The sequence below is a fragment of the Cetorhinus maximus genome, unplaced genomic scaffold, assembly GCF_964194155.1.
Source record: "Cetorhinus maximus unplaced genomic scaffold, sCetMax3.hap1.1 HAP1_SCAFFOLD_1452, whole genome shotgun sequence".
In the NCBI taxonomy this organism is placed as follows: domain Eukaryota; kingdom Metazoa; phylum Chordata; class Chondrichthyes; order Lamniformes; family Cetorhinidae; genus Cetorhinus; species Cetorhinus maximus.
In genome coordinates, this window is record NW_027597393.1 from 14,514 (window position 1) to 83,097 (window position 68,584).

General features: G+C 44.3%; 1 protein-coding gene across 1 annotated transcript; it reads right to left on the reverse strand.

Annotated features, from left to right (window-relative positions):
* Positions 1 to 9,956: 9,956 nt before the first annotated feature.
* On the reverse strand, positions 9,957 to 60,698 carry LOC144676250 (transmembrane protein 87B). Its single transcript, XM_078536724.1, has 19 exons — positions 60,670 to 60,698; positions 58,901 to 59,020; positions 55,591 to 55,641; positions 55,021 to 55,080; positions 54,410 to 54,478; positions 49,563 to 49,671; positions 48,695 to 48,756; positions 41,057 to 41,240; positions 40,471 to 40,570; positions 39,503 to 39,596; positions 34,558 to 34,631; positions 28,439 to 28,545; positions 25,267 to 25,325; positions 23,836 to 23,939; positions 21,987 to 22,060; positions 20,785 to 20,846; positions 13,976 to 14,028; positions 11,729 to 11,759; positions 9,957 to 10,508 (listed from the first exon to the last, which is right to left on the reverse strand). The coding sequence occupies exons 7-19, from the start codon at positions 48,743 to 48,745 to the stop codon at positions 10,467 to 10,469; spliced, it is 1,035 nt and encodes a 344-aa protein (XP_078392850.1). The 5' UTR covers positions 48,746 to 48,756; positions 49,563 to 49,671; positions 54,410 to 54,478; positions 55,021 to 55,080; positions 55,591 to 55,641; positions 58,901 to 59,020; positions 60,670 to 60,698; the 3' UTR covers positions 9,957 to 10,466.
* Positions 60,699 to 68,584: the final 7,886 nt, after the last annotated feature.

Here is a 68,584-nt window from a genome sequence, read left to right on the forward strand (position 1 = left end):
TGGGGAGTCAGGGCGTGAGCTACTCTACATAGAATTCCCAGCCTCTGGTCTCCTCTTGTAGACAGTGTCTTTATATGGCTAGTCCAGTTCAGTTTCTGGTCAATAGTAACCACCAGGATGTTGATAGTGGGGGATTCAGTGATGGTAATGCCATTGAATGTCAAGGAGAAATATTTGGATTCTCTCTTGTTGGAGATTGTCCTTGCCTGGCACTTGTGTGGCACCAATGTTACTTGCAACTTATCAATGTTAGGAAGTTGCAGATAAAGGCAGATCAAACCCACAAGGAAAACTTGATCGCGCTATCACAATGGTTTTGCAATTTGTATTTAATTTGAGATGCGTGCACTGAATTCAGGAGTAAGAAGCCCACCAAGACTTTTTAGAGATTTTAAAAAAATATTTATTAACAAAAACAATATTTCAAGCACATACATACAACTTACTTCTGTAATAACTTTGAAAATTCCTAATTAACCCGACTCCCAGTTACATCCCCCTTTAAGGCAACAGTCCAAAAATAAATTTTAGATTTTAAATAGATCCAGCAAATTAACACAATACCCTGGACAGTGGAATTCCAAATGAATTTTGATACAGCTCCAGTTTCTGTAGACAGCAGGCTTATGCACAAATACTGCAGGCTTCATTAAGGCTATTTCTCACACCTCTTGGATCTTACAGTGCCTTCTCCTGACACAGAGCCTCATTCTCCTTTATATATGTTTTTCTTTTAATATGTAAATTCTATTGTTTCATAAGTCTTTAAAACTTTGCCTTTCTCATAATATAAATCTTTTCATGTTGCCAATATTCTCATTAACCTCTTTGAAATTCACACCTCCCTTCAACTATCTAAAAATGCAAATTGTCTTCACACCTTACATGCTAAGACCCCAACCATGTTTACCTACTTAGCATTTTAAAGACAATTTTACACCTTACTCCTATTGATAACTCCAACTTAGTCTGCTTGGCTCCAAAATGTAATTAAATTACACAGACAGACCTAACTATTTACCCCCATAAACCTACTTCACAATAAACCAGAAAAATATGAAAACTATTATACCTCATGACATCAGCCCGAGCCTGAATATTATCTGAGGAGTTGTGAATAATGCTCAACATTGTGCAATCATCAGCGAACATCCCCACTTTTGACCTTATGATGGAAGGTCATAGATGAAGCAGCTGAAGGTGGTTGGGCCTAGGACGCTACCCTGAGGAACTCCTGCAGTGATGTCCTGGAACTGAGATGACTGACCTCCAACAACCACACCCATCATCCTTTGTGCTAGGTATGACTCCAACCAGCGGAGAGTTTTCTCCCTGATTACCATCGAGTCCAATTTTGCTAGGGCTCCTTGATGCCACACACAGTCAAATGCTGCCTTGATGTCAAGGGCAGTCACTCTCACCTCACCCCTTGAGTCCAGCTCTTTTGTTCATGTTTGGATCTAAGCTGTTGAGGTCAGAAGCTGAGTGACCCTGGCAGAAACCAAACTGGGCATCAGTGAGCAGGTTATTGTTGAGTAAGTGCCGCTTGGTAGCACTGTTGATGACCCCTTCCAATGCTTTGCTGATGTTCGAGAGTAGACTGATGGGGCAGTAATTGGCTAGGTTGGCTTTGTCCTGCCTTCTATGGATACAATTTTCCACATTGACATGTAGATGCCAGTGTTGTAGCTGTACTGGAACAGCTTGGCTAGAGGCGTGGCTAGTTCTGGAGCACAAGTCTTCAGTAATATTGCTGAAATGTTGTCAGGGCCCATAGCCTTTGCAGTGTACAGTGCCTTCAGCTATTTCTTGATCACATGGAGTGAATCAAATTGGTTGAAGACTGGCATCTGTGATACTGGGATCTCCAGAGGAGGCCGAGATGGATCACCCACTCGGCCCTTTTGGCCGAAGATGGTTGCAAATGATTTAGCCTTGTCATTTGCAGTATTGTGCTGGGCTCCCCCAACATTGTGGATGGGGATATTTGTATAGCCTTCTTCTCTAGTGAGTTGATTGTCCACCATCATTCACGATTGGGTGTGGCAGGACTGCAAGAGCTTAGATCTGATCCGTTGTTTGTGGGATTGCTTAGCTCTATTGCTTGCTGCTTCCACTCTTTGGCATGCAAGTAGTCTTGTGTTATAGCTTCACTAAGTTGACACCTCATTTTTAGGTATGCCCTCCTACACTCGTCATTGAACCAGGGTTGGTCCCCTGGTTTGATGGTAATGGTAGAGTGGGGGATATGCCAGGCCATGAGGTTACAGATTGTGTTTGAGTACAATTCTGCTGCTGCTGATGGCCCACAGCACCTCATCAAATCCCAGCTTTGAGGTGCTAGATCTGTGAAATCTATCCCATTTAGCACGGTAGTCATGCCACACAACACGATGGAGTGTAACCTCAATGTGAAGCCAGGACTTCGTCTCCACAATGACTGTATAGTTGTCACTCTTACCAATACTATCATGGACAGATGTAGCTGCATTGGTAAGGGCGAAGTTAAGTAGATTTTTCCCACTTGCTGGTTTTCTCACCATCTGCCGCAGACCCAGTCTAGCAGGTATGTCCTTTAGGTCTCGGCCACTCATGGTGCTGCTGAGCCACTCTGGTGATGGGTGTTTAAGTCCCCCACCCAGAATACATTCTGCACCCTTACCATCCTCAGTTGTGCTCAACACAGAGTACTAATTCATCAGCTTAGCTGTGGTGGGACAATAGGTGGTAATCAGCAGGAGGTTTCCTTGCCAATGTTTGACCTGATGTCATGAGAACTCAGAGGGTCCGGGGTTGATATTGAGGACTCCCAGGGCAACTCCCTCCTGACTGTATACCACTGTGTCGCCACCTCTGGTGGATCTGAGCTGCAATACCCCGAGGTGCAATGGCACGTTTGGGGTTCCGCGAGGTTAACTATGTCAGGCTGTTGCTTAACTAGTCCGTGATACATCTCTCCCAATTTTAGCACAAGTTCCCAAATGTTAGTGAAGACAACTTTGCAGGGTTAACAGGGCTGAGTTTGCCATTATCGTGTCTGGTGCCTAGGTCGATGCAGGGTGGTCTGTCCGGTTTCATTCCTTTTAGACTTTCTAGCGGTTTGATATAACTGAGTGGCTTACTAGGCCATTTCAGAGGGCGTTTAATAGTGAACTACATTGCTGTGTTCCTGGAGTCACACGTAGGTAAGGCCAGGTAAGGACAGTAGATTTCCTTCCCTAAAGAACATTAATGAACCAGATGGGTTTTTACAACAATGATTCTGTTGTCACATTACTGAGACTAGCTTTAATTCCAGATTTTATTAATTGAATTTAAATTCCATCATCTGCCAAGGTGGGATTTGACCCTCTGTCCCCAGAGCATTAAGCTGGGCTTCGGATTACTAGTCCATTGACATTACCAGTATGCCACCACCTCCCTAAGTGAGTGCTGCAATGGAAGCTGAGACTTTTGTCATCAATCTGATCCCCACTGTCTCAGTAGATTTAGTACAATAAAGCCTGTCCAAAATGCAAGCTGCAGTATTTTGAACAGTTTTATAGAACTTGGTGACTCAAGATTGAAGCAAATTGGCAGCACAAATAGATCAACACATTAATGTCTTCCTCCATGCTTGAAATTACACAATATCAAGTCTAATATAACCTGCTCTCTTTTGAATTATAGCACAGGAGGCGGCAACTTTGGCTATCTCCTAGTGACGTTGATATTGTGTAATGTGACAGGAGGCCTCAGGGTAAAGGCACCCCTAGGTAGCAGTGACCACAATATGATTGAATTTTAAATCCAATTGGAAAGGGGAAGAGTGGGTCTAAGACTAGTATTTTAAACTTAAATAAGGGCAACTATGTGGGCATGAAATCTGAGCTAGCTGAAGTGAACTGGGATACTAGGCTAGGGGGATAGATCAATATTGAAGCAGTGGCAGACATTTAAGGGGATATTTCAGAATAAGTACATCCCTACTATGAAGAAAAATTCTAAAGGAAGGACCCACCATCTGTGGTTAACTAAAGAAGATAGCATCAAACTTAAGGAAAAAGCATATAACTGCACAAAGATGAGTGGCAGGTCAGGTGATTGGTCAGAATATAAAGAATGGCAGCGAATGACTAAAAAGTTAAGCAGGGGTAAGAAATTGGAGTATGAGAGGAAGCTAACTAAAAATATAAAAACAGATGGCAGGAGTTTCTACAGGTATTTAAACAGGAAAAGGGTAAGTAAAGTGAGTGTTAGTCCTCTAGAGAGTGACAGTGGTGAGTTAATGGAAGATAATAAGGAAATGGCGGGTGAAATTAACAATATTTTGCTTCTGTCTTCACTATAATGAATACAAAAAAATTTCAGTAATAGCTGTAAATCATGTTGTGGAAGGGGGAGGGGAACTTGGTGAAATTACAATCACTAGGAAAGCAGTACTGAGCAAACTGATGGAGCTGTGGGCTGACAAGTCTCCGGTCCTGATGGACTTCATCCTCGGGTCTTAAAAGAGGTGGCTAATGAGGTAGGAGATGCGTTGGTGTTAATTTTCCAAAATTCCCTAGATTCTGGAAAGATTCCATCAGACTGGAAAGTGGCAAATATACCCCATCTATTCAAGAAGGGAGCGAGGCAGAAAACAGGAAACTATAGTCCAGTTAGCTTGACGTCTGTCATGGGGAAGGTGTTAGCGTTGATCATTGAGGAAGTTATAGCCGGGCACTTAGAAAAACTCAAAGTAATTGGGTACAGTCAGCATGGTTTTGTGAAAGAGAAATCATGTTTAACCAATTTATTGGAGTTCTTTGAAAGAGTAACATGCGCTGTGGATAAAGGGGAACCTGTAGATGTGCTGCACTTGGACATCCAGAAGACATTTGATAAGGTGCCACAACAAAGGTTATTATGGAAAATAAAAGCTCCTGGTGTCGGGGTAACTTATTAGCATGAGAGAAGATTGGCTGGCTGGCAGAAAACAGAGTAAGCATAAATGGGTCTTTTTCTGATTGGCAGGATGTGATGAGTGAGTCCCACAGGGGTATGTGCTGGGGCCTCAACTTTTTACAATTCATATCAATTACTTAGAGAGGAGTGAAAGCATGATAGCTAAATTTGCAGATGACACAAAGGTAGGTAGGAAAGTATGTTGTGAAGAAGACATAAGGAGGTTGCAGACGGGTATTGATAGGTTGAATGGGCAATATGGCAGATGGATCTAGTGCATGAAAAGTTAGTATACAGGTACAGCAAGTGATTAAGTCAGCTAATGGAATGCTATCCTTTAATGTGAGGGGAATTGAATATGAAAGTAAGGGTGTTATGCTCCAGTTATACCAGGCATTGTTGAGGCCACATCTCGAATATCGTATGCAGATTTGTCTCCTTATTTAAGGAAGAATGTAAATGCATTGGAGGCGGTTGAGAGGAGGTTTACTAAATTGATACCTGGAATGGGCGGATTGTCTTATGAGGAAAGGTTAGACAGACTGGGCTTGTTTCCACTGGAGTTTAGAAGAGTGAGGGGTGACTTGATTGAAGTATACAAGATCCTGAATGGACTTGACAAGGTGGACGTGGAAAGGATGTTTCCTCTTGTGGGTTCCTCCAAAACTAGGGGGCACTGTTTTAAAATTAGGGGCTGCCCTTTTAGGACAGAGATGAGGAGAATTTTTTTCTCTTGAGGGTTGAGAGATTTTGGAACTCTGCCTCAGAAGGCAGTGGAGGCAGGGTCATTGGATATTTTTAAGGCGGAGGGTAGATTGATTCCCTTGCCTGACAAGAATCTAAGGTTATCATCAGGGGTAGATGGAAATATGGAATTCGAATCAAACAGATCAGCCACAACCTTACTGAATTGCAGAGCAGGCTCAAGGGGCCAAATGGCCTACTCCTGCTCCTATTTCGTATGTTTGGAATTATTTGAGGGAGGGGCGGATGGTCAACAATGTCAGACTGATGCAGTAAAGATTGCTCTGTTGAGTTTTGGGCTGTTGCGGGTTGCTGCAACAGATTAGAGGGACCTGGTTATGATATACCCAATACTGGGTACCTGAACTGGGATGTTCCACTCTGTGTCAACAGCGCTAACCTTGTGCACAAACATTTTTCTTCAAATTTCACCCTCAAAATCCTGAAATAGCAAAAGAAAACTTAAAGAACCTACTCCAAGGATAAGTATTTACAGATTAACCCATCCAACAATAATTACGTACAATGCTACTCTGTCTCTGCTTAGCTAGTCCTCTATCTGCAGTTTGTTTTTCTTTTAATGCTGGAGGAAATAAAACATTTCTGTATTGCGAACATTATTTACAGGCGATTCAGGAGACTTCAGACTATGTGTGCCCCCTTATAAAGCAGGACGCTGTCAGGTTATGGTCAGCCGGTTTCCAAAAGCATTGGGAGCTGAAAGAATCTCCCCTCAGCACAGTAACGGGCTTTGTAGTTGAATAGAAAAATATATCCAAGTGCAGGGCAGACCCAGAGGTTTCCGGTTCCACAAACAGACAAACCAAGTTACCCCCTGCACCCGCTTCCCCGACCCTACTCCAAATACAAATAAAGTCTCCAATGTCAGAGACGCCTTTACTGTTGGTGCTTGTTTGTGTAAGTTTGGCCCCTTTCCCAGGAAAACTCCCACCAAATATTCCTGTCCCATAAATAGTACAGAAAATAAATAGTGCACACAAATCTCACGTTGATACAATTAAGGCCTGTTTGATTTTGGATCTGTTTCAAGAAGACATGCATCCTTGGGAATTGGATGAAAGAGTTACAATATCACTCATTCCCCAGGTTTCATTTCACAGCTCTCGCTATTCCACGTTGTCAGGGATACACTGCCTGGAAAAGAGGGGGTAAGAGAGCATGAAGGCCAAGGGGTGGGGGAGTGGGGAGGGCGAGAGAAAAAGACACGGTGAGAGAGAGGGAGGGAGGGGGGAAAGCGCGAGAGACAGGGGCACAAGAGGGGTACAAATGAAACAGAAGGACGAGAAAGACACACACAAACAGCGGAAGTGGTGGAAGGGAAGAGTGAGAAGGAAAAAAACTACATTGCATACAAGAACTATACTGTTCAATGGTATGACAAGAGCTAACCATGTGTTTTACCTTGTGATGGGACTCCGTTTGAAACGGTTTGAGCTGTTTAAGGGCCAACAAGGGTGTGCCACTCATACTTGTTAATGTTAATTGAAATATGGTAACCTGCATTGATCCGAATCAAAGTCATAGTTACTTGGATGAGTCAGGGACTGTATTTGACAACGTCAACATCCAGATCACCAGACCCACCATGGGTCTACCTTCCAAATTTGGCACCCTGCTATTCCCAATCCTCCTGATGTCACACAATGACAGTCTATCTAAATCATTCTGCTCTCTTGGCTAGATTGTTAGTCCCAGGATAGGTTACTCATAGGGTCTGAAAACACATTGTTCCAACATGCAACAGCAAGTGTGTATTACAATCCACACAGATAGCCCTTTATTCTTTCATGGATCCGGGCATCACTAGCTAGGCCAGCATTTGTTGCCCATCCCTAATTGCCCTTGAACTGAGTGGCTTTAAATTCTACCAGCTGCCATGGTAGGACTTGAACCTGTGTTCCCAGGACATTAGCCTGGGCCTCTGGGTTACTCATCCAGTTAAATTACCACCACATCACCATCTCCCCCCTATGTAAGCACTCGCTTTGGGATAGTGTGAAATGTGATCTCCGAGTATTCCAGACCCCTGCCCTGAACCAATGAAAACCTGATTGGAACAGCACCTTAAAAACTAATTGTTTTACAAAAGTGCAACTGCTAGTACAATAATATTGAATTACTTTTGCCCTGAACAGCAAAATTCTGCTATACACACAAGAAATCTTATGCATTTTAGTGACAGCTGCACAAAATAGGAACGTCTTAATTTGTTTCCAAAAGCAATACCAAATATAGCCACAACTGTCATTTCTTTAAACAAGACTTCATTTTACTAATAATGATTTGATTCTTCACAGAAACAGCACAAGTCGCCTTACAGTATATTTTCATTGTAGAATGCAGTGCTCGTCTGATGTGGAAACACTTAGTAAGCAGTTCACATGTACAAGTTTTTGACGCTAACTGAACTACTCTGCGTCCAATCAAGAACCAGTCCAGGTCCATATTGGACAATAGTGTTTGGAATTCACAGTTTTAAGTTGGGCAGAAGCTGTATTCAGATTGGGGAGGGACTGTACTGGTGATTTCTCTATTGCCAGTAAATGCATTATTGCTGCTAGCTTGGCAATAGGCATTAACCACTGGTCTTTGCACTTTTGATTAAGGATGAACTACAACTCAAACTAGGGTCGAATGAAACTGAGTGAAATTAAGTCAATGCAGGACAGGTCACTATAAGGGGCATAATTTAGAACTCAAGTTTCAAGAATGGTGGTGCACAGATTAGGCATCAGGAGCAAAAATCTACCCTCATCATGACTAGTGCTGGGCACACTGCAGCTTGTTTAAACTCATGAAATTTAAAAACTGATTTTACATAATTGAAGGCTGGTTTTAAAACATGCAATGAATAATAATGACCTTTCCATGACAAAGTTGTAGAATGAGGTTCTGTTTTCATTGAGATGTTTAATTAGCAAACCTCAATTTAAATGGATAATTAAAATGGAGTATTCGGAATATCCCTCTTGGAATATTTTAAAAAGTAAACTTAAAAGATTTTTGGTCTCGGCTGAGGTGTCCCACCTCAAAGTGTCTATCCTTCACGGATGAGCTTAGATTGTGTTGACTGGCTAATTTCACCAGGATGGGCATCATAGCCAAGGCCAGTGTGCACATCCGTACACTCAACAACAGATCACTGGCTAGTGATCTCCCATAGGAATTCTAGGCAAATGTCAAACCAAGAGTGATAAGACAAGAGCACTGGAGAGAGTTGTAAAAATAAATCAAAGCACGAATTGACCAGTTGCACTCAGGTTTCTAGGGACGGTTGGGAGAAAGTTCCTTACCTACTTACTGGGATTCTCCACAAAAGCCATGAGGGGGACTGGCTATAGGAATGGAAGGGGGGTGAGTGAAGAGAGCAGAATAAAAATGAGCTGTGATCTGCTCCTGTACCATTCACTTAAATCCCCTAAGAACTTGAAGTCAAACATCATTTGAAGCAACACTAAATTGTAACATGAAAGCAAAACACTGCGGATGCTGGAAATCTGAAATAGAAACAAAAAATATTGGAAACACTCAGGTCTGGCAGCATCTGCGGAGAAAGAAACAGAGTTAACGTTTTAAGTCTGTATGACTCTTCTTCAGAGCTCTGAAAAGTCAATGGACTCAAAACGTTTCTCTCGCTACAAATGCTGCCAGGCCTGCTGGGGTTCTCCAGCATTTTTTGCTTTTACTTGTACTAAATTGCAATATTTGTCTGCAAGAGTCACACAGTCAGTGCTGTCTACCATGAACCCCCAAGAGGAAGTTTTTAAAAAATGGAAAATACTCATTAATATATTGATTAATGCATAGCACATGTTACAGGCCCTCAACCTGTCCCGGGGAGGAGACCAAAATAAGCAAACCAGCATCCACCTTAAGAGTTTACAATGGCAGCTATCTCTGACATGTTATCCAGCGAACTACATACCAGTAAACCTAGGTCTCACCCAACACTGCTCAGATGATGGGCTATTTTAGAAGGACAGCAGGATGTTACAGCATACACACAATGCTGTTAAGGTGCAGAAGTCTTCTTTAAGGCCACAAAGTCTAACTGCTGTTAAGTAAACACCGGCTCGGGTCAGAGCTTAGCTGTTGCTTTGGGCAAAAACGCAGACTGCAAAGTGCTCGTGTATCAGGCCACAGGTCAGGAGCACCTAACAGCTAAGTGACGAACATTTCAAAACTGGATGCGTCGCTGCCAAGGTTAGAGGATACAGACATTCTGTACCGATTATTTTTGGTACATTGAATATTGCTGAAAATAATTGGCTTTCTTCCTTTTTACTATTTGCCTTAAATTATGACAAAAAGATGTTTGCATATATACAAGCACAGACGTACCATTATATTATATAAATATTCAGCCCAACAACCTTTACACGTGTGCCATATTTTAGTGCCCTGGTTTGGCTTAAGTGGCATCGCAACTACTTTGCTCAGCTCCATCTACAATCCTTGCACTCGCAACACAAAACACACCTCTTCTCCACTGGGCTCTGCTGATGGCTCTTCACAGGGTTCAAACACAATTTCACCATCTCAAGGGGAATGGTATAAAAAGGCAGCTTTAAAAAAGTTTCAATAAAGTGATCGGCTGAAAGGATCCAAAATGAAAAACAATGCTTTTATGCCATTTCAAAACGTCACACCACAAAGAACATTCCACATGTTCCTTCATTTTCTTTTAACTAAAAAGGGTCCAATGTTCAAACTCGCTGCAGTAGAGGATTTGGCTTTCAAAAGTAAAGTTTTGCCTGTAACATGCTTCCAAACAATTATTCCATTTTGGAGATTTCGAACTTGGTCGTCATTATTTCCTGTAACATGACAAAAAAAAATGGAGTGAAATATGAGAATGAACAAATTTCCCCTTGGTCATGCTTGTTTCTGTGACACAATTTATCTGAAATCGGTGTAGAGTTTCTGCATTTTTTTCACACTGCGGCCACACCCACAAAACTGACCACACCCAGGGATCAAATGAATCGCCCAGGAGTGATGGACTAATTGTAGCTGTTTACAGGCCTCTGAGTTGTCGCTATAGATTAAGCTCGTTCTTTTGAGAGCAACGATACTAATCGGAACACTTAAAAGCTTTTAAATGTAATTGTCTAATTTACTATGAATCTGATCACTGCTCTCCAACATAAATGGTTCTGCATATTTTAAAAAATAATTGTCAATCAATCATTTAAAATCACGTTATTTACAGGTACAGGACTGAGACTGGGATTTAATCTGATTATCGTTTGTGATAAACCCATTTTCAACTGTATTAATCAAACTGCACTGAGTTACCAACTCTTAAATATATCAAGGAATTATTTTTTTTAAATCCATATTTAACAAGAAATAATGTTTTCAAGTGCTACCCAATTGCACTGGTCGGTGGCAGCTTTTGCATTCGGCAACATGCAACCGAGTTTGAACAGAAGTTCAAAATCAAAAACCCTCTCAAAATGGTCGCAATTTGCATGCTGACTGCCAAAGCTTAAACTCTAGCTCCCTGTTGTTTCTACATATTAGAATGTTTCTTTCCTCCCACCACACCTAACCCCACCTAAAAGATTAACACACCCCTAGCCACACCTTGCTACTTAAAGTGAAAGACTAGGCCAGGATCGATGGGCTAATTGCCATGGAGAGCAACAGAGTCCAATTCTGCTCTCACTAGAGGGGCCCAAATGTTATACTTTCCTCCAGGAGATACAGTAATTCCTAGTAGCTATTCACTGTTAACCCACCCCAAATAGTCTGAATGCATCAACTTGGCTGAGGTGTGGAAATCTTGCAGTCAATAGGGCCCAGACACACATTGTCTTTCACAACTAGGACCCCCTCCTCCCCCCACTCTCCCACCCCCCACCCCCTCCCCACTCTCCTTCTTCCCCCCCCACCCCCTCCCCACTCTCCTTCTCCTTCCCCCGCCACTCCCCAACCCCGGGAGACTCTATCTAGCACCAAGGCATTGAGAGAAAGCTCTAAATGGAACAGTTAAAGGTCAAGCCGTCAAGTTACAAACTAAGTTATATTTTACCTCATCTGAATCCAGTAGGTTAGGCAATGCACTGAAAAATAATAAATAAATTAAAAGATGATGCAGGGTTAAGAAAAAAAATCAATAAGTCTTTACTTAATAATCATTAATAGTTGGTAGAGAAGGACAGAACCAGGTTGTAACCTAAATGTGTACCGAGGACAGGGTACAAATTTGAAAAAAAAAATTTGCATTAAAATAACGATTTTCACGAACATCGGATGACCAGCACACTCTAGATAGAGCCAATTAAATTTTTTTTTTTGAAGTATTATCATTGTTGTAATATAGGAAATGCAGCAGAAAACTCACGGACATAAGACTCCCACAAACAACAATGTGATAATGACCAGATGATAAACATCACAAAAAATGAGATTAAATAATAAATAATGGCCAAGACAGCAGGGATAATTCCTCCACTGCTTCCTGCCAACACAAAACAGCTGTGTGTACAGGCGCACTGGTCCATGCAGACGTCACTCTGCTGTACAGGCGCACTGGTCCGTGCAGACGTCACTCTGCTGTACAGGCGCACTGGTCCGTGCAGACGTCACTCTGCTGTACAGGCGCACTGGTCCGTGCAGACGTCACTCTGCTGTACAGGCGCACTGGTCCGTGCAGACGTCACTCTGCTGTACAGGCGCACTGGTCCGTGCAGACGTCACTCTGCTGTACAGGCGCACTGGTCCGTGCAGACGTCACTCTGCTGTACAGGCGCACTGGTCCGTGCAGACGTCACTCTGCTGTACAGGCGCACTGGTCCGTGCAGACGTCACTCTGCTGTACAGGCGCACTGGTCCGTGCAGACGTCACTCTGCTGCACCCAGCCTCCCAGGAAGCTTTTTTTAAAAATCGAAGACCAGGCTCAAAGTGAAAGCAGCAAAGGCAAAGAAAGCATCCTAAGAAGGGAAAGAAGTGAAATAGCCCGAGCAAACTGCAAACATCTGAACCCAAAGGGTCTTCTCAGAGCCACCCTTGCCCCAGGAGATAGCTGATCCCTGTCTTGGTGCGGGCAGGTTTCATGTAGAGTATATCTGAGATTCCCGATAAACAGATACTGCTTAGTTTCCTTACTCAAGCCATATCGCATACAAACTGGGTGCGTGTTAGATCATGAATTGAATGCAAATAAAATTGATAGAAGTAGGAATCCCATTCATTTTGTTAGAGGCCATTATCATGATAAATCATAAATATTCTACTTCAGCTGTCAGATAGTGATGACTAAAACTCAAGACACCAGAACAGTGTATAATTCCTCTGCTCCTCTTTAAGATAGTGTCATGGGATCTTTTAAATCCACCCAAGCAGGTAGATGGGTTTAATGTCTCATCCAAAAGATGGCACCTCCGACAGGGCAGTACTCCCTCAGTACTACACTGGAGCGTCGGCCTTGATTTTTGTGCTGAAGCCCTGGAGTGAGATTTGAACCCGGAACCTTGTGATTCAGATGCAAGAATGCTACCGACTGAACTACAGCTGGCACACATTTGATCAAATTCGGAATTACAAATTTTAATATCAATACATCCTGTTTAGAGAATAAGCAAAGTAAATGGACCTCTTGTTAAAGTGGAGAATGGTTTTATTCATCTACATGGAAATTTAGTACAAATGCAAAACATATAACCTAAGGGAGTTTTCACCACGAAAATCCAAGATTTCAGGTGATCTCAGAAAGGTATAGACACTATGGAGTGTCACTCCACAAGCACTAAATGGCCAGTCTAGGAGTGAGAGTTGCAGGCTTAGTGACTGTGTTCAGCATCACAGCTGAGCCCAATCCCATTCTCACATATGCATCTTCCAGCCAATCACCAGATAGCTATCCAGACCAGAAACTTTGGCTAATTTTTGCCCTCTGCTCCCAGGGACTTTAGTGTCCCAACTACTTTGCTGACCAATATCAGACAACCCTAAATAAATGGGCAACAAGGCCGAGGACCTTCTAGCCTGTATGGCTTAATGCTACAGTGGCTGGCACCAGTACCCACAGTGCCATGGCAGGCTCAGTCCAATCGGTAAGTTCATTTGAAAAATATTATGACATTGCTAGCAGACTTGAATCCATAACCTCCAGACTCAGGGCAGACTGATACACCGAGCTATAGCTGAAACTTGCATATAATCATTTCTCAATATTTAACAAGGTCGCTCAAAAACAAAACGACACAAGTAGGAAAATGGCCTGATTCCTAAAAGCAGTTCTATTGGGGAGAGGGGTTGGGGGACACAGTGACTTACACATCAGTTAGTGAAGATGGGATGTTCTCTTCAACCCACTTGAGGTCTTCATCCTGTATCAAAGAAACATTCACATTACAGCACACGCTTCGGTGATCTTTATTTCCCAGTGCTCAGCAGTTCAAGTAAAAGATTTAAGAGCAAACACTTAAAAACAATATAGATGTTGTGAATTTTAGCTAAAGTGAGGGTGTCAGTGCCGGAAATAATTGGAGCGCCCAGCACCAGCACCAAACACAAAAGGGGAGGGGTAGGGCACAGTTCGATGCAAATTAAATCTCCCTTAAATTTCTCAGGCCCCAAATAGGAGAAGAGCACCAATATAACAGTGAATTTCCCACACCAGTCACTCTGTGGGCTGAAGTTACGGTTTAATGTTCATTTCGGGTCAGTTTTGCACTGTGGATTCAGCACCATGGGGGCACCTACACCACCCAGACTGCAGTGGTTCCTGAAGGTGACTGGCTCGGCATCACTTTGAGGGCAATTATGGATGGGCAACAAGTAGAGGTTCAGCCTAGCCAGCGACATCTACATCCTGTGAAAGAATAAAAAGTGGTCAAAGATTGAATTTTAAACACCAGCATTGTCCGTTTCAAGGCCAATTCTTTACTGAACGCTCTCATGATGAGGGAGACAGGCCAGTTTAATTGAGAGATCCAAAAGTGTTCATCAGTAATAATTTATGTCTTAAGATGTATTTCATAGTCACAGCTCTGCACCCTCAGAGACATAGAACCATAGAAAATAGGAGGAGGTCATTCGGCCTTTGGAGCCTGCTCTGCTATTCAATATGATCATGGCTGATCCTATATCTCAACACCATACTCCCGCTCTCCCAAAATCCCTTGACACCTTTAGAGTCTAGAAATCTATTTCCTTCTTAAATATATTCAGTGACTTGGCCTACACAGCCCTGTAGTGGAGAATTCCACAGGTTTGCCACCATCTGAGTGAATAAATTTCTCTCAGATCAGTCCTAAAATGCCTACCCCATGTCATGAAGCTATGATATTTTGGAAAATATTTTTCTTTTAAAATAGAGGTTTAGTCTGTGGGTGTGAATGTGAGAGTTTTAATTGGATTAAAGCCAGCAAGTATGGGTGCTTTGATACGTACTAGTTTTGAGATGCAAACAGAGAGGTAGAGGGCATTTGCATTTTTTGAATAGAGCATTCAAGAAGTGGGGTGAAAACTGACACCCATCTAGCAACTACCAAGCAATCTGTTTATAGTTACTAATAAAATTGGTTCCATGACAGGGGCTTCATTGTTAAAAGGTGCAGTTCAAAGAGGCTGGTGAGACAATGAGAATTTGCATTCAGTGGCGGGAGGTGTAACTTTAGCAGTTTTGTGTGTGCAGGGCAGAGACAATGTGAGATCAAAAGGCAGCTGTAAGCCTCCCATTGGCTCCACAGGAACCAAAGTGAAAAGAACCTCATTTTGAACTCGTAAGGTGAAAATGCTTTGCCTGGTGTCTGGTTAAGTCTATGGGTTGCTGTAGCCTTAATGGAGATTAGTTTGGGAATTTGTTAAAAGTTATGATAGTAATAATTTGTAGCCATGTGTGTGTGTTTTAACCTGTATAAATTAATAAAATGTATCAATTAGTTTAATGCAAAACCTCGAGAACTGGTGGCCTGATTCCTGAATTAACAGTTGCATCTCAAACATAACACTTCAAACAGTTCATAACCTATAATTTTTAAGTTTCCCTCTGGGATTTTTAAATAATTCAGTTTGGCTAACTGCATCGGTCATAACACCTCATATCTTGAGATTGTGACTCCTTGTTCTAGACCCCCCCAGCCAGAGGAAACATTATCCCTGTGTCCAGTCTGTCCATCCTTGTCAGAATTTTATACGTTTCGGTGAGATCCCCTCTCATTCTTCTAAACTCCAGTGAATACAGGCCTAGCTGACCCAATCTCTCCTCGTATGACAATCCTGCCATCCCAGGTATCAGTCTGGTGAACCTTCACGGCACTCCCTCTATGGCAAGTATATCCTCTCTTAGGTGAGACGACCAAAACTGCACACAATACTCCAGGTGTGGTCTCACCAAGGCTCTGTACAGCTGCAGTAAGACATCCTTGCTCCTGTACTCAAATCCTCTTGCCTTCCTAACTGCTTGCTGGTCTTTAGCCCTGTGAAGTCTGAGACTTTAAGGTGAAATGTAGGAACATAGGAGTATGCCATTTGGCCCTTCGAGCCTGCTTTGTCAGTAGGTATGATCATGGCTGATCAGGTTGTGGTCTCAGCTCCACCTTTCTGTCTGCCCCTCATAAATGTTGACTCCCTGTCTACCAAAAATCTATCTAACTCAGCCTTGAATGAGTTTAAAGGCCCCGCCTCTATTACTTTCTGGGGCAGAGAATTCCACAGACTGACAACCCTCAGAAAAAAATTTTCATCTGTCTTAAAAGGTAAACTGATTCTTAAACCACGTCCCCTAGTTTTAGTCTCCCATCTTTGACACCTTTTATTTCCAGCTTTCATATATGGCAGGGGGATGATCCTTTGGCCCAGCCAGCATGTTCTACACAATTGTGATATTTGATGCATACACTCCCCGCTCAAAACCACACGATCTTCTAGGACAGACAAAACAGATAAAAATTCAGGAAATTTCTCTCCGAATCCCTTTGGTAATCAAAGCTAGTCCAGGAGTTTTTTTTAATTCATTCATAGGATGTGGGCTTCGCTGGCTGGGCCAGCATTTACTGCCCATCCCTAATTGCCCTTGAGAAGGTGGTGGTGAGCAGCCTTCTTGAACCGCTGCAGTCCATGTGGTGTAGGTACACCCACAGTGCTGTTAGGAACGGAGTTCCAGGATTTTGACCCAGCGACAGTGAAGGAACGGCTGATATATTTCCAAGTCAGGATGGTGAGTGACTTGGAGGGGAACTTCCAAGTGGTGGTGTTCCCATTTACCTGCTGCCCTTGTCCTTCTAGATGGTAGTGGTTGTGGGTTTGGAAGGTGCTGTCGAAGGAGCCTTGGTGAATTCCTGCAGTGCATCTTGTAGATGGTACACACTGCTGCCACTGTGCATCGGTGGTGGAGGGAGTGAATGTTTGTGGATGTGGTGCCAATCAAGCGAGTTACTTTGTCCTGGACGGTGTCAAGCTTCTTGAGCATTGTGGGAGCTGCACTCATCCAGGCAAGTGGGGAGTATTCCATCACATTGCTGACTTGTGCCTTGTAGATGGTGGGCAGGCTTTGGGAAGTCAGGAGGTGGGCTACCCATCGCAGGATTCCTAGCCTCTGACCTGCTCTTGCAGCCACAGTATTTATATGGCTAGTCCAGTTCAGTTTCTGGTCAATGGTAACCCCCAGGATGTTGACAGTGGGGGATTCAGTGATGGTAATGCCATTGAGCAAAGGGCAATGGTTAGATTCTCTCTTGTTGGAGATGGCCATTGCCTGACACTTGTGTGGCGCAAATGTTAGTTGCCACTTGTCAGCACAAGCCTGGATATTGTCCAGGTCATGCTGCATTTGGACATTGGCTGCTTTAGTATCTGAGTTGCAAATGGTGCTGAACGTCGTACACTTCTGTCCTTATGATGGAAGGAAGGTCACTGATAAAACAGCTGAAGATGATTGGGCCTAGGACACTACCCTGAGGAACTCCTGCAGTGATGTCTTAGAGCTGAGATGACTGACCTCCAACAACCACAACCTTTGTGCTAGGTATGACTCCAACCAGTGGACAGCTTTCCCTCTGATTCCCATTGACTCCAGTTTTGCTAGGGCTCCTTGATGCCACACTCGGTCAAATGCGAGATGTCAAGGGTAGTCACTCTCACCTCATCTTGGGAGTTCAGCTCTTCTGTCCATGTTTGAACCAAGGTTGTAATGAGGTCAGGGGCTGAGTGGCCCTGGTGGAACCCAAACTGTGCATCACTGCGCAGGTTATTGCTAAGCAACTGCTGATTGATACTACTGTTGATGACACCTTCCATTACTTTACTGATGATGGAGAGTAGACTGATGGGGCGGTAATTGACCGGGTTGGACTTGTCCTGCTTTTTGTGTACAGGACATACCTGGGCAATTTTCCACATTGCCGGGTAGATGCCAGTGTTGTAGCTGTACTAGAACAGCTTGGTTAGGGTGCAGTGAGTTCTGGAGCACAAGTCTTCAGTACTATTGCTGAAATATTGTCGGGGCCCATAGCCTTTGCAGTATCCAGTGCCTTCAGCTGTTTCTTGATGTCACGTGGAGTGATTCGAATTGGCTGGAGACTGGGGGCCTCCGGAGGAGACTGCGCTGGATCATCCACTCGACAATTCTGGCTGAAGATTGTAGTAAATGCTTCAGCCTTATTTTTTGCGCTGATGAGCTGGGCTCCTCCATCATTGAGGATGGGGATACTTGTGGAACCTCCTCCTCTAGTGAGTTAATTGTCCACCACCATTCACGACTAGATGTGGCAGGACTGCAGAGCTTAGATCTGATCCGTTGGTCGTGGGATCGCTTAGCCCTGTCTATCACTTGCTGCTAATGCTGTTTGGCACACAAATAGTCCTGTGCTATAGCTTCACCAGGTTAACACCTCATTTTTAGGTATGCCTGGTGCTGCTCCTGGCATGTCCTCCTGCACTCTTCATTGAACCGGGATTGATCCCCTGGTTTGATGGTAATGGTAGAGTGGGAGATATGCCAGGCCATGAGGTTACAGATTGTGTTCGAGTACAATTCTGCTGCTGATGGCCCACAGCGCCTCATGGATGCCCAGTCTTGAGTTGTTAGATCTGTTCGAAATCTGTCCCATTTAGCAAGGTGGTAGCGCCACACAACACAAAGGTGGGACTTAGTCTCCAAAATGACTGTGCGATGGTCACTCCTACCAATACTGTCATGGACAGATGCATCTGCAGCAGGCAGGTTGGTGAGGATGAGGTGTATGTTTTTCCCTCTTGTTGGTTCCCTCACCACCTGCTGCAGACCCAGTCTAGCAGCTAAGTCATTTAGGACTCGGCCAGCTCGGTCAGTAGTGGTGCTACCGAGCCACTCTTGGTGATGGACATTTAAGTCCCCCACCCAGAGTACATTCTGCATCCTTGCAACCCTCAGTGCTTCCTCCAAGTGGTGTTCAACATGGAGGAGCACTGATTCATCAACTGAGAGAGGGCGGAGCATGGTAATCAGCAGGAGGTTTCCGTGCCAATATCTGACCTGATGGCATGAGGCTTCATGGGGTAAGGGGTCGATGTCAAGGACTCCCAGGGCAACTCCCTCCCGAATGTATACCACTGTGTCGCCACCTCTGCTGGAGGGATGGTGGTGTCTGGGACATTATCGATAAGGTATGATTCCGTGAGTATGACTATGTCAGGCTGTTGCTTGACTAGCCTATGAAACAGCTCTCCCAATTTTTACACTAACAGGACTTTGCAGGGTTGAAAGGGCCAAGTTTGCCGTTGTAATTTCCGGTGCCTAGGTCGATGCTGGATAGTCCGTCTGGTTTCATTCCTTTTTTGAGACTTTGTAACGGTTTGTTACAACTGAGTGGCTTGCTAGGCCATTTCAGAGGGCATTTAAGAATCACATGTGGAGTCACATGTAGGCCAGACCAGGTAAGGGCAGCAGGTTCCCTTCCCTAAAGGACATTAGATGGGTTTTTACAACAATCGTCATCATTACCATTAAATTTATCAAAGTCAAATTCCACCATCTGCCCTGGCGGGATTCGAACCCGGGTCCCCAGAGCATTACCCTCGGTCTCTGGATTACTTTTCCAGCGACAATACCTCTATGCCATCGCCTCCCCCTGAGTTCCCTCTGGCCCCGTTAATCCAATGCTATGTTTGCCTTGTTTTTATTTGGAACTTGCCCTGGCAGCTGTTTTCCATCTTTTACACATTTATTCTCTGTATTACTCAGTGAAGCTTACCACATTACAAAGACCCAAAGTATAAAGGCACATGACCATCCTGAGATTACAGTGCTTTAGAGGAACAAGTGGCCTGAACCAAACAGATTTGTCTGTCAGTGTTTTTTGTGGTTTACCCCTTAGTGGTCTCAGGAAGGTGAGGCTGATTTATAAGCCACTCTCAAAATGAGTACTGGAGCATTTCCAATCCTGTAAAAGTAACAGTGTCTTATAGTTCAGACACAACTCTACCTCTGTATCCATAGAGCCCATTCGCACCAATATAACGAGTACTGAATTTGAAGTATAAAAGCAGAAAAGCAGGATCAGTAATGACAGGTTGCCCTAAATGGGTTTGAGTGTTGAGGAAATGGAAAAGGGGCAAATGAGACTTTCTTCAGTCCCTGTATGTTAGAGGCATTATTAAGCATTGCAGGAAGATATTTTCTGAATGCTATTTTCTAAGAAATACTAAACCTGTTAATTTTTCAATTGCCTTTTTGAATTCTTTCAAATAACAATATAAAAAACATCGTCCCACTATGTTTACATCACTAATGCATGGTGACCAGAGGAAATCTGGCAGAATATCAGGGTGCACTCACTGCTTCTAATTCTACACAGAGCCTGCTCAGTGTGATTTCTTCGTGAGTCAATTTGGAATGTCAAGCCTCCAGAGCCTGCTAGACACATGCATCTATCCAACACAATGCTGACATCGCCAATTCATCCAGAACAATGGTCAACATTTCAAATGTACTAAAATGGGCAAATCTTGCCTTCCTCTCATGATGTTAGAAACAAACAACACTAAAGTCTGATTAATTCATACATCAGCGGTTGTGATGAAAGCACCATGACAACAATTAGGACTTCAAAACAAAAGTTTTTACTAATAGCTGCCTGCCTGGCAACACAAAGCTCACTCACCGTTCTGTTGGATTTGACTGTGCCATTAGACTCTGATTTTATGGGTCTGATCTTCATTCCCTCTGTAAAATATGAAAGGGGTTACTAACATCAACGGCACCAGAGAATTTAAGAAATATTGTTCACAGAATAAAATGGCATACATGATACAAAAGCGTTACTGAATAGCTTAAATTTAAAATGTTGCCCTGTTTGGGTAATCCAGTTGCCCTGTTTGGGTAACCCAGTAGTCATCAGCCAGCCATTTCAAACATGATAACCTAGCGCTATCATTAGTTAATAGTAACATGACCAGTGAGGGTTTTTTTTAAAGCGCTGTGATTGGTCTATGGAAACACTGATTGAAAGTTAAAGACTTGCAGTGATACAGCAGTTTTTGACAATCTCAATGTCCGACAATGTTTCACTGCCAATAAAGTCCTTTCGGTAATATCACTCTTGTAAGGTAGCAGCCAATTTGTACACAGAAAACTCCCACAAATGTCAATGGAAACTCTTTCGAGTTATCAACAGTCACAGATTGCAACTCTTCCAAGTACAATCACAGTTCTTGGTTTCCGGGAGTGGGACATGAACCCACAACCCTCTGATTCAAAGGCGAGGGTGCTATGGACTGAGCCACAGCTGACACCTCAAATGTCAATGGAATAATGACCAGATTATCTATTGATCTTGATTGGCTTAGTCTCTGGTAACCACTAGTCATTCTCCTTGGTAACCACGTGACCATGATAGCATCTCATCAGTCTCAAGTGATCTTTCTGGGTCAAATATATAAAGTGGACAGGACATTTCTTCTCATCGTACCATACAGGACATCATGGGTGGTATTATGAGAAATAAATTTTTTAAAAAAGATGCAAATGAGAAAATCAATTTCCTCTGCCTTAAGGTTCTGTGACAAGGAACAAGCAACAACTCAGTTGTCACAGGCAGGAGAGCTGATACGAATATGGGAAGCTTTGCCGCAGGGAGGAATCGAGGCCAAGACTATGACGTCCTTTAAAATTAAATAAGAGGCCCATAGGCAGTTATATAGAGTCTTTCACAGCCTCAAGGCATCACCATTCCCAACCTTACGAAAAAAACGATACAAAGCACTTGGTTGGTTGTTGGTGCGTTGAAGCAGAGGCCGTGAAAGAAAACTGAATGATGCAATTTTTTTCTTTATGTAGGAGGACATATTAATTAGCCAAACTCACCAAAAGCCTCATTGATCAACTGTTCCTCTTCCTCGTCATTATTAATTTCATCTATCAATGGAGAATAAGCATATCTACAACCCAGAGAAACATAGGCAGTTACTTTACATTGATTAGCACAGGACAGAACAGACATAATGCAGCAACCCAACCCCTTGGCAACATTACTGAAAACCACATCTTCATATGAAGACGGAATCATAAGGTACCAGCTCACTGTACAGCGACCCAATTAGTCCCACTCTTGCAAATTATTCCTTTTCAAGTGTTTATCTAATTCTCTTTTGAAAGTTACCACTTAATCTGCTTCCATTACTCTTTCAGGCAGCACATTCAGAACCACATCGCCCTCCACTGGTCCTTCCAGATCTTTTGCCAATCACCTTAAATCAGTGTCCTCTGGTTACAACCCTATTGCCAGTAGAAAGCTTCTACCTATTTACTCTCATCAAAATTCCTCAGTATTTCAAACTCCCCTGTTAAATCTAGCCCTTAATCTTCCCTGCTTTTAAGAAGAATTCAGCTTTTAAAATAGGTGGGAAAGTAAGTTGCAATGAAGAATTAAGAAATTTACAAATGGATATGGACAGGTTAGGTGAATGGGCCAAAATTTGGCAGATGGAGTTTAACGTGGATAAGTGAGAGGTTATCCATTTTGGTAGGAAGAATAAAAAGGCGAATTATTTAAATGGAGAGAAACTTCAGAATGCTTCAATGCAGAGGGATCTGGGTGTCCTTGTGCATGAATCGCTGAAAGCTAGTACGCAGGTACAGCAGGTAATAAGGAAGGCAAATGGAATTTCGGCATTTATTGCTAAAGGAATAGAGTATAAAATAGGGAAGTGTTGTTGCAACTGTACAAGGCATTGGTGAGACCGCACCTGGAGTACTGTGCACAGTTTTGGTCCCCTTACTTGAGGAAGGATGTAGTTGCATTGGAGGCGGTTCAGAGGAGGTTCACTAGATTGATTCCAGAGATGTGGAGCTTGCCTTATGAGGAGAGATTGAGCAGTTTAGGCCTATACTCGCTAGAGTTTAGAAGGATGAGTAGAGATCTAATTGAGGTATATAAGATGCTAAAGGGGATAGACAAAATAGACGTGGAGCGGATGTTTCCCCTTGTGGGGCATTTTAGAACGAGAGGCCATAGTTTTAGGCTAAGGGTTGGTAGATTAGAATCAGAGATGAGGAGGAATTACTTTTCTCAAAGGGTCGTGAATCTATGGAATTCACTACCTCAGAGTGCAGTGGATGCCGGGACGCTGAATAAATTTGAGGAGCTAGACAGATTTCTAATTAGTAACGGGTTGAAAGGTTATGGGGAGAGGGCAGGAAATTGGAGTTGAGGCTGAAATGAGATCAGCCATGATCGTAATGAATGGCGGGGCAGGCTCGAGGGGCTGAATTGCCTACTCCTGCTCCTAGTTCTTATGTTATAACTCATCCCTGGAAGCATTCTGGTAAACCTCTGCATCCTCTGGAAATGCTGATCAGGTTAGTCACCAACTGAAAAGGATAGTTTAACATTTTGGCTGGGTGCATTCATCAGACTATCAGCTCAGGGAGTAATGGAAGTCTTTATATGGTATGCACTCCAGCTGTGAAGAAACCCTAAGCTGTGCAGGATTAAATTCCGCTCTTTCATACAGTTTGTTTCTGGTGTACTAAGCAAGGTTTAGATGAAGGGCTGGTGACTGAAGCGAATCGAGGGGATAAATTCTGAGTGCCGCACAAGATTCTTAAATCGCACACTAAATAGTATTGAAGTGTGCCTAGTTTTATTCTATAGGGTATTGACACTAAATATGCTAGTGACAGGACTCTGAACAATGAACAATACAAAACCTGCCTCTGGTTATTTGCAGACGGCCTCCACAAGAACATTATCACAAGCAACAAAACGGAGAAAAGAAATCGCCAGAATGCATCCTCAATCCACAGCTCCCTCCAGTCCTGGTGCAGAACAAAAAAAGACTTGTGTATTGATATAGTGCACTTAGAAACATTACAAAGACTTGGCAAATGCAGCAGCCAATCTACAGGCAAATGCGTCAAAGAGATGAATAACCAATTAGTTCATTTTATATAGGGAGTGCAGGAGCAGAGGGACCTGGGGGTATATATGTACACAAATCATTGAAAGTGGCAGGACAGGTTGAGAAAGCAGTTTATAAAGCATAGGAGATCCTGGGCTTTAGAAACAGGGACAGAGAGTACAAAAACAAGGTAGTTATGATAAGCCTGGAAAAACTCAACAGGTCTGACAGCATCTGCGGAGAGGAACACAGTTAACATTTCAAGTCCGTATGACTCTTCAACAGAACTAAGTAAAAATAGAAAAGAGGTGAAATATAAGCTGGTTTAAGGGGGGGCGGGACAGGTAGAGCTGGATAGAGGGCCAGTGATTGGTGGAGATTGCCAAAAGATGTCATAGACAAAAGGGCAAAGAGGTGTTGAAGGTGGTGATATTATCTAAGGAATGTGTTAATAGGTGACATTAAGGGTAGAAAGTAGGACAGTCCCTTCCCACCTACATCCATGATTCCTGACACCCTACATCATATCAACAATTTCCAGTTCCCTGCCCCAGAAAGCATTGGAAATTTGGAACTCTCACCCAGAAAGATTGAGGCCTGGGGTCAATTTAACATTTCAGTCCAAGATTGAGAGAATTTTGCTAGGCAAGGATGTCATGAAGGATATAGAACTAAGGTGGGTGGATGGTATCAAGGTACAAATCAGCCATGGTCTAATTTGACAGGCTGAATGAGCTACTCCTGTTCTCATATTCCAGATGGGACCTTGATTTAACCTCAGGGATGCCACCTCCAATAAACACAGCTCTCATTTAGCACTATGGAGTGCCAACCTGGATGATGCGCTTAAATCCGATGGTGGGATTTGATCCCATGACCTTCAGACTCAAGGAGACAGTGTGCCACTGATTGTGTCTGACACACCAGTAAAAACAGAAACCTTTCTGAGGATTAATGATGCCTGTACAGCAGGGTGGTGGAGGTTGGGAAAGACAGAAGGAAAGACATTTCACAACAAGTATTACGGCTGGTTAATGGTCTTGGATCAAACTCCTTTATTAACTTGACTGAGGCAGCCTGAAGCACAATTATCATATGGGCTTTCCTTATTGCATTGGTAATTGTTACAAGAACCTTATAAATAGACTTGCTGCCCTTCACCCAGAACAAACAATCACAAACACAAAGGGAAGATAGCAGAACAGACTCTGTGCAGGCAAATGCAGCTTACAATGTTCACTCACCGACTGACAGGCTGGAAGTCTGAATGTCATAGTCACCCAAATGATAAAAATCACTGAAGCTGAGGAAGGAACACAAACACTTTTGAAACAGATAATGTCAAAAATCTTTCCACTTACAGCAAGCAAATCAAAAGAGTGGCAACGAGTTATGAGGAAATAGAAGATCCAACTTTCCAATTTAAGAGCATTGCTGAAGACATGAATGGCCTTAAGGAAAGGACACAAAAACTTGTTTATGATCTTCTCCTCCTCCCCCCACCCAACCCTGCCCACCCCATCATTACCTTTTAAGATCCTCAGCATTCAAGGGTCCATTCGGGTCACACACTCTTCCCCAAACAAGTGGGCAGGCAGTTTACCTATTACCCTACCCACAACAACCTGTAAACTGAGATTGCAGGAGGGCACAAACACTACAGAGATGAAGCTTTATCCTCCAATTCTACCCCAACCGACCTGATAAACAAGCAGGATAGGGAATGTGATGAGGCTGGAAGTGTTTCACTCTCAGACATATTCATGGACAACAAGTTGGATCAGATTCCTGATCTCTCTGAGCCAGTCTGCTGAGTTCGTACTAGGCACAGGGACTGGGACAATATTGCAATACCTATTCTGAAAATAAACCATAAGAGTTCTGCAAGTCTGTACTCTGGGCAATTTACTGCATGAATATGCAGGCCACATTATATAAGTTGCAAGTTAAAAGGAGTTGGCAATGTAACTTTACCCTTTTACCTCCAGCTGGGAGGGACTGCAGGACAGATGAGGCTGAGATTTCCAGTGCTCTTTCCTCCTCACTGAGAGGAAGAACAGTTTTCATACAGCATCTTGCTTAGTAGCCCATCCAGCTGACGAACCTCATCTTAACTATGGACACTAATCCTGAGAAACCACCATGTTAGCTGCTAAGCTGCAGAGATCAGTCAAAACAAGATATGAACCTAAAACATTGTATTTGGCGGCATTATGCACTGTACCAACTGAAAAGGAATTGTCAATCAAGTAATCTGCCAATGTGTGTGCGTAAAGAATGATCATAATAATGTCTACAGCTAGTCAGGAGTAAAAAGTCAAATTCCTTGTGTGATGCCAGCATGTGGTGGCTCCATTAACATTTTCTGTACATTCAGAAAGACAATAACTGGAGTCCAGGAGCTTAATCAAAAATTATTGGGCAGTAAGTCAACGTGGGCTGTTCTTGCACCTCAGAGCATTAGCAGGGTTTGAAGAGCAGGTCCCATCTCTTTTCCAGTGCCAACATTGACAGGGAGTAACTGACTGAAAGCTGGTGCAGTTTCACCGATTTTAATGGAACTTGCAACCTGGACCAACTTCTCAGCTGTTTCTGGAGCCTTCCAGCTACTGGCAAAGGATTGTGAACTAATAAAGTAGACTGCAAGAACAATTCTTCATCGAGGTAAAGCACAAGAAGACATAGAAGGGAATGCAGAAACAGGAGTAGGTCATTCGGCCTCTCAAGCCTATTCTGCCATTTAATTAGGTCATGATTGATCTGTACACCATAAATCCATCCACTCAACCTTGGTTCCACAACCTTTAATACCCTTACCTAACAAAATCAGTCAATTTGACATTTTCCAATCGAGATTCAATTCCTATCCCTCAATTTAAAAATTGACAATATAATTGCCTTCTAGCTCTTCAACCCCTCTCCCCCAATCCTCCCACCCACGACATATAGCATTTCAACTGGAGTGCACAGAAAGGACAGGTAAAATGTGGTACTTGACCTACTTCTCAGCCCCTGCTAATGCCAATGGTCATCTCCCAGGAGATTCAAGGAAAGCCCTGGTTTAACTGACTGCCCAATACGCCACTCTTTCACTTAAGCTCCTGAGCCCCAATTATGGTCTTTCTGAATATATAGAAAATGTTAGGGGAGCCACCACATGATGTGAGATGCCCGCAAGTCCCACTACTGCAACTCTGCAAACTTCATTATCACACTCTACCCAACCATAGTACAGTAGTCCTAACTTTTCAGGAAAAATTGTATCAAATTTAACTGCTACTTTTTGACTCAAATATTTAACAATCACATGGCTTTATGTTAGAATATCAGAAATGGAACTCTCTCATGATTTCCCATCTCTCCTGAAGGCTCTTATCCTGGGGTACAGTCCTTAATTCTGGAGTTCAAAACTCTATTGCAGCCTTGAATATTCTTAAAGATAGAGCATCCACAAAACTCTCCGGTGTAAAATTCCAAAGATTTACAACCTTCTGAGTGAAGAAATTTCTTATTTCGGTTCTGGATAATTGACCCATATCCTGAGATTCTGCCCTCATGTTCTAGATTCCCCAGTCAGGGGAAATAACTCTTTACCCATCCATAGTACAGTAGTTCCAACTACCTGGAACTACCCTGTCAAGCCACTTCAGAATCTTGCATGTTTCAATTAGATGTCTGCTTATTCTTCTAAACTTCACAGTATAGGCCCAATTTACCTACTATCTTACCATAAGACAATCCTGTCATCCCAGGAACCAATTTAGGGAACCTTCGCTGTACCACTTTCAAGGCAAGTACATTCTTTCTTAGATTTGCAGGCCAAACTGCACACGGTTCTCCAGGTGTGGTTTCACCAAAACCCTACCCAATTGTTCTTGTACTCCAGTACTCTTGCTTCCCAATTGCTTAACTTTATGTGCCTTGTACAAGTCTGAGCAACATTTAGAAGTTTCACACCTTTTAAAAAAACAAACATCCTGCTTTTCTATTATTACCAAAGTTGAATAACTTCAGATTTCCCACATTATATTCCATCTACAACCTTGTTGCCTAGTCACTTAACCCCTCTATATCTCTATGCAGTCTCGTGTGTGTCCCCCACCTCTCAGCTTACATTCCCACCAGCTTTGCATTGTTAGCAAATTCGGATACATCACTCTTGTTCTCTTGGTTTAGTTATTAACTAAACCATCAGACCTTTCCAAATCCTGCTTTCATAATTAGAATAACCAGTTGCCCTGAAATTTCCAATATTGATGAAATGAGGTGTGACCCTGGGGCTGATAATTCCCAACAATAGGCATAAACAAGGCCACCTGGATTACTAATACATGAAACTTAATGAACATCTGTAAACATTACTCTTCACCCCCAACCATCCCACAATTTAATGCTGTGCAACAATTGGAAACTTACCAAAAACAGCAAATATTAAAGTGTTTGTGAAGTGCCGATACAATGAGAGTTTCACCAGCGCTCTTCGGAGTTTCAACTGCTTCATTGTCTGGGACAGGCTAACGAAGATGTGCAGGGGGTCAAGGAAAGTACAACTTGTTTGAAAAGGCAATTAAGACTTCTTTTTGGCTAGACAGTCCCTCACTCGAGTCACAGAAACAGGTTAGTTATCACATTATAACCAGCTCTTAGCCAAACACAGCACATCCATTAACAAATGAAGAACATTCATTTGTAAAATTTTCACTGGGGAAAGGGTTGGAAAATTCAGAATGGAAAATCAATCCAGTACAACATTAACAGGAATGAGAGATTTCCGGTGCTGGGGGAATGGTTTTTTTTGCTCCACTGATCAGCACCAAAACAAAGAAAAAAAGTGAAGGAAAAAACTCCATCAGGGTAGGTGGTGATCTGAGGGATTTAATCATAAAATAGATGGCAAGGGGAGAGGACTCCACTAAAAGATGGGACACTCTTTTGGTTGTCAAATGGTAACTTGGACAATACCGTGGTTTACAAGTGGAGCTGTGGGTTGACAAGTCTCCAGGTCCTGATGGGCTTCATCCTAGGGTCTTAAAAGAGGCGGCTAATGAGGTAGGAGATGTGCTGGTGTTAATTTTTCAAAGTTCGCTAGATTCTGGAAAGGTTCCATCAGACTGGAAAGTAGCAAATATAACCCCTCTATTCAAGCAGGGAGGGAGGCAGAAAACAGGAAACTATAGGTCAGTTAACTTGATGTCTGTTACAGGGAATGTGTTAGAATCGATTAAGGAGGTTACAGCTGGGCACTTAAGAGAAACTCAAGGTATTTGGGAGAGTCAGCATGGTTTTGAGAAAGGGAAATCACGTTTAACCAATTTATTGGAGTTCTTTGAAGGAATAACAGGCACTGTGGATAAAGGGGAGCCTTGTAGGTGTACTGTATTTGGATTTCCAGAAGGCGTTTGATAAGATGCCACATCAAAGGTTATTGCAGAAAATAAGCTCATGGTGTAGGGGTTAGCATATTAGCATGGATAGAAGATTGGCTGGCTGGCAGAAAACAGAGTATGCATAAATGGGTCTTTTTCTGATTGGCAGGATGTGACGAGTGGGGTTCCGCAAAGGTCTGTATTGGGGCCTCAACTTTTTACAATTTATATAAACGACTTAGATAAGGGGAGTGAAGGCATGGTAGCTTAATTTGCAGATGACAAAGATAGGTAGGAAAGTATGTTGCGAAGAGGACATAAGGAGGTTACAGTTGGATATAGATAGGTTGAGTGAGTGGGTAAAGATGGAGTATAATGTGGGAAAATTGTTCAGTTTGGCAGGAAGAATAAAAAAGCAGAGTATTACTTAAAAGGAGGATGCTGCAGAATTCTAAGGTGCAGAGGGTGTTCTAGTGCCTCGGTCACAAAAAATTAGTATGCAGGTACAGCAAGTAATTAACAAGGCTAATGGAATGTTATCTTTTATAATGAGAAGAGTTGAACATAAAAGTCAGGATGTTATGCTTCAGTTATACTGAGCATTGGTGAGACCACATCTCAAATAGTGTGTGCAGTTTTGGTCTCCTTATTTAAGGAAGGATGTAAATACACTGGAGGCAAATCAGAGAGGTTTACTAGATTGATATTTAGAATGAGCGAGCTGTCTTATGAGGAAAGGTTAGATAGGCTGGGCTTGTTTCCACTGGAGTTTAGAAGAGTGAAGGGTGACTTGATTGAAGTATATCAGATGCTGAACGGTACTGACAAGGTGGATGTGGAAAGGATGTTTCCTCTTGTGGGTGAGTCCAGAACTAGGGGGCACTGTTTTAAAATTAGGAGCTTGCCCTTTTAGGGCAGAGATGAGGAGAAATTGTTTCTGAGGGTTGTGCGACTTTGGAACACACTGCCTCAGAAGGCAGTGGAGGCGGGGTCATTGAATATTTGAATCTAAGGTTATCTGGGGTAGATGGAAATGTGGAATTCGAAACAAAAACAGATCAGCCATGATCTTAACGAATGGTGGAGTAGGCTCGAGGAGCCGAATGGCCTACTTCTGCTCCTATTTCATATGTTCATAAGTGAAGTTAAATAAATCACAACATTTAAGAGAGAATGGGTAAATTGAAGAAAATCTTTAAAGACACAGGGAAAAAAGGAGCAGTGTTACAGTAGATAGATTTGGTGGAGGAAACTGGTGCTGGGATAGATAATGGGCAAAAAGACCTGCTCCTATAACACCAGCATCTCATAAACCTTGCTTCATGGTTTCAGAACAGTAAATGAGGTCAACAGTTGAGTTGATGTCAACTCAAATCATGCACACTTTTACCCAGGCTTCCCTGTATTATGTGGAGAGCCATCCTTCAGCAAAGAACCCGGTATTATAAGCATTAATGTATAGTAGGCCCTTTGTAAGTCCATATTTTTGCTAGAAACATTTCACAATACAGTTCAAATATCAAACTTATCATAGGATGGGTACATTGAAAGTGGTCACTTAGACCATTGGATACTTTAATGTGCAAGTATCACTTAAGCTTGCTGTATGCAACTGAAAGGGATATTAAGAACTAAGCTACTATTGGTCTGAAGTATTTGCAAGAAAAATAATAGCCCCAACACCAAATACTGCCACTCTCCTCCCCCCTGCCTAAAGTTAATACTGACACTCCCATTTCATCCCATCCAAAGCTAACACTGGCACTCTCCTCTCCCCTGCCCAGAGTTAATAATGTCACTCTCCTCTACTCTGCTCCAAAAGTCATTGCTGCCCCTTTCCTCTATTCCCCCTTCCATCCAATGTAAAGTGATACATTCCCTTCCACATCCACAAAGCATTCATCCTGCCCTCTTCCCTTCAGCTCAGTTTCCTCTATGCTGTTGCTATCCAAACACTGGTTACTTGACTCTGGCTGCTGTTCATGTAAGAACCATTTGCATTCCCATTAGGAATGCTGTTGAGAGGAGCTCTCGCTATATTAATCTGTCAGCAAACATGGACTAGGTCCCAAAAACTCTGTCTGTCATTTATGGTGATGACTGATCTTATAGGGACAGCCACCTTTTTTTGTGTTAGATACTGCTACAGTTCTGCACTCAGCCTTGGCTCCTAATGCCCCGACCTCACTTAATGCTCATGATACAGCTGTAGAAGAGGAGGGCAAAGAAAGTGAAATAAAGTGCAGAAAGGCGACAGGTCAACATTGAGTCTTGAAAACAGGATGAAGAAGGTGACACAAAATACTTTTATTTACAATTTTGGGAGGTGAGGTGGGGTGAAGTGGGGACTTGAAAATTAAGTAATCTTAAACTTGTTCATGAAGAATTCCTTGAAGTAGCAGAAGTCTGCAATTCAGTGTGAAATTCTAGATATATTGATGGAGTCAGCAATCTATAAAATTAGTGACTAAGTAGCTTTCAATTGCAATACGAGTGTTTATACAAAAGCATAACTCATGCTTTAAAAATAGTCTGCCTCTCCCCCCACCAGCACATTATTTTGCTCAAGGGGTTGAACAAAATGGCCTCTTTGCAACCCAAAGGCGTGGGACATTTCCCAGGGGATCTCTTCCTCCCACTTGAGTCTCTGAGGAACTGCCTAGCCTCTCCTAGTTATCTGTCCTGACCCCAGGGCAGTCAAGATTGAGACTTTGTATTTTCACCAATGCAGAGAAACTACATTTTGAAGAAGTGTCTTAATAGCAAACAGCACATAAACTGTTAATGATAAGCTTGGGCTGCTTTGAGTTTCGTACTCTGAATTGGGATAATTTCTATATATGATGGATCATCTACCACCATTTCAGTGCTTATATCTAATCTTCTTTTGAAGAGTATTTGAATGAACCAGGATTGGGATCAGGGAGGGAATTTGTAATCACAGCACTGTAAAGCAAGCAGAGACAAAGCTGAACGGGCAGTGCAGAATTAACTTCTTCCCTCTCAGTAGCTTTACTAAAGCAAGCACCTCACTCTTTCAGTCTGGCAGCCAACAGCCATGCCTTGAAGCCTCCATTATAGACCAGTCCAATGAGTAAAGTGATTGAAGCACCACATTTATCTGCAATGGCTTGTCACAATTCAGTGGGGAACTGCTTCTGACTGCAAAGTTACAGTATGAGTCCTTGGAAGGCCAACAAAACGAAGGGAATTCAAGTTTTGTTGGGTGAAACAGCCACTAACTTGAATTGTACATTAATGTATGGCCCTTTCTATAACACCCTTTATAATCTTTGATAGCAGGGAGGGAAAAGTCAGGGTTTGACATAAAACCCAATACCTGCCTGAAGATTGAATCTAAACAGATGTTTGAACTTGGCTTTTTACTAACAGGTTTGCCATTAGACAGAAGATAAATCTTTAATGATTGAAGGTATTTTGGGGATCTTGAAATTTCCAATGGCTTCAGGCAGAGAAGGGTTAGTTCTTGGAATGAAGCCAAAGATAAATTTCTTTTTTTCTCTAGCAGACTCAACGTGACTAGCTAAGCATGACAGCAACAGGATATCCACCAGCAGAGTGAAGAGTCAAATATAGCAAGAGGGATGGCAGCCAGCAGCACTACATCATCCTGATTCTAAGAAACAGAAAGACAGAGAGAATACACAAGAGTGGGAGATAAAAGCATCACATACAGTGCACTAGCACACAAAGCCATTCAGATCACAACGCGAGCTCAGTATTTCACTGCAGCCTCAATCTGTTAAGTACTCTAGTGTTGTCATTAAGGATTCAGTAAAGTATAATCTTATGTTGAGGTTACCGTGTTGTTCCAATATGAAGAGAACAACCTGCAGTAGAGTCACAGGATTTTGTACTTTTAAAGCTGTGTTAGTCTTTTTTTGAGCTGCCTCATTAATGGTCAGATGCCCATCGTTGGTGGTTACAATGACAGCAGTAATTCACATGATCTCAAAGTAGGTATGCCCACAAAAAAAGTTTCATCCATCTAAACAGATTCTACACTCTTCCAAGTGCAGCATCTTTAAATGATTCCAACATTTGTCCTCATTACTCTACTGGAAGTTGAATCAAAGTGTTTCCTGCTGTTATTAGTTTCAGCCAATGTTGCCTTTTCTTATTCTCTTCTGGATTTACCTCAATCATGTCCTTTAACGATCTCGCATTCCCTCCCCACCAAACCTGCCAAAGATCTACTGCCTCTATCATTTGAATGAAAGAAGTGCATTCAGTTCCTTCTACTTAAATGTGACATTTTGGGCTGTTTTCAACTTCCTTTCCAGACAGTGGTTAAAATGTGCAACTTACTACCACATATAGTTGGAGTAAATGCTGATAGGTTTAGAGGAAGTAGGGGGGGGAAGCAGCTCAAGTGGGACATAAGCACCAGTACAGACCAGTTCTGTCGAACGTTCTGTGTTGTAAATTCGATGCAATAAAACTTAGCATTCTGTTGACTGCTGCTCTGCAATGATTGGACAGGTTCAGTTGAGGTGGCCAAGCTCTCTTTTAGCTTCAACCCTGGCTATTCGAAGACTATCCATGGAGTATATCACCCATTTTACTTTTTGTGCGCTTTCCACTTTATAATTAGTGATTATATTCCATCTACTATTCTGTCCACTTATTCAATTTGTTTTCTATCTCCCAAGAAGTCAGTTCAGATTCAACTGAGCTTCTTCATTTAGTAGCAACAAAATTCACCAATTCGCTTAGAGTTTTTGAGTGGATGTCACTGCTGGAAATTAGAAACGGTGATCCCTGTGCAGCACTCCCTTCCTTTCTGCCAATACTGACAACTCCTTCATCAAGTATCCATTGTCTTCTGTCCTTCTGCTAATCTCTAATCTATTTTCAAGATTCACCCTGAATCCCCACAGATTTGAAATTAAATATAAGCCTTTCAGGTGAAGCTTTGTTGAATGTTGTTTGGAAATCTAAACACTGTGCGTTGTGGTGCTTTCTACAATCCAACAGGGATGCCACTTCCAGCCAGCATCAGGCAAGAAGATCAGGCTGTGCATATTTAGACACTGGTTTAATGGACAGATTCTCACCAGTCACCATGCAGTGTATAAACCATGTTGTGAATATGGTTGAATAACTCCAAACAAATGACAACACAGGAGATGGGGGCAAAAAAAGGATATCCACCACACAATACAGGAGTCTATTAATGCAAGAGAAATCTCACAGATGGTCATGGCTGCTGTAGAATGCTCCTAAAGAGGGACATCAATGTTAGTTAACATAACTAGTACAGTAACCTCGAGGAATTCTATATTGTATACCTGAAACAAGGAGTTAGCAGTCTTCCTCCTGCCCAAGGGAGCAACAGTGCACTACCACACACCAATAGGGGCGCTCGCCGTATACCTGTCAGGGTGCCAGATACTGCAGACCAATCTCCAGACTCTCACTGCATCAGCAGCAAAGTGGACCTGAGCACTTGTCTGAGACACTGGCACAGGGTAACTGGCACAGATGAGCTAGCATACCCCTGATTAGATTAACTTCTGGGGTACAGTGCATCAATTTTTTGGTAGTGGCAGGTTTCTAACTGCACTGTAACCAGGACAAATTATTTAGCGCTGCACAAAATCCCGGAATTTCCACACATACCACAGTGGAGTTTGATGTCCAGATTTTGCAATTTTCCATGGAATGATACAAATCGATCACTTGCCCCAATTATCATTATCAATCTTGATATTCAGAGGTGGATGAACTGCATCAGAAAAACATTTATCTGGGCTTGTACATCGCAATAAAAAGCAGCATCATCCACCTCGACAAATTTTCCTCCCTCCTCCACAGCAAACCACAACTTGATTGGTGGCATTTAAAGAAAAAAAATCATTAAATGTGGGTATTGTTGGCAAAACCAGCATTTATTTCCCAACCCAAGTTTTAAAAAATGTATTCATGGGATGTGGGCTTTGCTGGCTAGGACAGCAGTTATTGCCCATCTCTAGTTGCCCTTGAGAAGGTGGTGGTGAGATGCCTTCTCGAACCGCTGCAGTCCATGTGCTGTAGGTACACCCACGGCGCTGTTAGGGAGGGAGTTCCAGGATTTTGACCCAGCGACAGTGAAGGAACGGCTGATATTTTTCCAAGTCAGGATGGTGAGTGACTTGGGGAATTTGCAGGTGGTGGCGTTCCCGTGTGTCTGCTGCCCTTGTCCTTCTAGATGGCGGCGATCGTGGGTTTGGAAGGTGCTGTCGAAGGAGCCTTGGTGAGTTTCTGCAGTGCATTTTGTAGATGACAGACACTGCTGCTACTGTGGAGGCACTGAATGTTGGTGGAAGGGGTGCCAATCAAGCGGGCTTTGCCCTGGATGGTGTCAAGCTTCTTCAGTGTTGTGGGAGCTGCACTCATCCAGGAAAAATGGGGAGTATTCCATCACACTCCTGACTTGTGCCTTGTAGATGGCAGGCAGTCTTAGGGGAGTCAGGAAGTGAGTTATTCACCACCGGATTCCCAGCCTCTGACCTGCTCTTGTAGCCATTTTATTTATATGGCTAGTTAAGTTCAGTTCCTGGTCAGTGGTAACCCCCAGGTTATTGACAGTGGAGGATTCAGTGGTGGCAATGCCATTGAATGCCAAGGGGTGATGGTTAGATTCTCTCTTGTTGGAGATGGTCAATGCCTGTCCTGGTACGGCATGAATGTTACTTGTCAGCCCAAGCCTGGATATTGTCCAGGTCTTTCTGCATTTGGACATGGACTGCTTCAGTATCTGAGGAGTCGCAAATGGATGGTGATGAACGTGTGCAATTATCAGTGAACATCCCCACTTCTGACCTTATGGAAGGAAGGTCATTGATGAAGCAGCTGAAGGTGGTTGGGCCGAGGACACTACCCTGAGGAACTCCTGCAGTGATGTCCTGGAGCAGAGATGATTGACTTCGAACAACCACAACCATCATCTTTTGTGTTGGGTATGACTCCAGCCAGCAGAGTCTCCCCCCCACCCCTAATCCCCATTGACTTCAGTTTTGCTAGGGCTCCTTGATACCAAACTCAGTCAAATGCTGCCTTGATGTCAAGGGCAGTCATTCTCACCGCACTTCTGGAGTTCAGCTCTTCTGTCCATGTTTGAACCAAGGCTATAATAAGGTCAGGGGCTGAGTGGCCCTGGTGGAACCCAAACTGAACATCAGTGAGCAGGTTATTGCTAAACAAGTGCTGCTTGATAGCATTGTTGATGAGGTCATCCATCCCTCTGCTGGTGATGGAAAGTAGACTGATGGGGCAGTAACTGGCCGGGTTGGATCTGTCCTGCTTTAGTGCGTACAGGACACACCTGGGCATAGCTGGGTATGTGCCAGTGTTGTAGCTGTACTGGAATAGCTTGGCTAGGGGCATGGCAAGTTCAGGAGGACAAGTCTTCAGCACTATTGCCGGAATATTGTCAGGGCCTTTGCAGAATCCAGTGCCTTCAGTTGTTTCTTGATATCACGTGGAGTGAATTGAATTGGCTGAAGACTGGCATCTCTGATGCGGTGACCTCAGTAGGAGCCATTCGGCACTTCTGGCTGAAGGTTGTTGCAAATTCTTCAGCCTTATCCTTTTGCACTGATGTGCTGGGCTCCTCCATCATTGAGGATGGGCATATTTGTGGGGCCTCCTTCAATGAGTTGTTTAACTGCGCTCTACCATTCACTACTGGACGTGGCAGGACTGCAGAGCTTTGGTCTGATCTGTTGGTCGTGGAATTGCTTAGCTCTATCACTTGCTGCTTAGCACGTTTAGTACGCAAGTAGTCCTGTGTTGTAGCTTCTCCAGGTTGACACCTCATTTTTAGGTAAGCCTGGTGCTGCTCCTGGCATGCCCTCCAGCACTCTTCATTGAACCAGGGTTGATCTCCTGACTTGATGGTAATGGTAGAGTGGGGGATATGCTGGGCCATGAGATTACAGGTTATGGTTGAGTACAATTCTGCAGCTGCTGATGGCCCACAGCGCCTCATGGATGCCCAGCCTTGAGTCGCTAGATCTGTTCAAAATCTATCCCATTTAGCATGGTGGTATGTGAAAACGGAACTTCATCTTCAGAAGGACTGTGCAATGGTTACTCCTACCAGTACTGTCATTGACAGATTCATCTGTGACAGGCAGATTGAGAGGGCAAGGTCAAGTATGTTTTCCCTCTTGTTGGTTCCCTCACTACCTGCCACAGACCCAGTCTAGCAGCTATGTCCTTTAGGACTCGGGCAGCTTGGTCAGTAGTGGTGCTACCGAGCCACTCTTGGTGATGGACATTGAAGCCCTCCACCCAGAGTACATTCTGAGCCCTTGCCACCCTTAGTGCTTCCTCTAAATGGTATCCAACATGAAGGAGCACTGATTAATCAGCTAAGGGGGCTGGGGGTGGGGCAGTACATGGTAACCAGCAAGAGGATCCCTTGCCCACATTTGACCCGATGCCATGAGGCGTCATGGGGTCCAGAGGCGATTTTGAGGGCTCCCAGGCAACTCCCTCCTGACTGTATACCACTGTGCCCCCACCTCTGTTGGGTCTGCCCTGCCAGTGGGAGTTACCCAGGGCTGGTGATGGAGGAGTCTGGGGCATTATCTCGAAGGAATGGTTCCATAAGTATGACTATGTCAGCTGTGGCTTGACTAGTCTGTGAGACAGCTCTCCCAATTTTGGCACAAGCCCCCAGATGTTAGTGAGGATGACTTTGCAGGGTCAACAGGGGGAGGCGGTGATATAGAGAAAGTGGAGGTGGGCTTTTGTTTTGGAACTGCTGCAGGTCATGTGATGAAGGTGCTCCTAATGGGCTGATAGGCAGGGAATTGTAGGATTTTGACCATACAAAAACTGTGTATGCCAAAGCTTGATAGTGAAACTTGGAGGTGATGGTACTCCCATGTATATGCTGCTCTGATCCTTTTAGGTGGTGGAAGCTGCAGGTTTGGGAGGTGCTGTCAAAGTCTTGATAACTTGCTGCAGTGCATCCTTTCGATAGTGCACACTGCAGTAACTGGTACGTTGCCATGTATACCAGCAGCCCTCCGGTACTTCACCAAATTCACCATTCCTCCCCTGAGCTGCAATGAATGTTGGCACACTATTTGACAGGACAAGGCATCACAGCAAATCCTAGTCCCGTCTTTGCCCAATATCCACAAATGCACATTTTTCTAGTAGTCAAGGAGCAGTGGATTCAGGAGAAAGGATTAAGGGTCAGGAGTAGGTACTGTGGCTGATTCATTCTCATGTCCTTCCTTGCCAGCCTGTGGTACTATCACCCCTAGCACCCAATGACGTTTACCCAGCATGGTAATCTTCAAATATGACACTTACTTAGCCTGTATAACTCAGTACAACACAGAGTGCTGCACTTAGCCTCCAAGCTGTCAAGGAAAGTAATTAATTTATTTTTCTAAAAAGACTAAAACGCCACAGTGCCACCATTAGAGGGACAGGTTTCGTGCCCACAGTTCCTCACACTTGGACCGCCAAACCTCAGCCGACAGGTCAAATCACAGAATTCACATGCAACCCCTTTTGGCCAATTTAAGACCAATACTGGCAGAGATCTGGCAGATCATTTTACACAGCCAGAGAATAATGGGCAACATAAGGGGAGCTGGGTGGATGAGAGACAGGGAAAAAGCTAGGCCTGGGGGGAGGTGTGGGGAGGCCATGCGAAGAAGAGGGCATAAAAATTCAGCAGTGCCACTTTGAAGCACTGACTGGGATACAAACCCACCAATTATTTCAGAATGATGCTCAGACATCGCCAGGAGCTCAATAGCTCATTGAACACTCTTGGGCAAAAAGTCTCCGCTTTAGTCATGTGTAACAACAGTCTGCCTCTGCAGAACCCAGAACCACAGAGTTGTTTCACTGCCGGTTTCTACCATAGGTTACACAGGAATGCTGGGTTAATTACAGGTTTGCCCTGGTCAAAGGACTGGCATATGAAACCAGCTGTTTTCGCTCTTGACAAGTTCTTGTTTAAGTAAAAATCACCACAGTCGGTAAACCTTGCTGTAAGCATCCCCCACACACATGCCACCTCCTTCTTGATCACCCCCAACACCGAAAAATTCTAGTTCGATATCTTTATAGATGTTCTTACCACAGCCACTCTCAGGACTCCCTCTACTGAGGAAAACAGCAGGTAGAGCAGACCGATGCCAACTACTTGACTTGAAGTGGTTCCCAGCCGCGGTCTGTTTAAAAATGGGAAACAATGTTCTGTTAGGAAGAATGGTTTTCAATTTCACAAAATACTTCAGCTGCTTTTGGGCACCTCTATGTCAGGGAGGTAGAGAGAGGCTGAGGGAACTAGCTTTTCCCTTAGAGCCTACTCTTCCTGTTTGAGCCTAGACATTGAGCATCTACAGGTTATTGGAAAAGAACTTGCATTTCTATCGCGCCTTTCACAACCTGAGGACTTCCCAAAGCACAAATCAAACACTTTTTCCAGTTCCAATAAGAGGTCATCGACTGAAATGTTAACTCCGTTTCTCACACAACAGAAGCTCCTTGACTTGAGTATTTCCAGTATTTTCTGTTTTTATTTCAGAGCAGCCGCAATATTTTGCTTTTGTACAGAGACCACCTCCCCTGCTCTTTGAATAGTGACCCGAGGATTTTGAACATCTGCTGACACGAGAGCCTAAGTTTAATATCTCATCAGCACCTTCAACAATGCAGCTCTCCCTGAGGAATGCACTTTATATCATGTGCTCAAGGATTTGGAGTGGGTCTTGAACACACAACCTTCTGATTCAGAGGCTACCAACTGAGCCATGATCTGATCCTTCCCTTGGCCCATGCTGTTTTCAGGAGTCATCCACAACATTTGGACCGGGAACCCTAGCTGATTTCCCACTCCCATTCTTTCCTTGGCCACAGGGTGTAGAAACCAAATTTTAGTTGTTAATGGTACCTACCCAAGACCAGGCAATTTGGTGCAGACAGGGAATTGCAAGAGGGGCCTTTCTAGACCATGTAAATTCAGTTCCACACTAGTTGCAACCTGTAATACGCAAGGCAACCGCACAGCAGCTCAAGAAGCAAAAGGTACACAATACAACTTACCTGACAATCCCATAGCCAAGCCCAGCGATAATGAACAGGATTCGAGCGAGGGTGCGTTTCACAGCTGACAGCAGCTCGGCAAAGATCACTGCCCCATGAACTGCAAGAGAGTGTTAAATGAGAACTGGGTTTAATATGTAACTGAGTAGCTTGATCTTAAAGAAACTGTATTGCCTGAAATACATTTATGAATAAACTGGAATTTTAAATTGTTTTTCTGACAACGCAGGAATATGGATGGCTTAAAAACCAGAGAAATTTTTAAGAAGTAATTTTGCGCCCCTTGCCCCTCAAGTAGCTGGGGACTGGTGCTGGGGTACAGACGCACAGGGGCTGGCATTGCTCTGGGGCTTGCCCAAATTCTTCACGCAACGTTCAACATCGAATGTCAGGAGGTTATGGCTGTGCAGGGGTCGCAGCCAAACTCAATACTATCCTCACCCGACACCTACAACACTGCAGTCAATCAGGACTGGGAAGCCATGGCTGATTCCCTCCCACCACCTGCAAGTCCAGCCTCTATCCGCTTCTATTTAAATTTAAAGAAGGTGGACATCTTGCCAGATTCACTTGGTTCAACATTTACCTGATACACCCTGCTGAGAGATTCTATGGAATTCTGCGTAGAAGACAGCTTTCTCCAACATTCCTAGCAGGATGACCCCACCAATCCAGTACTGAATCCTGAGCAAATCTTTCCAGTGACAGGCCAACAGGAAAAGCCAGATAACACTGTAGAGCACATAGATGATACACATCACCATGTAGAACTGCAGAAAGAAAAACAGCAAGTGAGACTGCATGATTCCGCATGCCATTATAACATGAACTTATTAAAAACTACAGGTAGTTAATGGTGTAAACATCAGAGGTGGCACTGATACACAATGGGGGAAGAGGCAATGCACTGAACTGACTGTACTTTGCTAAGTGATAGTGTTTCATTGCCACTGTTTTCACTGTCGGTAACAGACAAACAATACTTCATGCTGCCACTGTTATACCGAGTTTGTAGAGCAGAACATTGCTTTGTAATGGGGAGGTCATGCCTGACGAATCTGATTGAATTTTTTGATGAGGTGACTAAAGTGTTGGACAGGGGAATGTCTATGGATGTAACTTATTTCGACATCCAGAATGCATTGGATGCAGTCCCTCATAAAAGACTTTTCGCTAAAATTGAAGCGCAAGGAACTGAGGGAAAGTTATTGACCTGGTTAGGAAATTAGCTGAACCGAAGGCAATGGGGACTAGGGATAATGGGCAGGGAGCCAAATTGATAAGGATGTGTGTTGGGGCCTCAACTATGCACTGTAATCATTAATGACTTAGACGTTAGATAGAAAACCAAGTTTGCAGATGACACAAAGATGGACAACGTTGTAAGCAGTGTAGATGGAAGCATAAAATTACAAAGCAATTTTCACAGATTAAGTGAATGGGCAAAACTGTGACAAATGGATTTCAATCTAGGAAAATGTGAGGTCATGCACTTTGGACCTAAAAAGGATGAGAAGAAAAAGTGGGAGGTCCAAAGAGGCTTGAGGGAGAGAGTTCTAAGTTTGTACCACCCCATGTATGAGAAGTGTTTCCTAATTTCACTGCTGAAAAGTCTGGTTCTAATTTTTTGACACGCCTGCCTTAGTCCTAGACTCCCCAACCAGCAGAAACCGTTCCTCCCAATCCACCCTATTCCTTCCACTTAATATCTTGAAAACTTTGACCAAATCACCCCTCACCATTTAAATCCAGGTAATATAGCCCTAGTTTGTAGATCATTAAAATCTACATGAAGTAGTGCAGAGGGAAATAGAATACAAGGGGATTAGAGTCATACTTCAGTTCTACAAAGCCCTGAATAGACCACACCTGGAGTACTGTGAGCAATTCCTTATATCACACTAAGAATACATTCACTTTGGAGCAAGTTCAAGTGTAGATTTACAAGAATGATGCCTCCAAGGGTTAAGCTACAAGGAGTGATAAAACAAACTAGGGCTATATTACCTGGATTTAAATGGTGAGGGATGATTTGGTCAAAGTTTTCAAGATATTAAGTGGAAGGAATAGGGTGGATTGGGAGGAACGGTTTCTGCTGGTTGGGGAGTCTAGGACTAAGGCAGGCGTGTCAAAAAATTAGCACCAGACTTTTCAGCAGTGAAATTAGGCAACACTTCTCATGCATAGGGTGGTAGAAGTTTAGAATTCTCTCCCACAACTGGCAATGAACGCGAGATCGATTGTTAGTTTTAAATCTGAGATAGATAGTTAGTCAAAGGTATTGAGATATGAGGCAAAGGCCAGTATATGGAGTTATGTTGCAGATCAGCCATGATCTATATCTCATTGAATGGTGGAAAAGACTCAAGGGGCTAAATGGCCTCTCCCTGTTCCTAATTTGCTCAAAACAAGGGTCAATGCCAGGGTTTGTGCTCCACACAAGCCGCCTTCATCTCACCTGATCAGCATACTGTGATGAAATAGAACCTCTAGAATATATATTTTATAAAAATATATTCTTACGCTATTTCTTCACTTTGAGCTAGACCTTTTGGTTGAACAAAGACCATTAAGATGGCTTTGTCTGAGTTTTTGTCTGTGGCCCCAGGACAAAAGAAGCCACTTTGCAGCTTTAGAAATCTCACATCTCATTATCTCGGAGAAGCTACTAACAGTCATCTGGGAACTGCACAGCCCAACTTTAAAGGGAGCCACACTGAGGGCTTTTTGTAATTGTTAACCCAGGCTTGCCAAGTGGGGATGGATCATCTTCTAAGACAATGATCTTGCAAACATTCCATGGAACCATAGAAAGGTTAGTGCAGAGGGTGGACATTCAGCCCATTGTGTCTGCACTGGCCAAAGAGAAACTAGCTGCTCATTTTAATCCCACTTTCTGGAACCTGGTCTGTAGCCTTGCAGGTTACAATGCTTCGGATGCAGATCCAGGTACTTCTTAAGTGAGTTGAACATTTCAGCCTCAACCACTAACTTACATAAGAACTAGGAGCAGGAGTGGGCAATTCAGCCCCTCGAGCCTGCCCCACCATTCAATACGATCATGGCTGATCTCATTTCGGCCTCAACTCCAATTTCCCACCCTCTCCCCATAATCTTTCACCCGTTACTAATTAAAAATCTATATCTCCTCAAATTCATTCAGTGTCCCAGCATCCACTACATTCTGGGGTAGTGAATTCCACAGATTCACGACCCTTTGAGAAAAGTAATTGCTCCTCATCTCTGATTTAAATCTACCACCCCTTAGACTCTCGTTCTAGAATGCCCCACAAAGGGAAACATCCGCTCCACGTCTACTTTGTCTATCCCCTTTAGCATCTTATATACCTCAATTAGATCTCCTCTCATCCTTCTAAACTCTAGCGAGTATAGGCCTAAACTGCTCAATCTCTCCTCATAAGACAAGCCCCGCATCTCTGGAATCAATCTAGTGAACCACCTCCAGTGCAACTACATCCTTCCTCAAGTAAGGGGACCAAAACTGTGCACAGTACTCCAGGTGCAGCCTCACCAATGTCTTGTACAGTTACAACAACACTTCCCTATTTTTATACTTTATTCCTTTAGCAATAAATGCCAAAATTCCATTTGCCTTCCTTATTACCTGCTGTACCTGCATACTAGCTTTCAGCAATTCATGCACCAGGACACCCAGATCCCTCTACACTGAAGCATTCTGAAGTTTCTCTCCATTCAAATAATAAGTCACCTTTTTATTCTTCCGACCAAATTGGATAACCTCACACTTATCCACGTTAAACTCTATCTGCCAAATTTTGGCCATTCACCTAACCTGTCTATATGCATTTGTAAATTTCTTATTTCTTCATTGCAACTTACTTTCCCACCTATTTTGGGGTCATCTGCAAATTTATCTATAGTACCTTCTATCCCTGAATCCAAGTCATTAATATAGATTATAAATAGTTGGGGCCCAAGGACCAAACCCTGTGGCACCCTACTAGTTACAGCTTGCCATCCAGAAAAAGACCCATTTATCCTGACTCTCTGCTTTCTGTTGGTTAGCCAATCATCAATCCAAGCTAATATATTACACTTAACTCTCTGAGATCTTATCTTGTGTATTAATCTTTTGTGCAGCACCTTATCAAAGGCCTTCTGGAAGTCTAGATATACTACATCTACAGGATCTCCATTATCCACTTTGCTTGTTACATCTTCAAAGAACTCTAGCAAATTAGCCAAACACGATTTACTCTTCATAAAAACATGCTGACTCTGATGGATTGCATTTTGATTTTCCAAATGCCCCATTACTACTTCCTTAATAATGGATTCCAACAATTTCCTAATGACAGACGTTAAACTAACTGGTCTATAGTTTCCTGCTTTCTGCCTCCCCTCCTTTTTGAATAAGGGCGTTATATTAGCAATTTTCCAATCCACTGGAACCTTTCCAGAATCCAGGGAATTTTGGAATGTTACAGCCAATGTATCCACTATCTCCGCTGCCACTTCCTTTAAGACCCTGGGATGTAGGCCATCAGGTCCTGGAGACTTGTCACCCTTTAATCCCAATAGTTTGCTCAGTACTTTTTCTCTAGTGATGGTGATTGTTCTAAGCTCCTCCTTCTCTATACCCTCTGCACTACCTGTTACTATTGGGGTGGTACTAGTGTCCTCCGCTGTGAAAACTGAGGCAAAATATTAAGCGTTTTTGCCATTTTAGCATTCCCCACTATTAACTCCCAGTTTCATCCTTCAAGGGACCAACATTCACTTTAGCTACTCTCTTTCCTTTTATATACTTGTAGAAGCTTTTGCTATCAGTCTTTACATTTTGCGCTAGTTTTCTTTCATAAGTTACCTTTGCTCTTTTTATTATTTTAGTAACCCTTTGTTGATCTTTAAAAGTTCCCCAATCTTCCAGCCTGCCACTGACCTTTGCAATTTGGTATGCCTTAGTTTTTGCCTTTATGTTATCTTTAACTTCCTTGCTTAGCCGTGGATGCTTTTTCCCCCTCTTACCATCTTTCTTCCTCTTTGGAATATATTTTACTTGGCAGGAATTGAATATCTCCTTAAATATCTGCCATTGTTCATCAACTGCCCCACCTTGTAGTCTTCCTGCCCAGTCCACTGGGGCCACATCTGCCCTCATGCTTATGTAGTTACCTTTGTTTAACTCCAGAACACTAGTGTGGGACTCAAGTTTCTCGCTCTCAAATCGAACTTGAAATTCTAGCATGCTATGATCATTCTTCCCCAGAGGATCCTTCACTATGAGATCATTAATTAATCTCATCTCATTACACAAAACCAAATCCAGAATAGCCTGCTCCCTGGTTGATTCCACAACATATTGCTCCAAGAAACAATCTCTAATACACTCTATGAACTCTCCCTCGAGGCTACCCTTGCCAATTTGATTTGTTCAGTCTATATGCATTTAAAATCACCTACGATTATTGTCGTGCCTTTTTTACATACTCCCAGTATTTCCTGGTTTATACTTTGCCCTACTGCTGAACTACTGTTTGGGGACCTATAGATTACTCCCACCAGGGACTTCTTTCCCTTGCTATTTCTTATTTCTACCTAGACTGACTCTATGACTTGCTCTCCAGTGCCTATAGCATTCCTCACTATAGCACTGATCTCTTCCTTTATTAACAAAGCTACACCACCTCCTTTTCCTTCCTGCCTATCCTTCCGAAACACTGAGTACCCTTGGATATTCAACTCCCAAACCTGTTCTCCCTGTAACCACGTCTCAGTAATTGCCACTAAATCATACCTATTTACCTCTATTTGCGCTGTTAACTCATTATTTTTATTTCGAATGCTACACGCATTCAGATACAAAGCTTTTGAGTTTGCCCTATTGTCAATTTTCCCTACTCTTATATGATTCTTTGGTGCAATATGGCGTTCACAAACTTTGTCCCTTCTTTTCACTTTTTGGTAACAATCAGCCTCATCACTAACCTGCATTCTTACCCTCTCCTTAAACTTTGATTTTTTATACAGTAAATTCTAGGCGCCCACCACTCTTTGGGTGAAAAAGTTTTTCCTCATGTCCCCTCTAATTCTTCTACCAATCACCTTAAATCTATGCTCCCTGGTAATTGAACCCTCAGCTAGAGGAGACAGGTCTTTCCTGTCTACCCTATCTAGGCCCCTCATAATTTTGTACACCTCATTAAGTCACCCCTTAATCTCCTCCGTTCCACCTTTCAACCTATAATGGCAGGGAAGTTTAGCAGTCCTGAAGACCAAGCCGAATTCCAAATACTGGATAAACTTCCTTTGTTGAAGGCCTTGTGGAGAGGTAATGTCACGTGACCTAAGCCTCTGGCTTATTGAACAAGTTAATAATGCTTTGCTGAGCTGCATTACTCAGTCTGCTCTTTAACATCTGACTAGCAGCCACACACAGAAAGGAGCTTTACTCAGGTTGGACACCTGGCCTCATCTACAATGCTTCTGCTGGGTGTTCTGTGCTATCACCTACAAGAATGATTCATCTCTGCCTGCCTATCTCATTAGGTGAAGTCAACACCGCCAGAAAAATGAATTATACAGCATCGGTTTTCAGCCTGTCGACCGCCCTGAAGGAATGCCTCATTGGACTTTGATTCTGGACTCTGGAAACTACGTGAACCAATATTTGTTTACTCTGTGGTCTCTGTACTGTAAATCCTTCTTTTCTCTATCCCTCTCTTTATTGTCTGAGTGTGGAGACGACATGCGAGCTCTCCTCCTGCATTTTGAGTATGTGCAAATAAACTAACCATCTGAGTTCATCCTATCTCGAGTTTGCTGCAGGGTTATTAATAGAAAATTAGATTACAAAAACAAACTGAGGGTTTGGGAAAACGCCACCACTTATAAAGAGGGAAATAAATCAAAACAGTTTTGTTTATGGACAGGTGGCGAGAGGAGAAATTAGCATTGTTTAAATTAACCCCTTCCATTCCACTCCCCCACAAGTGCTTATCCAGCTTCCCCTTAAATGCATCTATGCTACAGACCTCATCGTGGAGACAGTGGTGCATTGGTAATGTCACCAGAATACTAATCCAGAAGCCTGGGCTAATATTCTGGGGACAAGGGTTCAAATCATACCACAGCAGCTGATGGAATTTGAGTTCAATTATAATCTGGAATTGAAAAGTCTGAGTAATGGTGACCATGAAACCATTGTAGATTGTCATAAAATCCTATCTGGTTCACTCTGCTCTCTAGGGAAGGAAATCTGCCATCCTTGCCTTCATGTGATTCCAGGCCCACAACAATGTGGTTGAATCTTAACCCCCTCCGAATGGCATGGCAAGCCACTCTGTTCAAGGGCAAATGTTGGCCTTTCCAGTGGCATCCACATCCCATGACAAGGACAACAACAAAACAAAACTGCTAGGGAGGTAGCAAGTGCCACATTCCCACCGCTCTTAGGAATGAAGTTTCTCCTGAATTCCTTATGGGATTTATTTGTATTTATCTTATACTTATGTCCCCTAGTTGTGTTAAGGAAGGAAACAGTTAAAGAAGTTCAATTGCTAATTATTAGGTTGTTTAACAGACTGTAGAACGTACATAATGCACTTTCAATGCATGTCAAGACCTGCTTTCATGATGAACAGGTTTTTGCTGACAGTATGCTGCAAGCAAAGTTAAAAATATGCATTTCAAAGTCAATTTTTCCACCATTTGAATACAGTAAATACAGGACTGATGGTGGTGATAAAATTGCTTTGCTAGTGATGGCTGATTGCTGACCACAAGGCACCCTGAATCATTTCTTCCTCAGGCCATCCCTTCTTGGATCAGCTCCATATGGGAAAACCTTGGCTAAACATAGTTCCCTCCTCCAACCACACCCTGCCACCAACTCCCCCAATTCCCTTTACAATGACAGATAAAACATAATCCTGAGAAGGCATGACTTGTGGTAACCTTAGAATAGGCTTGTTCACTTCACTGGGGTACTCTCAATAATTGTGAAAATTGAAAACTGGGTAAAAACTGTAGGTTTCCAAAGACATAAGATTAAACCTGCCTGCTCATGTGGAAATATGTAGCGGACTTGTTTTGTGCATGTGCATCTTTTAATTAATCAAAGCAGTTCAGCTTTGAGGATTCTCAACACATTGGCCCACAGATGTTAACTAGATAGAGCCACCGGTTGAAAGAATCAGATTTATTAGCAAATTGCTGCCTTCAAGATTAATACAATACTTACGATCATTAGTGGCCAATCTGTGGCAGAAATGTATCCATAGGGTCCCAACATTTCCACTTCTACTGCAAAGAGAGACAGAGCACAGGATGGCAATCAGTTCAGCAGCTGCAAGTGTGGACAGGCCTATTTAACATGCACAAGTTACACTGAGGGCAAGTGACCTTTCACCAGTTGGACACCAGCATGCTCACAGGCTCTGGGGATTTTCACACAAATTATTACACTAGGCAGCAAATCACAGCATGCGCAATAACTGTGAACACATGGGATCTCTAGTAGGATGTCAAAGCACATTACATGCCCCTACTTCCCTACAACATTTGAGCAGAATAAAAATTGAAAGGTCATCAATCTGAAACGTCAACTCTGATTCTCTACAGATGCCGAGACCCCTACTGAGTATTTCCAGCATTTTGCATTTTTTATTTTAAGATTGCTAGCAGCGGCAGTATTTTGCTTTTGAACCAATATAATAAAGCTTGGAATTACCTTACCATCACTTCCCATGTTATCTAGTCTACCCTCCCACTTTTATCAAGCTCCCATGGGTTCCTGCACTCTAGGCCTTGGCCCATCACCCCCCCAAAGGTTTTGCAGATCAATCTCCCATAGCTGATCAATACTAATCGAGTATCAAAGACTGGTGCTCATGTTCCAATGTGCTTTCCTCAGTTCTTAGCTCCACTGCTTCTCGGCTGCAACAGGATTCGCACGACCACCTGCAATGGTTTTGGGTGGAGCCAGTACAGAACTGATATCAAATTGATTTCCTCTGGCACAGCCCAGTCCATTGGGAGCTCTTTGCTGCCTTGGTCTTGGCTGAACTCAGGGATTAGTGCATTATTTAACTGCCATATTGAAAACCTACAGATTAAATTCCAATTTCTGTCTTTAGGGGAGACAGCCTTTGGCCCCGTGTCTCGGACCTCAATGATGAAAATGTATGGTGCGTCCTCCCAGGTCTGTACCACCGAACCCTGCAAAACATGTCAACGGGAAACAATTTAACACACATCGGCAGGTTTTTAAAAAAATATATAACTTACCTAATTAATAAATTCAGTCAGCCAACATTTACAACATCGAGAAATCCTCTTCAATAAGACAAAAATCAAAATGAGTCAATGTTGCCCACAAGCTAGACCGATGCATTATAGAATACTGATACTAGACAATAAACTGGACCTCAGGATGGGGGAACAGGATACTTCCATCAAATCTGTAAATGTGTGCATGCAGTAACAATGCAATTTATTCCATTCCTGTTAAAATTAGCACTCCTTTTCAGCTTCTTATATTGGGCGAGAATGTGCACACCCCCCAACTGTTCACTATCGTCAAATGGCAAGGGATAATGTACAAGTGCAGTCTAGGTGACCCACTGAATATTGTTCCTCTCTTCACCATCATCCCGAGATATTACAGCAAGGCTGAAAACTTTTCACCTCATCTGTGGACATGTACCTTCTCAGCATCGTGGCACAGCATGGAACAACTCTACGTACATTACTTGATGGGGAAATGGAATACTTTCCATTCCAGGCATTGGTACCAAGACCCCCTCCCACAGCTAGGTACAGCAGTTACATACAAACTGAGGTACCCTCCCCTGTCTCAATCTTTTGCAACATCAATAATCCAGCAGAAAATGAACAGCCATTTGGACAGGTATGAGCTAATAAAGAGGAACCAGCACATGTTTATGGGAAAATTATGCTCAACTTACTTGACTGCATTTTCTGATGAGGTAACAAACAGTGGATAAAGGCAATGCAGTTAATATTCTGTACATCGACTTTCTCACCACAACCTTCAGAGATCTTTGTGCTCCCCATCCGCCAACTCTGGCCCCTTGCACATTCTGATTTTAATTGCTCCACCAGCAGCAGCAGCAGTGTCTCCAGTTGCCCCAAGCTCTAAATTCCGAAATTAGTTCCCTAAATCTCTCTGCTTCTCCCTTCTCCTGGAGGTGTGGCAGGCACCAATGGGCTGCATCAGGACATAGATAGGCTAGAAGAATGGAGAAGTGGCAGGTGGAATTTAATACAGAGAATTGTAGGGTCGCAAAAGGGGGGGTGGGGAGAGAAAGAGACTGTGAGAAGAGGGGGTGGGGGCTGAAAGGTTGCAAAGGGTGGGAGGACCCTCGAGAGGCCACAAGGTGGGAATGGGGGGGCTGATCACTGACTGCCTCACCTAATAAAGGAGTTAGTGAGAATCAATAAAGAGCCCTTGAAAACCAAGTAATAACCCTCAAGAAAATCTCAAGAGGAGCCCTCACCAAAAACAACTGACCCCTGGTGCCTGCGTTTGCTCCATCTTCCTCAAAATCTTTAGTTAACAAAAATCTATTGATCCAGATTTAAAATTAACTGATATAACATTACTGTCTGTAAGAGAGAAGTATAACTTCTTCCACTATTTGCGCAAGTGTTTCCTAACTTCATTCCTTAAAGGCCTAGTTTTAATTTTTATACTATGCCCACTAGGCCAAGACTCCGCACCCAGTGAAAATAGTTTCTTTATGCACTTCTTAAAATTATTTATTCGTTTACAAGATTTGTGCATCACTGGCTAGGCCAGCATTGATTGCCCATCCCTAAATGCCTTTTAGAAGGTGGTGAGCCACCTTGAACAGCTAAGGCCCATGTTGGGTGGGTACACACTCACAGTGCTGTTAGGAAAGGAGTTCCAGGATTTTGATCCAACGACAGTGAAGGAATGGCAATAGAGTTCCAAGTCAGGATGGTGTGGGAATTGGATGGAGATTCACAGTGTTCCCATGTGTCTGCTGCCTTTCTAAAGGTCAGGTTTGGAAGGTGCTGTCAAAGAAGCCTTGGTGAATTGCTGTATGTCTACTCTATCAGCTCTTCATACCTTGGAAACTTTGATATATCATCCTTCTAAAGTACAGGAATACAATCGTAGTTAGTACAACTGCTCCATATAACCCTTTGGAATCCAGCTTTCTCTCTCAAGATGTGGTGTCCAGAACTGCTCACCAAGGCTTCTACCCATGTGTCCACTAGATATAAAGACCAGCATTCTGTAAACCTTTTCAATTCATTTCTGTATCCGTCCATTCTTTGGGGAGTCAGGAAGTGAGTTACCTGCTGCAGACAATGGTTTCATGGTCACCACTAGACTTTTAATTCCAGATTTTTATTGAATTCAAATTCTACCATCTGCCATGGTGGGATTCGAACCTGGGTCTCTGGATTACCAATCTAGTTTCAATACCACTACTCTACTGCCTTCCCTTTGAACGCCAAGGGGAGATGGTTAGATTCTCTCAAGTTGGACATGGTCATTGTCTAGCACTTGATCTGCAGAGGGGATCTCACCTCCTGATTCCCCAAAGCCAGTTCACCATCTACAAGACCCAAGTTGTACAAGACTACAAGAGCGTTGTAATACTCTCCACTTGCCTGGATGAGTGCAGCTCCCACACTCAAGAAGCTCAACACCATCCAGGACAAAGCAGCCTGCTTGATTGGCACCCTATCCACAACATTCACCCCCTCCACCACCGACGCAAAGTGGCAGCAGTGTGTACCATCTACCAGAAGAACTGCAGCAACTCACAAAGGCTCCTTCGATAGCACCTTCCAAACCCATGACCTCTACCACCTAGAAGGACAAGGGCAGCAGATACATGGGAACGCCACCACCTGCAAATTCCCCTCCAAACCACACACCATCGTGACTTGAAAATATATCGCCGTTCCTCCACTGTCGTTAGGTCAAAATCCTGGAACTCCCTCCCTAACAGCACTGTGGTGCAGTCCATATGGACTGCAGCTGGTCAAGGCAGCAGCTCACTACTTCCTTTTCAAGGGCAATTAGAGATGAGCAATAAGTACTGGCCCAGCCAGCAATGTCCCAATTCTATGAAAGAATAAAAAAAAGTATAAAAGCCTGAAGGATTTAGAAAATAGTAAATAAACAGAAACTGTTTCCAATTGTTGAAGGGTCAATAACAGAGGGCACAAATTTAAGGTGACTGGCAAAAAAAAACCAAGGCGGCATGAGGAAAAGCTTTTATTTTAAATACGAGTGGCCTCCTACTGCACTCTAGTTATTATTCTGTATTCTAGTCGTAGGGCATGTTTTTTTTCCCCACCAGTCCCTCAGAGTAAGATTGCTGCATTGAGTACAACCCTTTGCCTCAGAATCACAGACACTGAAAAATGAACCGCGATCACTTAACCTTACTGCCAGAGGAGCTGCCCATCCCACCAGGCTGGCTGTGTTCAAACCCAGATTACAGAGATGAACAGCTGGCATCAAACCCACTTCAGCAAATAATTAGTAAAAGTTACACAGGACATTGATACCATGTGATGGGAACTGGCCTGTTGTGTAGTAATGGCTGTGCACTACAGAAAGATTGTGTGCACTATATAACCTGGACTTGGCTGCAAATTACCTGTTGACAAGTCTGGCTCATAAGAATAGATATTGGGGTGAAGTATTTGCTCGTGACCCGCACCAAGGGGCATAACCCCAGCAAGGAGTCTGTATGGAAGGGGTTCACTCAACGTTTAGCATTTGCCTGTTTTATAAGTTCCTGTTTGAAGGACATATTAAATCGGAAGGAATTCCAGCCAGAGAGCCTTAGCTGGTAATGTTACCGTATGGATGCAGAAAAAGCAGGAAGAGCCTTAGAGGATGAGAGATTTAGCAGAGGCAATGACTTTGTTAGCTCAAAACGTGAGAAGTTACCAGCCACAGATCTGGAAAATTAGTGTGAGGGTCAAGTTGTTGGGGGGGCGGGGGGTGATTCTTGTTGAAATTGAAGTCCAGCTTATTGGATGCAGTAATACCACGCAACATGTGGATTCTCAAAGTAAAAGACAGGAAGGGAGTTAGGGTAGATTTCACCTTAGCATGGACAGAAGACCTGTTCTTGCTTGAAACCTGTGACATGGTGAATTCTCCACTACCAGTACTGTAAGTATGACCCTCTAGTTTGTTAGCAGATATCACCGCCTGCTTAACTTCCATGAAATGCCATTGAACTCTTATCTTGAGTAATTAGACAATTGTAATAAAATCCATCCACCAAGTCAATGCCTTCAGAATAGGGGAAAAAAGAGCTAGCAAAAAAATTGAATTTTAAACGAATATCAATCCTGCATAATTTCAACAGTTTAAGCCCGAGGCATACAAGGTGAAGAGATATTAGGAGAAACGCTGATAAATATCTGAAGCAGAAGGTACAGGCAATGGGAGAGCATGGAGCACGAGGAATGGTCTTGGATTACTCCAAAGCAGCAGCACAGGCATAATCAAACAGCCTCCTTCTTTCCATAGTGCAAACCTTTACTGTCAGCTCACAGCTTACCCAGGATCTAGCAGGCATGCTACATTGAAGGGAAAGCTAGATAAACACAAGAAGAAAGGAATAGAGTTAGGGCTAGCTGAGGAGGGAGGTGGGGTGGGGGGGTGGGGGGCGGGGGCGGGGAGAGAGGAGAAAGAGAATTATGTGGAGCAGAACCACGGGATAGATGACCTGAAGTGCCTGTTTCTGCATTGCAAATTTTATGCAAATCCATGCAAATATATCTCTAACCCTAGTGAAGGGGAGGGAAAGAAAGCAGAGCAAAAAGGCGGATGGGAATAATCGACATGTCAGCCCGTGTGATGACTTACTAACTGGCACGAAGGAGGGCAACCTGAAATGGCTGAGAGGAAGGAAGGGGAAAACAAACTTACCGGAGGAGTCACTGCCTCTGTGGTTTTATTCGTGACTTTCTGTTTGTTCTTTGGTTGCTTGTTTTCTTTCTGGAAGAAAATACATTTTGTTGCTTTTCACAGCTCTGATCCTGCCAACTTTCAGTGGAACTCATAGATCTCTCTACCTAACCAATTATGGACTAGAACGGAAAAATGTCAGCAGGAAGGTGTATGACATCTTGGGCCAGCCACTGAAGGCTTAGTCCGAGGACCCACAAGGAAGTGTAGTGGTTACAGCAGTGGGTCAGAATCTCAGAGGCAGGTTCAAGTTCATTAATCTGGTAAATGAAGACTGGTTAGCACATTCAGGAGAGGAGGGCAAATATAAGAGACGAACATGGGGTCAATTTTCTAAGACCCTGCACGGGGCCTGGCACACAACTACTGCAGATTGAAAAACTGCAGGTATGCTGCCTAATTTTCCAGATTTAATTCAATATCAGACAGTCTCAGAAAATGTAACCCAAGAAGCACTCATCACTAAAAATGTACTCTGCCCCTGTGTTTTACCATGCATAACACTGCTTTTATACAAATACATCTGGTATTCTCCTCCACCCCATCTTACATATTGTGCACCCAAGTCTTACCTTCTTGCTCTCTGCATTTCTTTTGGATATTGGTTTGGGGTTGGGTTCAGGTTCAATGTGCTGTAAAGATTAATTTAAGGCAACATTTAGCAGAGTCACTAGATACAACTCAACACAAATATCACAGCTGGTTAAGGCAGTGAGAAGCATAAACTGGGAAGTCTTTGGGTTCAATCCCTGGCTTGACAACCAAGCAAGTAATTGGAGTTTGACAATTAGCATCACTGCATCTGTATTAGGGAGGCCAAAATAATGCTCAGCCATTGACATGGACGGTGGCTGCAGAGCCGATACTGATACATCAGTTGTGTCCAAGTAACTCAGTACAGAAGCTCCCCTGTCGCGAGACCATAACCCACTGGCTTCATCAGCTGAACTGGCTGGTTGATATCACTCTGTTAAAATGAGAGGGGCTTCCACAGCAACTAGAGTGATGGATAAATATTGTGCCACAGACTTCTCAAAAAACAAGAAGTTATTCAAGGTTAAACACTAACTACGTGCATTTGATGTCAAGCATGGGAATGAGAAGTGGTTAACCACTGACTTTAAAAAAAAATGATTGCTTACCAGAGTCTTATTTGCCAATGGCTTTGGTTGGTCAAATGGTTTTACTTGTAGCTGAAAAGAAATTCAGATATTAGGTAGAGTTCTGAGAGACACCTTTAACATAAAATGCCCCAAGGCGCTTCACAGGAGATTTATCAAATCGAGGCATCGCAACACCAAGGCTACACACGTACTGTACACTGAGTTTCTTTTAAACACTTGTACAGAAAATCTCTGTTTTATCTGCATAACACTATTGTCAGTGCTCCCTTGAACCCTAGCCCTTTGATCAGAGTTTGTGCTATGTTGAAAACAAGCCCTCATACTAACTCATCTTTTTCCAGGTCATCCCAACTGTGAGCTGCCTCCTACAATATCTAGACTTTTGAAAACCAAACGTGGTGCTGGCCAACCACTGCTTCTTGTTAATCTCACTGATTCCTCTTCCCTCTGGTGATGCCAACTTGTGACACTTAATGCAGAGGCTTTTGAGCTTTTCCATTAACTTCAGCTACTGGAATTTAGTCTGACACTTGAGAAGACTTGGACAGCCAGGGCTGTGAAAACATTGGATACAACAGATTAGCATCTTAGATAAAAGCAAAATACTGCGGATGCTGGAAATCTGAAACAAAAACTGAAAAGGCTGGAAAAATTCAGCAGGTCTGACAGCATCTGTGGAGAGAAAGACAGAGTTGTTAGACCTTGAGTTTTTTCCAGCATTTTCTGTTTTTGTTTCAGGTTGGCACCTCAGCTTTTTAAACCTTGCCGTTTGATGCACGGTACAGTTTATAATGTGGGGGGAGGCGGCTGCTGTGGGGGAGCAAGGAAGGTCAGAATAGCAATAGCTAAGGGAACAGACAGGCATTTCTGAGAGTCCCTGATCCAGGGGATAAGCATCAAAGGTGCCACTGAGCATTCAGTGTGGGTGGCGGGGGGGGGGGGAGCTAAGAAGAGTGAACAGCCAGGGGTCATGATCCACATCAGTACCAATGACATTGATAGAATGAGTCATGAAGTCCAGCAGGCAGATTTCAGCAAGCTAGGATATAAATTAAAAAATAATAAATAATAAAAAAAGTAGAAATCTCTGCATTGCTCCCAGTGCCTTGTGCTAAGTGAGTACAGAAATAGGATTGTGTAGATGAACACATGGCTGGGTGAATTGTGCAGAAGGGAGGGCTTTAAATTCCTGGGGCACTGAGTTTAGTTCTGGGTGCAAAGGCGGGTGGGGTTTGGATCAGTACAAGCCAGGCACCACCTCAACGGGCTGAGATTAATATAGCGGCAGGGGTGCTTGCTAATGCTATTGGGAAAGGTTTAAAATCAGATTCCCACCCCTCTGCCAAGCTGTGTAGATTCAGAAGAGAAGAAAGCAAAACTGGAAATAGAAGGCAGGAAATTAGAGAGTACAGGAAGCAGAGAAAACAAAATAGACTAAGGAGTTGTTTAGTGATTAGTGGTTAATATTTCAAAGGAAGGAGTCTGATGAATAAAACAGCATGAGCTGATGGCACTTGGAGGCATGGCTGGAGGGCAGGTTTACAGCCAGGCTAGTGAGGGTATAAGGAGGTCTGGGCCTCAGTGTTGGTTAAATAAACAATTACAGCTGGGAGGGGGGATACAATGCTGGCAGGATCATCAACTGAGGCCATATTGGTTGAACTGAAGATCATAAAATGTACAATAACAGTGCTGGGTATGATACTATAGACCCTTAAATAGTTGGAAGAAGATAGAAGAGAAAGTAAGTCAGCAAGTTACTGGCAAGTGCAGAATCAGTAGGGCAGTACAGTAAACCCCCACTTAGCGGTGACTTGGTTAGTCATTAATAGGGACAATATATCCATTTAACATTGCGAGGTTCACTATGACGTCATTTGTCACAGACTTCCTGCTCTGTGCCCGCACGCACACATGATATTTTCCCGCCATCCGTCCTGAAGTCTCTCTTCCCCCACCCCGGTTCCCATTCCCTCCCAAGTCCCTGGTGTTCAGTGCCACCAGTAACTTCTTCAGTTGATCTTCTCCCTGCCATTCCACTGCCACATCCTTACTCCTGCCCTCAGTCATTCTTCCACCCCCACGGTCAGCCGCACCTTACCCCCACCACCCACAACTCCTGTTACCGCCCTCTGTTCTTAATTTTCAAGTCCCCTGTATCCATTGCCACTACTGGGGATGACATCAGCTGCTCCTCTTCACCTCACTCCCATTCCCCCTCCCCCCGCACCTCTCACTGGTGTCCTGGGACTTCTCCAGCTTCTATCGGCACTGACCAACTTCTGCCACTAGATGGAGCTTGGTCAATCGAAAACCAGGTGAGTTGCTACTTTTAAAACATTTATTTACATTTCCTGCATGTCGCATTTTTATATTCAATGATTTTATTTGCAAGCTATCCTAGCTAGGAACGCACAGTGCTGCACATGTGCCATACAGTACTTCAACCTGGAATTGGTTTTTCCAGGTGAGAAACACCCAAAGGAAACCAACTCTGGTTTTAACATTCATTCTTATGGAAATCTATGATTCACAAAGTTGCAATTTGCAGGAATGCAACTACAACTTTAAGTGAGGGCTTACGAGATTACAACTGCCCTAATACTTACTAGGGTAAAATCAGTGGAAAAGGTATAGAGGACACAAAATTCTTAAAATGCATTCAGGAGAACTTTTGGAGTCAGTATGTAGCCAGCTCAACAAGGGAGGGAGCAACTCTCGATTTAGTTTTAGAAAAAGGTGGAATCAGTGGGAGAGATGTTTGATGTAGTGATCATATCCAGTTAAAGTTAATATCATTATGGAAAAGGACAAAGAAAGGCCAAGAGTAAAAGTTTCAAATCGGAAAAAAGTCAATTTTACTAAGCTGAGAGGTGAGTTGGTAAAAGTGGACTGGAAACAGCTGCACAAAGGTAAATCAGTGTCAGAGCTGTGGCCTTCAAAAAGGGAACTGGATAAGAGAAAAGCGAAGAGAAAGAAATTGCTTGGCTACAGGGAGATGGCAGGGTTAGGGGCTAGCTTAGTTGCTTCTGCAGAGTGCTGGCATGGGCACAATGGACCGAATGGCCTCTTTCCCGACTGTAGCTATCCTACGATACTAACCCAGCCAAGCTGCCAGTACTACCTTGTGGGTACTGCGCTGGACAAATGAACACATTCCCATGACATTCCTCTGTTCATTACCTTAGCATAGGATCAGGTTCAGTTAAAACAGCAGATGGGGATGGTGGGGGCATGCAGGGATTGGACATGTTCATCTTTCAGTAATAATAAATCCTAGGCTCGTATCGTAATACATGGTCTACATTTCAAATGAGAAACTGCCTACCTGCCCACTAATGGTGTCTTTCTGACACGCAAAGGAATTGTACTCATGTAGTATGTAATAGCCACTTCCATCTTCACGTTGCTTTGAGGTAGAACCAAAATATTTTGCTGCTGTCTCATCCTACAGGAGGAAAACGTGAATTATTACAGACACCAAAGGAACATATTTAATCCTCTTTAAAAAGTTACTTTGGGAAGATGGCCCTAAAACAATTGCTTATAGTTTTGCTTAAAACTACCAATTACTAATGACAATGGCAATAATCTCTGGCTCAGAGCATAGGGCTGTATTTGCACATTGCATTCCATCAGTACACACCTCTCTACTCTACACAAGGGTATTCAGTAATTTAATTTCTGAGGTGTAGTTTACATTCCACAAAATTCTCCAAGTTAGGATCCCAGGTCGGAGATCTCCCCAGAAGAGGAGTGCGGAGAGGGGCTAAAAGGGGAGAGCGACTCTCACAGAGAGGTCTGTTGCTCAGAAGGTTCTGGCCAATTATTCATTTGAAAAAGAATAACGCCTGAAAAATATTGCATAGACTATGAAATTCTGCAGTACAGGCTTTCTTCCACAAAGTAGTGCTACATCGCACTGAGAAGATACCACTGGCTGCTTGTGACAAAGAGTAGCTTCCTAATTCTCAACAACTGAAGCTGGAAACTTAATAGTCGAACGTGGCCTGGAAGGTGGTACTCAGATAAATACAACGCTCACTGCTTATAGCAGGCACTTTCAGGTGAATGCAATTTACCTGGCATATGTGCAATGGCTGGTATAATGCAGGAGTGTTCACAATTTAAAATAATTTTTAATTCATCCATTTCCTTTGAGTTGAGCAGAATTTAGTTTATTTTTCTTTAATTAAACCCATTACTATTCCTGCAAAAAATCTTACTCAGTGGCTTTGTCCATCATTAGTTTAAAATTATATAGGCCATAACTTCATTGGGATAAAATAAAGTTACTTTTTCGAAAGAATATAGTTTTTGCAACGCTGCCAGAGCGAGGACAGTAATTTGCATTTCTATAGCGCCCTTCACAACCTCAGGAGAGCTTTACAACCAATAAAGCAATTCAAGTGCAGTCAATGCAGTGCGTGGCAGCAGTTGTGGTAGTTTGTGCATAGCAAGATCCCATATGATACTGTCCAGGAATTTATTATATTTTTTTAAAAAGTGAGATTGGTCAAGGGATAAACGTAGGCTAGGATTCCCCTGCTCTTCTTTGAAACATTACAAATGGGATCATAAAACAGAGCACAAATGTCTCATCTAAAAGACGGCACCTCAAACGGCGTAGCATTTCAGATTAAATTGGGAGTCAGACAAGAACGCATTCAAAATAGAAGAGAAATATAGCAACGACATCAGGAAGCTTTAAGGGTCAGTGAGCCGTTGTAACAGGAATTGTTTAGTGCCTTTCTGGATGGATAATTTGAGGGGAAAATGGACTCCCTCTCATTCGCAACTAGCTTGCATAATTTTCTGTAAAATAACATTGCAAGTCCCCTCGCGCTCCAAAAGCACGAATGCTATAGAGGCATAGCAAGGTCAAGCAACGTGTGGAAGAGAACAGATGAACACGTTGGGTGTAAGCCCCATCAGTTCTGCTGGTGAAAATTGACAACCCTTCCCTTTTCAGGCCTGCCGCGTACTTTCAGCATTTTTCATTTGTAATTCACACCCATAGTTCTAACGTTTTAATCACCACTAAACGGAAAACACAGCTGGCGATTTCTTTAAAAATCCAGGCCAAGCATCACTTACAGTCACTCCAGAATATTCATCGTAACAGTGAAAACTTCTCAAATACCATGTGACGCTCAGGTTTACCAGGGAGCCACAATTCTCCTTTGTCCCTGAAAAGCAAGAGAACAGCAATTGCTACCTGCCTCTGTGCAACTGTCATAGTCTAAAATGAATGAATCACCTTCACCCACCCTTTCCCCAGCCTCCCCTCCCCATCTTCACAGCTGGCACAACATTCTTAGGCCTTGCTGGGGCTTAGCACGGGAACATTGCAGGATGTCACAAAGCTGCGATAAACCCAGAGAAGATGCTTAGGACTCGTGACAAATGTCTGAAAAATGAAAGCAAGCTCTCTAAATGATTTGTGTTACTGCTTTAAGGAAGGTTTTGGGACAGTGGTCATTTAACTGCACACAGTTCCTGTGAGAAAACAATTAGAGTCATAGAGGTCTACAGCACAGAAAAAGGCCCTTCGGCCCATCAAGTCTGCACCAATCAAACAAGTACCTAACTATTATAACCCCATTTTCCAGCACTAGGCCCATAGCCTTGTATGCCATGGCATTGCAAGAGCACATCCAAATACTACTTAAATGTTACGAGGGTTTCTGCCTCTTCCACCCTTTCAGGCAGTTGAGTTCCAGATTCCCATCACCTTCTGGGTGAAAAAATTCTTCCTCACATCTCCTCCAAACCTCCTGCCCCTTACCTTAAATCTATACCCCCAGGTTATTGATCCCTCCACCAAAGGGAAAAGTTCCTCCCTGTCTATGTCCCTCAAAATTTTATACACCTCAATCATGTCCCCCCTCAATCTCCTCTGCTCCAGGGAAAATAACCCCAGTCTATCCAATCTCTCCTCATAACTAAAACTCTCCAGACCAGGCAACATCCTGGCAAATATCCTCTGTACTCTCTCTAGTGCAATCACATCCTTCCTATATTGTGGATTCCAGAACTGCACGCAATACTCTAGCTGTGGCCTAGCCAGCATTCTATGCAGGTCCAGCATAACCTCCCTGCTCTTATATTCTATGCCTCAGCTAATAAAGGCAAGTATCCCATATGCCTTCTTAACCACCTTATTTACCAGTCCCGCTACCTTAAGGGACTGGTGGACATGCACACCAAGGTCCCTTTGATCCTCGGTACTTCCCAGGATCCTGCCATTCATCGTGTATTCCCGTGCCTTGTTTGTCCTGCCCAAGTGCATCACCTCACACTTATCCAGATTAAATTCCATTTGCCACTGATCAGCCCATTTGACCAGCCCATCTATATCCTCTTGTAATCTAAGGCGATCCTCCTCACTATTTACTACCCTGACAATTTTTGTGTCATCCGCGAACTTACTGATCAACCCTCCTACATTGAAGCCTAAATCGTTTATATATACCACAAACAGCAAAGGACACAACACCAATCCCTGTGGAACCCCAATGGATACAAGCATCCAGTCCCAAAAACACCCCTCGGCCATTACCCTCTGCTTCCTGCCACTCAGCCAATTCTGAATCCAAATTGCCTTGGATCCCATGGGCTCTTACCTTCATCGTCAGCCTCCCACGCAGGACCTTATCAAACGCCTTGCTGAAGTCTAAGTAGACTACATCAAATACATTGCCCTCATCTACACACCTGATCACCCCTTCGAAAAATTCAATCAAATTGGTCATTCATGACCTCCCCTTAACAAAATCATGCTGACTTTCCTGATTAATCCCTGCCTCTCCAAGTGTAGATTAATTATGTCCCTCAGAATTGCTTCCAATAGTTTCTCCACCACTGAGGTTAGACTGACTGGCCTGTAGTTCCCTGGTTTATCCACATTGGCTGTCCTCCAGTCCTCTGGCACCTCTCCTGTGACTAGGGAGGTATTGAAAATTATTGCCAGTGCCCCTGCTATCTCTTCCCTTGCCTCACTCAACAGCCTGGGATACATTTCATCCGGGCCTGGAGATTTATCTACTTTTAAGCCTGCCAGACCACTTAGAGCCTCCTACCTTTCTAGGCTAATTTCTTTAATTATATCACAGTCCTTCTGCCTGATATCCATACCCATGTCGTCCCTTCTCACTTGTGAACACCGACACAAAGTATTCATTTAGAACCCTACCTATGTCTTCCGGCTCCACACACAAATAACCACTATGATCCTTAATGGGCCCTATTCTTTCCCTAGTTATCCTCTTGCTTTTGATGTACTTGTAAAATAACTTTGTATTTTCCTTTATTTTACCTGCCAATGCTTTTTCATGCCCCCCTTTTGCTCTCCTAATTTCCTTTTTAAGTTCCCCCCAACACATTCTATGTTCCTCTAGGGTTTCCGCTGTTTTGAGCCCTCGGTATCTGCCAGAAGCCTCCCTTTTTCTCTTTATCCAACTCTGTATATCCCTCGACATCCAGGGTTCCCTGGATTTGTTGTTCCCACCCTTTGTCTTTACTGGAATATGTTGGCCCTGTACTCTCCGTATTTCCTTCTTGAATGAGTCCCACTGCTCTGACACAGATTTACCTAAAAGTAGCTGCTCCCAGCCCGCTCTGGCCAAATCATATCTGATCTTATGAATATCGGCCTTCCCCCAATTTAGAACTCTGATTTCTGGCCCATCCGTGTCCTTTCTCCCCTCGTACTCCTGCAGGACTTCCATCATTCTCTGGTCACAAGGCAGCAGAGCTGCTTCCATTTTGTAAATGGGTGATTGGGGGTATGATAGGGGTCAATGCAAGTCACCATTCCCCCCACCCTGTGGGAAGTAGCCAATAGAACACCCTCAATAGAAAAGTGGAACCTTGGGTATGAGGGGAAGAGTTTGCATCAGACTCTTGTAGCTCAGTGAGAGTACATCCACACACTGCAGCACCAGGGACCTCCGAGCTTAGCCCAAAACAATTCTACCCCCAAAAACACAGCTGTTCACCAATAATCAGGGTGGAAACCCAGCTACTCACATTTCAGGGTAATGTAAGAGTTGTTAAACAATGTCTTCCGTTGTAGAAATTGAGTCTGTGATTGATTCTGGAAAGAGATAAAACAATTGCAGCACATAAATATGTAGAACAGAAGGAAGCCATTTGGCTCATCATGCCTGTGTCTGTCATGCTCATTTTTACTGGAACCAGTGCTTTTTTAAAAATTAATTTCCACTTTTAAAAAGCACTCATTCAAATTCTCAAACTGCTACAATAGGATTTAAGCTCTTGTTCTTCAAATTATTCGTCCAGTAACATGGCTACTACGCTTCCACATCCATAATTAAAATAGAAGGGTACTTGAGCAAGTGGTCAGTGTTCCTCCATTAACCTAGACAGTGTCCACAGGCTCTTCAACTGCGCATCATGAGGACCAAGCGACAGAGAGCTGCACTGTCCAGCATTCGTGTGTTGGTGCTCCTGCACCAACACATGTCATCTTGACTCATGACCAGAATGATCGCTTTCATGCTAGGTCCTCAAAAACAGTCAGTGCCTGTGGAAATATATCCCAGTGGGAAGTCAATGCCCTGAGGACAATGTTCCCTTTAAAATTTAGTTGGGTGTGTGCAGTTTTTTTCCCCTCCGAAGTGGGTGTTCCCTTTAAACCATTTTTTTGCACATGGCATTTATTCTGGAACAAGGCCTGTGTGGTACCTTCCAGGCTATATGCCTGTGCAGCCTAACGGAAACATCGTTTTCTCCTCTCCCTGCTTAATCAAACATATTTTCACCAAAGGTAATGATTATACATGCAGTAAATATTGCTGTAAGTGCAGATAATTGATTGTAGCTGGTGCATTATCATAATGTACAGTAAGTAATGGGTCATTAAGCTATTTATGTATATATTATTGGAAAATATTTTTCTTTTCAAATATAAGTTTAGTCTGTGTGTGTATTAATTGGATTAAAGCCAGCTAGTCCAGGTGCTTTGGTGTGTACTAGTTTTGATATGGATGAGAGATAGCGTGCATTTGCATTTTTTTTGAATACAACATTCAAAAAGTGAAAACTGACACCTATCTAGCAAATATCAAGAAATATATTTATATTACAAATAAAATTGGTGCTATGAAAGGGGTTTCATTATTAGAGAGGCTTAGTTCAGAGGTTGGTGATACAATGAGGATTTACATTCAATGGATTGTGCTAGGTATAAATTCAGCAGTGGTGTGTGTGCAGAGCAGAGGTAATGTAACATCAAAGCAGCTGTGAGCCCACCACTGTCTGTACAGGAACCAGAGTGAAAAGAACCTCATTTTGAATTTGTAAGGTGAAAATACTTTGCCTGGAGTTCGGTTAAGTCTATGGGTTGTTGTTGCCTTAATGGAGATTAGTTTGGGAATTTGCTAAAAGTTATGATGGTAGTAGTTTGTAGCCATGTATGTGTTTTAACGTGTTGTAACTTAATAAAATGTTGCATATAGTTTCATATAAAACCTCTCGAGAACCGGTGGTCTGATTCTTGAATTTAGAGCTGCATCTCAAACATAACACTTAATATTATAGGTTATGATAGTTGTTTAAACTTTCCCTCTGGGATTTTTTAATAACTCAGCTTTACCAAACTACTGGTCATAACGCATGCAAATCAAATTATACTGTATAGACGCACACGGAGAAAAGAACCATTTCTAATAACGAACATCGTGAAGAAAAGCCCCAATGTCTGATCTTTAATAAAGACTGATCTGTAGCAGCAGTGATGATGCACAAGGTCAGGTAAATACTGTGCTGTGATCTTACTGAAAACCAAGGTTATTACTGATCAACAGGTTTCACAGGCTCCATGAACCAAAATGGTCTCATCTCATTTTAAACTCTTAATTCTTAACCACACAGAGAGTAAAAATCACAAGGCCTAAGACACACTGTGCATGTAACCAGCCATCTCTCATATAGTTAGCTGCACAAGAATGCAGAAGTATTTGTGCACTGCCAGTATGAATGTAAATGTGTATAGAATGCATTGTCACTGTTCTTTTTTTAGTTTAGTGGTCAAGATTGAGAGGTTGACTGGCGCCATCTGTACTTTTAAGCATTGGTCACAGAGGCTGACATCCTCCCAAAGGAGCTGTGTAAAAGCAGCAGCAGTCACTGCTTCTACTTCCTGGAAATGGCAGAATCCAAAAAGCATCGCTGTTGCACATTAGATTGTGGGGAGGACTAAACGGGAGTGAGAAATTCAAAGACATTTTTTTCTTAAAATAGGAATACATTCCCCTTGGCTGATGTGAAAACTAGGTTTGCAATCCAGGAACAGCCTAGATATCACACTCGGGAAATGAATGCAAGTCAGCAGGATCGCTATCCAGCGACAAAGTGTGTGCATGGAAGTGTTAAAACCAAGTTCAGCTGTGATCCTCTCCATAATCAAGCAGTCTAACAACAGACACCATCACGGTTCACATATCAAGAATGGGTGGGATGTGTGGGGTTTGGGGGATGTGTGAGGTTTGTGGGGGGGGTGGGGGATGTGTGGGGTTTGGGGAGGTTGGGGGATGCGTGGGGTTTGGGGGGGGGTGGGGGATGCGTGGGGTTTGGGGGGGGTGGGGGATGCGTGGGGTTTGGGGGGGGTGGGGGATGCGTGGGGTTTGGGGGGGGTGGGGGATGCGTGGGGTTTGGGGGGGGTGGGGGATGCGTGGGGTTTGGGGGGGGTGGGGGATGCGTGGGGTTTGGGGGGGGTGGGGGATGCGTGGGGTTTGGGGGGGGTGGGGATGCGTGGGGTTTGGGGGGGTGGTGGAGTGGGGTTGGGGGGGTGGGGGATGCGTGGGGTTTGGGGGGGGTGGGGGATGCGTGGGGTTTGGGGGGGGTGGGGGATGCGTGGGTTTGGGGGGGTGGGGGATGCGTGGGGTTTGGGGGGGGTGGGGGATGCGTGGGGTTTGGGGGGGGTGGGGGATGCGTGGGGTTTGGGGGGGGTGGGGGATGCGTGGGGTTTGGGGGGGGTGGGGGATGCGTGGGGTTTGGGGGGGGTGGGGGATGCGTGGGGTTTGGGGGGGGTGGGGGATGCGTGGGGTTTGGGGGGGGGTGGGGGATGCGTGGGGTTTGGGGGGGGTGGGGGATGCGTGGGGTTTGGGGGGGGTGGGGGATGCGTGGGGTTTGGGGGGGGTGGGGGATGCGTGGGGTTTGGGGGGGGTGGGGGATGCGTGGGGTTTGGGGGGGGTGGGGGATGCGTGGGGTTTGGGGGGGGTGGGGGATGCGTGGGGTTTGGGGGGGGTGGGGGATGCGTGGGGTTTGGGGGGGGTGGGGGATGCGTGGGGTTTGGGGGGGGTGGGGGATGCGTGGGGTTTGGGGGGGGGTGGGGGATGCGTGGGGTTTGGGGGGGGTGGGGGATGCGTGGGGTTTGGGGGGGGTGGGGGATGCGTGGGGTTTGGGGGGGGTGGGGGATGCGTGGGGTTTGGGGGGGGTGGGGGATGCGTGGGGTTTGGGGGGGGTGGGGGATGCGTGGGGTTTGGGGGGGGTGGGGGATGCGTGGGGTTTGGGGGGGGTGGGGGATGCGTGGGGTTTGGGGGGGGTGGGGGATGCGTGGGGTTTGGGGGGGGTGGGGATGCGTGGGGTTTGGGGGGGGTGGGGGATGCGTGGGGTTTGGGGGGGGTGGGGGATGCGTGGGGTTTGGGGGGGGTGGGGGATGCGTGGGGTTTGGGGGGGGTGGGGGATGCGTGGGGTTTGGGGGGGGTGGGGGATGCGTGGGGTTTGGGGGGGGTGGGGGATGCGTGGGGTTTGGGGGGGGTGGGGGATGCGTGGGGTTTGGGGGGGGTGGGGGATGCGTGGGGTTTGGGGGGGGTGGGGGATGCGTGGGGTTTGGGGGGGGTGGGGGATGCGTGGGGTTTGGGGGGGGTGGGGGATGCGTGGGGTTTGGGGGGGGTGGGGGATGCGTGGGGTTTGGGGGGGGTGGGGGATGCGTGGGGTTTGGGGGGGGTGGGGGATGCGTGGGGTTTGGGGGGGGTGGGGGATGCGTGGGGTTTGGGGGGGGTGGGGGATGCGTGGGGTTTGGGGGGGGTGGGGGATGCGTGGGGTTTGGGGGGGGTGGGGGATGCGTGGGGTTTGGGGGGGGTGGGGGATGCGTGGGGTTTGGGGGGGGTGGGGGATGCGTGGGGTTTGGGGGGGGGTGGGGGATGCGTGGGGTTTGGGGGGGGTGGGGGATGCGTGGGGTTTGGGGGGGGTGGGGGATGCGTGGGGTTTGGGGGGGGTGGGGGATGCGTGGGGTTTGGGGGGGGTGGGGGATGCGTGGGGTTTGGGGGGGGTGGGGGATGCGTGGGGTTTGGGGGGGGTGGGGGATGCGTGGGGTTTGGGGGGGGTGGGGGATGCGTGGGGTTTGGGGGGGGTGGGGGATGCGTGGGGTTTGGGGGGGGTGGGGGATGCGTGGGGTTTGGGGGGGGTGGGGGATGCGTGGGGTTTGGGGGGGGTGGGGGATGCGTGGGGTTTGGGGGGGGTGGGGGATGCGTGGGGTTTGGGGGGGGTGGGGGATGCGTGGGGTTTGGGGGGGGTGGGGGATGCGTGGGGTTTGGGGGGGGTGGGGGATGCGTGGGGTTTGGGGGGGGTGGGGGATGCGTGGGGTTTGGGGGGGGTGGGGGATGCGTGGGGTTTGGGGGGGGTGGGGGATGCGTGGGGTTTGGGGGGGGTGGGGGATGCGTGGGGTTTGGGGGGGGTGGGGGATGCGTGGGGTTTGGGGGGGGTGGGGGATGCGTGGGGTTTGGGGGGGGTGGGGGATGCGTGGGGTTTGGGGGGGGTGGGGGATGCGTGGGGTTTGGGGGGGGTGGGGGATGCGTGGGGTTTGGGGGGGGTGGGGGATGCGTGGGGTTTGGGGGGGGGTGGGGGATGCGTGGGGTTTGGGGGGGGTGGGGGATGCGTGGGGTTTGGGGGGGGTGGGGGATGCGTGGGGTTTGGGGGGGGTGGGGGATGCGTGGGGTTTGGGGGGGGTGGGGGATGCGTGGGGTTTGGGGGGGGGTGGGGGATG

Coding starts and splice junctions, on each gene's coding strand:
- LOC144676250 (XM_078536724.1), bottom strand. CDS start 48,745: ATGTTGGGACCCTATGGATACATTTCTGCCACAGATTGGCCACTAATG. Junction 22,061..23,835: donor CCGTCTGCAAATAACCAGAG/GCAGGTTTTGTA, acceptor TCTGGGTTGTAG/ATATGCTTATTCTCCATTGA. Junction 20,847..21,986: donor GTTGATCAATGAGGCTTTTG/GTGAGTTTGGCT, acceptor CATATTTTACAG/AGGGAATGAAGATCAGACCC.